This window comes from Podarcis muralis, chromosome 8 (assembly GCF_964188315.1).
Source record: "Podarcis muralis chromosome 8, rPodMur119.hap1.1, whole genome shotgun sequence".
Lineage (NCBI taxonomy): Eukaryota > Metazoa > Chordata > Lepidosauria > Squamata > Lacertidae > Podarcis > Podarcis muralis.
The window spans coordinates 28,414,126-28,486,214 of NC_135662.1; the positions used below are offsets into that span (position 1 = coordinate 28,414,126).

Genomic DNA, 72,089 nt, shown 5'->3' on the forward strand with positions numbered 1-72,089 from the left:
GAAGCGGACACGGAGCAATGGATCCAAACTACAAGAAAGAAGATTCCACCTAAACATTAGGAAGAACTTCCTGACAGTAAGAGCTGTTCGACAGTGGAATTTGCTGCCAAGGAGTGTGGTGGAGTCTCCGTCTTTGGAGGTCTTTAAGCAGAGGCTTGACAACCATATGTCAGGAGTGCTCTGATGGTGTTTCCTGCTTGGCAGGGGGTTGGACTCGATGGCCCTTGTGGTCTATTCCAACTCTATGATTCTAGGATTCTAGGAGCAGTGTGCAGAAGCTCCCTTGTGATGAAATAGAAAAGTAACAACTATCTTCGAACATATCTATCTCCCACCCCACCCTTCATTTCACTCATCGCGTTTCTATCCTGTCTTTTTTCCAGTGAGCTCAAGGCAGTGTACCAGGTTCTCACCGCAACCCTGTGAGGCAGGTTAGCCTGAGAGAGACTTAATGGTCCAACATCACTGAGTGAAGTTCATGGCTGAGTGGGGAGTTAAATCTGGGTTTCCACGCACCTTAGTCTAAGACTCTGACCCAGGAGTGGAGAACTGGTGGGGGGGTTCGAGTAATCCCAGACAACCAATGGTCAGGGGTTGTGGGAACTACAGTTTAACAACATTGGTTAGCCACCCCAACTCAAACAACTCCTGTCTCTTTAACTTTCCATGCTTTCTGCACCACTTAACAGGAGCTAGATGCTGTGTTATTTTGTTTACTTATATCCCGCTTTTCCTCCTAGCAGCTCCCCCCTCCCTATTTTATCCTCACAACAATCCTGTGAGGTAGGTGTAGCTGACAGCCAGAGGCTGGCCCAACATTGCCCAATGAGTTTCATTGTTTGAACCTTGTCTCCCAGGTCCTGGCCCAACACTCTAACCACTGCACAACATCAAAGGAGTCTGGAATGTGTTTTATTATGTAAGAGCAGGGAATTTATTCCTCTCCATGGTACACTTCAAAGTATTCAAACCATCCAAAAGCTGCCATGCTGTGATGCTTAATGGAACTGCTGTTCCACACTTTGCTATGAAATAAAGAAGCACAATTATGGCCTCTCGGTATAAACAAACAAGGAAGGAGAAAATAGTTCAGGAAGGAGAACCCAGCAGTTCTGAACATGTCTCTTTAGGACAAAACTGGCAGGGAAGAATGACCTGCTAATATGGTGAGAATAATTAGAATTCCGTTTGTTTCCTGATGGCACAGGGTTTGTGTGTTGCCTAATCAAGTTTGTAGGAAGCCACAAACTCCTAAGTATCTTTTAGAAAAATCAGTGACTCAAGGTTGCAGACAAGTAGGACCAGAGGTAATAAGCTCTGGGACAGACCAGATAATTTTCCTGCTAACATTTTCTTGCCCATTATCACAGCCAACCATGCTAATGGAAGGGAAAGGAATAGATGAGTGTCTGTTATGCTGGGTTTGCTGAGCACAACTTCCATTCCCCCTACATACTGGGAATAGCAAGTCAGACGCTAGCAGAGGCCTGTTTTCCAAGGATGCTGATTTGAATTCTATCCAAGGCAATGTAAGAATTGCATGCACTCCAGTAATCCCAATAATTTTTTAATATTCATTCCTAGGCAATGCCTCTGCCTGTAATCCGCTTTTAATAAGCGTGGGCTTTTACAGCAGTAGAAACAAGCTTTGCAACATCCATTGACTGGGTAAGTGTACTGATGCAAATTCAGCCCTGCCTGCTCTGACCTAGTTGTGCATTCCATTCCACATAATCAATGGTTTCCTACTATGGACTAGTCACTTCCCCCATTTTTCATCATAGTGGTTATCCTAGTGCTTAATTACTTACAGCCCATGCGATTATTAAACTTTATTAAAAAGGCAGCATGCTATTTGCATCGCCCAACCTTTCCCACAATAAATTAAGGGTTTTTTTGTCAGCTTGTTCCTACCAAATCTAGATCATTGTGGGGATTATTGATAAATCATTGAACTGCAGCTCCATCAGCCCCAGTCAGCATGAGCAGTGGTCAGGGTTGATGCAGTTCAGAAACATCTGTAGGGCCAATTATCTAGATGCTTAGCTCCTGAAAATATCAACAATTTATCTCTCATTCTGCCAAAATAAACAGAACTGAAGAGTCAACAAGGGCAAGGGTGATCTACATGCAGGAATCACTGATCACCCTTTTGATTGTAGTCCCATATGCATCAAAGGTAGGGGGAGCCTCATGTCCACCTGTGGGTGCATATTTCTGGCCCACCTTGATGTTTGCTGCTCACCAGATTTGAGAGTACCAATCATCTGGGGATGAGGGATGGGGAACTATCTTTAGCTGCTTCCCCTCTCAACAGGATGGATGAAGCTCATAGTGTCAGCCATGTGTTTGGCGGAAGCAGCCAATAATAATAAGGGGCCTAATAGTTTATGCCATCTTTGGACTGGTGGCATAAACTTATTATGCCCAGTATTATTAACTGTTTACAGTGGACCCTCCAGATATTTATTCAATTCATTCTGGGGGGTCCGTCTGCAACCCAAAAAGTCCATAGGCAGAGGTGCCGCTTCTGAGTGCACACACAGTGCAATTGAGCACTTCTGAGCATGCGCACATGGCGAAACCGGAAGTATACACTTCCAAGTTTGCCGCGTTCGTAACCCGAAGAGCAGTACGTAACTAGAGGGTCCACTGTATTTAGGAAAGTAATGCTTTCACATAAATGCAGTGAACTTTGTACTGCATGCCAGCCTTCCCTGGCCTGGTGGTGCCTTCCTGATATTTTGGACTACAACTCTCAGTAGCCTCAGCCACCACAACCAGCAAATGGAGGAAGCCCCTCTCTGAGCTCAGAGATAGTGAACACAGACAAATGGAAACCAGTTGCTTTAGGATTTCAGTTGGCTGTGGCATGATCAAAGGGGAAAGGTGTCAGTTTGTTAAAGGCGGCAAGCGGAATAGAGTGTCTGCACCCAGGTTTGGAACTCCTTGCCCATTAATGTTAAATGAGAACCATCAGTGTTTGTTTCAAAGGCTTGCTGAAGACCTTTCTGTGTACACAGGCCTTTTCTGATGTATAATTCAATCCATCAGTTATTGTGTATCGCTGTCCAGATGTCAACACCTAAATAAGCTCATTTCTTGTGCAGCACATAAGGCTATAAAATTCATAAATAACTAAGCACATAGGAGAAAGTTAGTTGAATCAAAGGCAGCTGGAAGGTCAATAAGGGCAAGGCCTTCAGATTTTGCAGTGAGGAGGCAATCAGTTATTTTTGTGAGGGCAGTTTCACTGGCATGTAAGTGATGCAAAACAGATTGTAGGGTGTTGAAAGTTGGAGGGGGCTTCTGATGGTCTGGAGAGTTGATGGAGTAGGCAGCATGCTTCAGAACTCTGGGGGTCAAGAGAGCTGGGGAGATAGTTGTAAAGGAAGATGGGTCAAGGGATGTGTTTATGAAAAGTGAGAGTGAAATCACTGAATGCGGGGGGAAACCGAGGAGAAAGACCAATTATGTGGCAGAGGAGGAATAATGATGCGGAGATATGGTAACCAGAACTGGAAGGGCATGGGTGCAAGAGGGTACAGGGAAGGATTTGATGAGATGAATGTTACAGGAGGGCAGAGGGAAGTGATTGGTACCAATATCTATTCAGCAGCAGAAATACTTACTGACAGTTTGTTTCTGTGGACAAGGCCCTCTTGACCAAGGCTACTCTCTGCAATTATATGCTATTAAATACTTGTAAATACTACTCATTTTAGTTCAATAGAATGTACCAAAAGTAATAGACATAGACTTTCTGTTGCAACAAAACCAGCAAAGAGTTTTGTAATGCTATCTGAAGCTAACAAATGTATTGCAGATTAAGTTCGATTTAAAGTGCTGCAAGACTCTTGTTGTTTTTCAAAGCCAAAATCTTGTAATTTCTTCCTAGATTGAAATTTCAAGAGTTTTTATGTTGCATCCTCTTTTCTCCCATTGCAATAAATGACTGAGAACAGAAACATAAGTATATATATATATTTCTTTATTTATTAGCGAAGGTATCTAAAATACAATATTAATTTCTTTTTTTAAATTATGACATTATTATTTTTCAGTGGAACAATACTCTGTATTATAGCTATGGTATCAACAATTTTTACACATAATAGTACTTAATTTAGCTCAGTTGACATTTTTGTAATTAAAAAAATAAAATAACACTAACATTAAGACATGATTCAGATTTATGGCTAAAAATGTAAAACAATTAAAATATTTACACTTCAAACTTTTTTAAAAAGCTAAGAACTCAGTCCTAATTTTGCATTACAATGCCTATGTTGCTACAACGTATTCTCCTAAATCAGATGTAAAATGTTCATATTAGATTGCATTCCTGTGCTTCCATGAAAGATTCAAGTTACTGAGTACGTTTAACCTCATATGTTCCATGAGGTTATATATTTTTTAAAATTTAAAAAAATGGCTTATTTTTTTCTGTTGCTTATCATCCTATCCTTTGGCAAGCTGCCAAATGAAGATCTCCTATTACAGCCTCAGCACCAAAAAATAAAAAATCACAGTAATTCTCATCAAGCATCACACCATGATTCCCCATCCCTGCCCTCTTTAGCCTGGCATACACACTGCAAACATGCCGCAAACACAACCACACTTTATGGCCTTCATTATTAGAAACATCAGAAGATGATAGGCAGAAAGCACTGGGGTTTGGGGGAGAAGAGAGATGTTGCCAGTGCATGTATATGGCAGTAGTTTGATTTGTGCTTAGCGGAAAATAACTCAACCCTCAAGGACACAGCAATGTTTAATGGGCACAGCTTATTGGAATGAGGCTCTAACTTCCCTGGTCTTCAAGGGCTGGCAAGGGCGCCAGTTGTCCACCATGGCACAGTGGGACTCGCCCTCGCAACTGAAGCAAAGGCAGCGGAGCTTGTCCATCTGGAGAAGAGAAAAGGAAGAAGCAGGTGTCAGCTTCCAATTAATTTTTATTCATTTATCTGTCACGTTTATATCCCACCTTTTTCTCCAAGGAGCTCAAGGTGGAGTACGTGGTTCTCTCCCTCCATATTTTAATCCCTGTGAGGTAGGTTAAGCTGAGAGGCAGTGACTGACCCAAGGTCACCCAGTGAGCTTCATGGCCAACTGGTCATTCGACTCTGGTCTCCCACATCCAAGTCCACACAGGCTTTCAGGATACCCTATTGAAACTCTCAGGATTTGGGATGATCTTTACACTCTCAGCTTAACCTACTTCACAGGGTTGATGTGATGATTAAATGGAAAAGGAAGAGAAACCATGAGTGCCTTGGAGGAAAGGTAGGCTATAAGTAGAATAAATAGGCAAAACATAGTTCTGCCACAGTAGTTCTGTGTCTTAATCCATGCATTACAATACTTCCGCATACACCCAACTTCACCCAGAAATATGCTTTTCAAAAGAGACCGTCTTTGCTTAACCTCTATGTGTACGGGATGTATTCAGTTGTAACACAGAAATTGGAGAGAGACCTTTCAGATCCCCTATGTGTGATTTATTCACTTCTTCAGATCTAATTCCAAATTCCAGGACAATGAGTGGATTTCATTATGCAGCACTCATCCATATGTGAAGCTCTTTCATGTGTGATGTGGCGAATGTACTTATAAATCAGTGCGAGTTGTGCTGGTTGGAAATATCCCTCATTTCATTTAACTGATTGAGGGTGTTATGTCTATGAACAGACACAAGTGAATGGAAATTGTTTATGCAAATGCGAGAATGGCCATGCCATATGAGAGATTAATATGCTTTTTGCAGCAAAAAAGGGGGGGGCGGGGGAATTTATTCACCTGTTCCTTGCTGACAGTCACGGGCTCCTTCAGAACAATCCAGATGACACATTCAAGCAGAGGAGGAGTGGTCAGTGATCCTGGGTAGGTCCAGAAATCACGGGAGGCAGGAAGCAGACCGGTTGGATCAAAGTTTGTGAAGGCAGCCTGTTTGCCCTAGAACAGATAAAACTCTTTGATAAAGCAGTCCGATGCAGTAGTGAGTAGATGATGTGAAAACACACTTTGCCTGTAATTCCGTAGCATGCCAAGGATAGCTGTGTATTTCTTTCCACAAGTGTATAACTATGATGGAGCTGGAGGGGGGGCTGGAGGGGGGGCGGGGAGGAGATGCAGGGAGGTCTGGCATTGCTTCAAACAAGGTGGTCTTGCATTCAAAAGCTGCACGCTAAAAAGTGGTGCAATCTAAGTGAGGGTAAACCTGCTCTCCTTAGAGCAATCGGTGATAATATGGGACTATGCAAAGCAACTGAGCAAGGGGAGGAGGATGCATTTTCCTTTTCAGCCCCCCGCCCCCCCCCCCCACTGCACCAGATGAGCAGAATCTTTCAAAATGCTGGAGAAACCAAAGTGCATTTGAAAGCAGCATTTTTTTTTTCTGGTCTCTTACTGACAAAAGATTATTGAAGAATAATTGCCCAGGTAGAATAGATGGAATGAGAAGCTAAAAGCAATCCCTTTGGAATTCCCTTGCAATTTTGTTCTTTGAAAGAAGAATGCAGGAAACTGCAGTGCAGTCATTCTTAGCTGCCAGAAAGGCAGAAGCTTTACCTTGTGTTTAATGGTGTCCAGAGCATCAACAACTTTCTGTATTCCAGGACAGGCACTTCCTACCTGTGATATAAAAAGGTGTAAAGAAAAGGTTATGTGCACGAATGCATATGTATTTATATCATTTACACCTCACAGCTCAGCATAAATTTATGTTACTAAGAGAGTAGTAAGAAACAAAAAAGTACATTTTAACAATATTATAAAGGATACCAACTAACATAACAAGTTAAAACATCAACAATTCATCTAAACAGTAAAATCAAATTGCTCTAAATTAAAAATGCTTACATTCCCATTTCTTAAAAGCCTGGGGAAACAGAAATAAATATTTTTGAAGGGAACCTAAAAGATAATAAGGTTGTCTCCCTGGGGAGGGAATTCCAAGAGCGAGGATCTACCACAGAGAAGGCTCTCTTACATTTACTGATTGAATTTTAAACAAACGCAGTGCTCCAAACAAGGTCATCTTGCATTCAAAGGTTACATATTAATGAGAGAGTTAATCCCGATTATCCTGTCATCTTTCACAGTAAAAATTTAACTGTCTTTCACTATCTTCATTTGGTAAGGGAACCAATCAGTTAGCATTGTTTTAAAAGCTGAGTATTTTACAACCTAATGCCTTAAGTATATATCCACATGAAGGAAAATCTAATTTATTTCTCTGGATTTTTGCTCCAAGCCAGAGCGCCTTGGTTCACTGTTTCATATACAGACACCTAATGTGTACACCATAAAGAATGAAAGTACACTGCCACAAGATGTGAAGGCTAAAGCATCATTTGCTGTTTTGCCTTTCAAATAGGTGAAAACTATCCTGGCTATCACTTTAACAATAAATATGATTGATTGATTGATTGATTGATTGATTGATTTTATACCCCACCCATCTGGCTGGGTTTCTCCAGCCACTCTGGGCGGCTCCCAACAGAATACTGAAACAGAATAAAACATCAAACATTAAAAACTTCCCTAAACAGGGCTGCCTTCACATAACTTCAATAAGTCAGATAGTTGTTTATTTCCTTGACATCTGATGGGAGGGCATTCCACAAGGTGGGTGCCACCACCAAGAAGGCCCTCTGTCTGGTTCCTGTAACCTCACTTCTCGCAGTGAGGGAACCACCAGAAGGAAAGAGGAAACACCAAGCACATGTACGCACTATAGAACTGATTCAGTCTGAGTACGTGTGTGCATTTTATAACCAGGTATATGTATAACCTAGCTACAAAATGTGTAAGAACAGAGCCAGGTCAAGACATTTTGTTCCCTGAAGCAAAGGCAAAATAGCACCAAGCATTGGGTCAACTAGAGTGAAAGTTCAACACTCGCATCCTCTGCTACACCAGAGGACAGCAGACTAGCTTAGAGGGTGAGGGATGATTGGCTGTCACAAATAGCTCTGCTTTCCAATACCTGACAGCCACTTGCTCACTGGTCCACTTGGCACCCACCTCCTGCCCACTCAAACACTGCAGTGAAGCGGCTGTGGCTTGTCACATGAGCAGAGCAGTGCACCCCAGCGCTTCACTCTGCCTAATGTTAAAGCTGACCCGGTGTAGGAAACTGCTCTGTATACTTAATATTTGGGCCCCAATCATTTTAGCTTTTTAAGACTTATCAGTACAAACTGAAGCTGCTTGACATTTACGCAGCATGTGGTTTGGCTCACTTGCATGAGTCACCTGGACGTATTTGCTCTGCAAGCAACTTTCTGCACTATAACTTATCTTGGGGCTTTCTATGGGTGGGTTGGGTTGACTGATTTGTAATGTTTGCTAGCAGATAATGGTTCTGTGTTATAGAAGGAGGTTGGTTTTACGTGGCTTTTTGGAGCTTTTTGGACCCTTCTACTTCTAAGATGCTGTGATTTTTATTATTATTATTATTATTATTAAAAAAAACACACTTGATCAGTTCTCACAGGACTAAAATAAAGGGAACACGGTATCACAAAGCCACCTTGAATGCCTGTGAACAGAAAATTCAACTTCTGCTGGAGGCGTAAATCACATTGTACAAAATGTTCTCTTGCAAAGCCAGCAATGATAGCAAAAGAGGACATAATGGTACTAACCTTCAAAAACACGCCCACAACAGCCAGACCATCAGGATGTTTCACAGCTTCACCAGAGCTACCATACTTTGTGTTCCAATGAACCAAATGAAGCTGGAGCCAAAGAAAAATGCAGAAATGAAGTGACCTATCAGAAAGGCCTTCTCTCAAACTGAAGAACCAAGATAATTCCTATACTAAACATTAACACGTCCTTTTATGGTCGAGACAAAAAGCTACTGAAAACTTGTTCAGCCATTGATTTGCGCTTTTCATTCACTGAGAAAGGCAAACATAGATATCAGAGCTGTGCTCTCATGCTGGCATTTTACACCCACTCAAACAATTTCCTAAATGCAAACATTCTGCCATATCCTGAAGCACATATTCTGAAAAATCCCTGTGGCCTTTAGCAGGAGCCCTGCTTGATTGAGATCTATTATATATTTCTTTTAAGTCAGTAGGTAATTCAGTAGCTTGAGTCCAAGCAGTGAGGAAAGGCAAGCAATGGTAAGCTTCTCTGCAGGTGGAGTGCCATAATACCACTACTGACAACCAGTGTGGTGTAGGGTTTAGATTGCTGGAATAAAACCAGGGAGACGTGGATTCAAATTCCCATTTGGCCATGAAGCTCAAAGGAGAGGTCTTGGGCCTGTCACTGTCTGCCTTACCAGGTTTTTGTGAGGATAAAATGGTGGAGTCAGGGAATATGTCTTCTGCCTTTAGCTTCTTGGAGGAAGGCCTGGATTAAAAACATCTCATGAAAGGACTGGAGCCACCATGTGAAAAACTTGCACCTTGCCCCCAGGTGACCTTCATATGCTTCATATCAAAATGGTTGGGAGTTCACATACTCAATAAATTTGATGTTTAAATAATCCCACCTGCCATCAAATTTTAGAAGCTTTTCTTTGATCAGAAGATGCCACTATGTCTATCCTTGAGACCTGCTTTTATCAACAGTTTCAGGATCTTTTCGAATACCTGACATACCCAGAAGGGGGGATCATTCCATATCAAGTGATCCAACTTTTGTACCTCATGTCATCCAATTTTATTAATATTTTGTACACCTGTTGAATGATCGAAACTAAGTGTAAATATAAAATTTCATTTTTTAAAAGAATCTAATCCCGCTTGTGAGTTATGTGGGTTTGAAATTTCACTTGGTATGGAATGACCCAAGGAAGCCCTGAGAAGAGGAAGAACAGGGCCTTACCTCAGCATCATATTTCACCCCATCCACAGTGTGTTCAGAGCCTTGGCCTTCACAGGAACCCCAATGAATGTGGAACTGAAGCAGCTTGTAAGTTCCCTCAACTGGACCACCTTTCAGCACTGCAAGTGAAAAGAAAGAAATAGCTATATTTACAACATTTTATTAATTTATTGACTTAAAATACCTTGCCATTTCAAGGTAGCTTACATAACAGAAATAAAAACTACAACATCATTAAAAAAAATGTATAAAAACATGACTTCTACAGATCACCCCTGAGGTGAATAATAAGGATAAAAAATGCACCCAGCTCATAATATAAAACTTGATTTCCACAATTAAAAAGAAAGCAGTCAAGCCAAGGAAGGTGGAATTCAATATAAAGGGGGGGGGGTTACATGAGAAATATTAAAGGCACAATAACAAAACATTAGACTTGGAAAGGCAAACATGAAGATTGGATAGAAGGCAGATAATGTATGTGTGAATTCACTGAGCTTCCTGCAAGTAGTGCAGTTAAGCCATTATAGACTATGGACTGAGAGATCTCTAGGGTCTCTCCCCTTCCCCATCATTTTAGATCAGCGCTGGGGAAACTTTGGCCATCCCAATGTTATCGGACTCCGATATCCATCAGCCCCAGCCAGCATGGCCAGCAGCTAGGGAATATAGAAACTGGAATCGAACAAGATCTGGAGGATTACAGGTTCCCCACCCCTGCTTTTAGATGGGAAGTCAGTTCTGCTGCTTTTGGGGATGCGTCCTGCTGCTCAGTGATGCTCTGGACCTGCCACTGGTAAGAAGAATCAGTGGAAACAGAAGGCCTCCCTCCCTGCTTGCACTGAGCTCATACAAATTCTGGATAGAGACAGAGAGAGGTGCCTTAAATGTGCTTTTTTCAATAATAAAAAAACGAAGCTTTCCCAGCATGAGCACACATAGTTTTAACTCTGCAGAGGTTATCAGCCATATTTTGCCTTTTTCTGTTTGGTAAAATTAAACTAAGCTAGATGGGTCAATTGTCTGACTTACAGTAAGACACCTTTTTAAGTTCCTATACAGGGCTATAGTATAAAATGCATGCACAGTTCATTATGTATGGGTTGAACCGCCTCCCCCACCAGACAAATAATCCCATGCCTGAATGTACTGTACTACTGCTGACATGAGACAAACTAATAAGGATTTTAAAGGATTAGGCCATGTTGTCCCCGACTAACCCACAAGCCATTATTGACGAGTTCAATTGGGGCAAAGTTCTAATCACTATCTAGCAGCAGAATGCCGTATTTTGGGAGGCTGCATATTTTTAAAACATTATCTCTCATAACCATGCTTTCTATATTTAGATATATTTTTGACTTGGTTCTGTACAAACTGAGTGGCACATTCTGAATGGCTACACAAATGTCCTGGTTCAGAACACATATATAGAACACATTTAGAGAGTCATGAGAGTACCTTCTTTCACCCTAAAAAACTTTTTAGCAGTGTTGATTTTTTTTAAAACCTGATAAATAGCTGTAGGGTGTCCCAGGGTGAAGTCAGCTGGGGTTTTTGATAGCACCAGAAGGTTTAGCAAAAGGAGATAACTTTCAGAAAAGCAGCAGCACACCCAACTTTCTTGAAATGGCCCTTATTTGCACATACTTGGTGTTGATTGTTTGTCAGCGATTAGGACTTGCCCTAAATGAACTTGCCAGGAGAGCTTGAAGCCCTGAAGAAAGTCTACTCCTATTTAAAGACCCATTGCTATTCCTGGGTATCTCAAGTCCTCATATGACACAAGGGACTTAGGGTTACTTCATATGCATTGGTGTTTTGCACTGGTATCACTTCTGGTTAACTTCACACACAAACACACTCACCCCAAACCTGCATGTATGTTGATGAAGCAAAAGGAACCTTTCGTGTTGAATATATAAACAAGTTTATGACTTCCCAACTCTTAAAAAAAAAAGTAGCAAAAATGGTACATTTGCTTCATCAAACACAACAAACCATGGAACTTTGTCAAACTGCACAAACTGTAGTAGTCACAGGACTTGGCAGATGTGTCCCACCTATGACCCACATGTAGTTTGTGACACATAAGTGCTATTTTTGGAGTGTGTGAAATAATCCTATTAAGCTGTTAAGAGTTTACACATATATTATTATTATTTTATTTATTTTATTTAGATAACTCCCTTCATCTGAAGATCTCAGGGTGGTTCACAAAACAATAACCTCCCCTCCCACAAACATATTTGAATGGCTGTGTGATATTAATCAGCCAAAGAGATGGCTGAAGAGGAACATTTTCACCTAGCGCCTATAGATGTATCATGAAGGCACCAGGCAAACCTCCCAGAGAGAGCATTCCACAAATGGGGGGCAGAAAAGGTCTGTTGCCACCATCTGGGCCTCTGGTAGAGGAGGCACACAAGGATGGACCTCATAGTTTAAATGCAGAGTCTGGATTGGTTCATATGGGGAGAGGCAATCTTTGAGTACTATTATTGGGCAAATAGGTACATACATTCACGGACATCTACTTTATTTCTACTTGTATGTGTTGTTCCTAGACATGGTAGGTAAGGGGAAAAGGAAGGAGGACAGAAAGAGGGGGAAAATTAATCTTCTCCTCCAGATTATATTTGTTGTTGTTGTTTAGTCATTTAGTCGTGTCCGACTCTTTGCGACCCCATGGACCAGAGCACACCAGGCACTCCTGTCTTCCACTGCCTCCCGCAGTTTGGTCAACTCTGAAGCAAATCCTATTGATTTGAGTGGGACTTCTTCCAAATAAATATGCCTAGAATTACATTCTGTGTTGGAAATGTTCTATTATTCAATGTTGCCTTAGTATGAAATTTATTTGTATTTAAATGTTTTTCCAGATGGAAAAGCAGAGTATTATCATTATGCTCAAAACAATTAGAAAATTTAAATAATAACAAATAGAAAAGCATGAATTATTATTATTATTTTGCTCAATACCATTAAAAATGAAAACAAATATGCAAAAGCTGTCTATTTATTCTAAGGAATACTGAGACTAAGAAACTGAGGGGAAAAGTCTGGGGGAACTCTTGCTGTTTAAGAGGGCCATTTCTCTTGATGATCCTCGATTCTCAACCACCCATCCCAACCCCAGTGAGGAAGTTGTCTATAATAGAAGCCACTATTTATGGCATGAAGAGACATTTGAAAAACAGGGTGGAAAAGTGTCCTTATAGAAAGGTGGTCTCCCTCTGGTTGTCACCCACAGTCTGTATCAAAAAGTTCAGCCAGGGTGAGGCTCAACTGCTGGCAAATTGTGAATGTGTGCATACATTGGATATTTTGGGAGTTGTTTCATAATTTTTTGAGATATCACTTCAAAACAAAACTTCTGCCATATCAAGGTTTTTCCAGCTGCCTACTTTAGAGCTAGAAGAGGTGTCTTTCAGTGATAGCAGACTTTTTTTTCCTGAATCTTTATATGCTTCGGTTATGAATATTAAGCATAATGATTAAATAATATATACTAAAACTGGACAAATAAAACTGTATCAGAATGAGCAAAAAAACCTTAAAATGTTTTGAAATACAGTATTCATTATACAAGGAGGAATTAACCTGCTTCAATACATACATACATACATACATACATACATACATACATGTTAAATAAATTAATCCATATAAGTATGAGATTAACTGAGCTGTGGGCTAGATAATGATAACCAATCCTGGTTAAGCACAACTGGAACCTCTGGAATCTCACACCGCTCAGAGATTGGGGGTGGCATGTAACATTTTATATTGTGCTAATCCTTTGCTAAACAACAAGCAAGTTTGCCAGTTCACCCATTTGCTCTTAAAATGAATTATGATTCTGTGACCGCAGTACTGCATTACATTATAGACATGTCAATTTCAAAGAGTTTTCAGCTTTTCATGTTTTATTACTCATCCTCCATGAAAGATAATTTATATCTATGAAGCTATGCAATCATAGCTTTCAGTATTTCGCCTGCTTTTAAGAGCACCGACTTTCTACAAAGAACATTCTACAAGAAGGCATGTCAGGAGGGAAAGATTATTTTCTATTTTGTTTATTATTAAAAACCATATATAAGTTCTTTATTAACTGTCATCAACTTTAGCTCGGTTTATGCCACTACATTAAAACAAATTCACTAGCGATGGAATCTTGGTTTCCAGAAGCATGCTCAGTCAGAAATTAATTAATTTACTATGGATTTCACAGCTTATTAATCAAAAGGTTCCAAACTGGTTATAAATGCTCTCTTTACATTATTCCTTTCTAACATCCTCTTCCTTTTCTATAACTGCATTATTCAGGTGTTCATCACACTTGGCTGTGTCTTTGTAATAGTGGTGGTCTGGATATTTTCTCACAACAGGCTTTAAAACTCCCGAAACTTTAAATTGCTGATGAAACGCCTTTATTTCTGAGCATCACCAGTTCAGAGACTGATGCCAACTGCAATGTTCCGGTAAACAATTTTTGGGGTGATCTACTTGTTGGAATGGCTCTGGCATGATCCAACAGATGTACAGGGCAATCCTGTGCGTGTTTACTCAGAATAAGACCCACTTAGATTTACTCCCATGTCAGTGTGCATAAGCCTGTGGTGTAAATGAACATTTTTTTACATGACTGCAGAGGAAGAACGGATTCAGAATTGGATTCAGAGATCTATGAGCAAGCAAGCCACTCATTTCTGCCACTGAACAGATGATCAGCGGGGGGGGGGAGCACTTTCCTGCACTTGAACCCCCCCACAGAGAAGTCAAGACTCTGTGAATTCAGTAGTGGGCAAATAGGCTGCTGTAGCAACCCTCAGGTGCCTCTGAACTGAGAGCAGAACTAAGCAAGCCACCCACACTACTAGCTGTTGTGAACCACTGTGTGATTTTTTTGGATGAAGGACCAAATACAAATTTAAACACAAAAGATGCAGGGTATTTTCCCACCCAGATGTCTCCTGCTTCTGTACACATAGGGGCCTTTTGATAGAACTGTGTGATTAGCTAGTATTTGTTTCAGCAAAATCTACTTCAGTACCAAATGTGCTGAGCCAAGAGGAAAGCTTATTCATTCTAATGTCAAGAGGTTAATTCTGCAAACCTTTTCTGCTGCATGTAGTGGTTACTACTGATGTCCATACAGGGCAGGTCCATAAAACAACAATTAAACAACCCAGTTATGCTAATATGGTCCCAGCATAATTCTAAAATCCCAATACATCATTGCAATCAGGCTGTGATTGGGCTGTAGAGCTCACATTTAGATGTGGATCCTATAGCTGGCCTATAAAAACAGTCTGAAGTCTGAACATTTTGCAAGGGATTGTTTATGCACTTTCGGAGCATTTACTAGTTTGGCAAAGGTGCTGCCACCAGATACAGGCAAACGAACTGCAGCCATGGGAGTGGGGACAGAGAAAACTGACAAAACTGCACAAATGATTGCAAAGGGAGCTTAGGTTTGCAGAAAACATGTTTCACAAAAACAGCATACAAATCAAAATCCCAAATGTAATCCCAAGGGGGAAATTGGACCCTTTTGTCAAAGTCTTTCAACAAATGTATGTGCTGAATTGATTTTCTGCTGTCCGGGGACTTATGACATTTCTGAAGCTGTACTAGTGATCATTAAATGTTATGGGTGTGCTATAAATGGCCAACTGCCAAATCCTGCCCATCAAATGTAACAGAACTGAGCAGATGAGTGTATGCAATAAGAACTGCAGTGATAACTAATTTTCTGGAATTCCCTTATTGCACCAACAGAGAGTCTGGTTCCTAAAGCTGTCCTACACTTCCATTTTCTGTTAGGATCAATAGTGGCTATCATGTACAGAATAGTCGCTTTATGACTGACAGAATTTGGAGGATTCTGTAATAGATAAACATAGAACAGGATGTGCCACCAGAGAACACATTTTATAAAATGTCAAAATATCATATAGTATTAAACAGCCACAGAATTTCCCTTCCACCAAAGAGGTGCAGCACATGAAATGTTTCAATAAGGAAGTGACTGGATTTTTAAACAGCAGATTTTAAGCTTGGTGGCCAAAATAAAAATACAGCAGGCCATTCAATATGCAGGGTGTGTGCACCTTGCAGCAGTAGGGGGAAACCTATGGCCCTCCAGATGTTGATGTACTGCAACTTTCATCTGTCCAAGTCAGCATGGCCAATTGTCAAGGAGGATGTGAGTTGTAATTCAACAGCATGTGTTTTAGCAGTTTGTAAAATGGTGTGTGTGTGTGTGTGTGTGTGTGTGTGTGAACAGGTTAATATGTGTAGTTACAAAATAGCTTATGCCTTAAGACTTCCTCTATACCAGTGCTTCCCAAAATTGGGTCTCCAGCTGTTTTGGAACTACAATCCCCATCATCCCTGAATGCTGGTCCTGCAAGCTACAGATGATGGGAGTTGTAGTCCAAAAACAGCTGGAGACCCAAGTTTGGGAAACACTGCTCTATTCTATAAAAATGTACATGGGCATAACAGAATATCATGCATTGAAAAGAACATGGACATGACTGGACTTCAATTTTACTTTATTTTTTCTACTGAGGGTTATATCAAATGTCAGCGCTACCCAGAGAAGACCCCCTGAAATCAATAGCCATGACTTAGACTGCTTGAAATTAATGGCCCTATTTGGAGTAGGACTTAGTTGGCTACAACTCTAAGCTTTTAATGGGAAGTCAGTGAAATTTGCAGTGCCGGAAATCTGTAAACAGGTCGCTTGGGAAATCCAGTCGGGATGGTTGTATTTTTGTGTGTCACATAAACAGGACGGCTAATTAATTTCACAACAGATTATTAACTTGTTAAACTGCTTTATACTGAGTCAGGTCTTTAACCCAGTTTCGCATTCTCTGACTGGCAGAGGCTCTTGTGAGGTTACAGGCAGAGGTCTTTCCTAGTACTGCTACCTGACTTTGAACTGGATATGGCAGGGATTGGGTTTGAGACCATGCAATACACAAGGATTCCCTTCTGAGCTTTAGACTCAATTTAGATAATCAATACAATTATGTGTGCATGCAGGTTCATTTGGTTATGCATTGTGCCTTTTGAAAACCTGAGGAAAACCTGAGGCACCTGCTGCTAAATCTACATAGCTGTGGCGGCTCCCCCCCCCCACCTGCCACCCGCGTACTTGCAGTCCACAGATGAGCTGCTTTGAGCATTTCAACTCTAGCCCTGTCCTCCTCCCACTTCTCCCTCCCACTCTCTGCAAGCTGTAGCTGCCTGAGACTGGCTTGCTGGCTGCTGCAGAATCAAAATGATCAATGTCTGTGCCGTATTTTCTGGCTAAGCCACTCTTCCAGTGGATCTGAAAACATCCACACATCCCTTCAATTTGCAGCTTCATAGGGACTTTATAAAAACACATGCTACAGAAAAGCCTTTCATCGTGCTAGATGTATGAAGCCTGGAGTTTGGAGGTGTTGTGAGTCCTCACACCCGCCCCCCCCCCCCACTGCCTTGCTCCAGCTTGAAAGGGACTCTAAAACCCAATGAATAATACAAACTCCTAAGCAATGAATAATACAAACTCCTAGCAAAGGATTCTGAAATGTGGAACTACGGGGGGGGGGGAGGTGGGCAGTGGCATCACCACTGTCACAATGAGTTGCCAACTATGCTCACTAGCAAAGAGATCTGGTAAAAATTTTGAAAATCTTAGTATCTCTTTTCTTTAAGGAACAAATTTAATATGCAACCTACTGTTAAGTGGGGAAAAGGTGTCTCTTTCCATTAAACTTTAACAGTTAAAGTTTAGAAACCAATGCCGTTTTGAATATTGCAACTGTATGGAGCACAGATCTCAATTCATTGTCCTCATTATTTGATCACCCAGCCCCATATGCCCATTGTACTCTTTTATTTTTTCTCTCTCTCTCACTGTCCAGAATAATTGAAACCAAAGATGTAACATTCTAGAGAACCCCATATTTTCAACCAGAGCAATATATGGAATTTTCACAATTGCAGAATTTGGCTTATAGGATTTTGGAGAAGACTCCTCTTTCTGTGTGCAAAACTAGTGTGCACAGACAGATAACTGGATGAGTCTAAAAAGATTGAAAGCATGAGCCATGCAAAAATTAAATTCAATACTTAGTAGGTCTCTATTTTTAAATGTTTTTCATTTACTTTTATAGTGGACTTCACTGAGTGTAAGGTGCTGGGTGCCTTTAACTTCTTTTGGCTACAACTGCTGTCTGTTGCGGGAAACTGGATACCAAGGAAGTGGTGTGTGACAGAACTAAAAAACTATTGGAAAGATATTCTGCATTTCGTTTGACATTTACTTCGGCTCTTTCTTCCCCCTCTAGTAAATACTTATAGTAAAATGGGGTATTGCAGATTTAAGTACATGTGCTGGCTCTAGTCCACCAGCCATTTTACCCCCAGAGTTGTCCTATTAAAAATCAAAGGAAGTAGGCCTTGGATTGCAGCCTGTGACATGGTTGCTTGCAATACTGTTTGGAAAGCTCACAAGTCAAAGCTGCTCTGGGCTCTTTGAATTTGTCCCCTCAATGACACTGCCAACGTGGGGGAAAAATAGGACACTTACTTGCTCAAGCAAGTTAAAGGAGCCAGTGCCTAGTGAAACAAGCAGCTTCTGTCTTTACAGCAGTACCATTTCCTACATTTAAAAGCTCATTCACAGTCACTGTAGGCAGGTGAAAATTGCTGCACAGGCAGCTGATGGAGAAATTACTAAAAACCAAGCATGCACACTCTTACTCATAAGCTTGGAACATCAGCATTGTCCATATGATCACGGAATTATCTTTAGAATAGGGACTTACAAAATGAGTTTTTTCTGTGTGTTTTTTAATTTGGCGTGACTCTGCACAGAGGATGGTGCTGAAAAGGATGACTAACTAGCCCCCAGTGAACTGTGTGGGGATGTGGGAAGAATGTACTGCAGCTTCTATTGAAAAAAATGCTAAAATGAGAGGGAAATCCTTTTAGGAGGTAATTCGCAGTCAGCTCCCCTAGGACAGCTCTGGCACCACCCAGCCCTGAATATCAGATACCCCTTGTCTTATAAAACTGCCTGTTATTCCAATTCAAAAGATTTGTACCTAGAAAATATTTTGCACATCAGCACTCCACAGGACGGGTGCTGCTGCATTGCAAAGGTCCTTTATGTATTAATGTTGTTTGAAACAGAGGTGAGCATACACCAATCTAAATTGTTATCAGAACACGCACGCCTGCCCTGAAATTGTGTCTGTCAAATTAACTCCTATTTGCCTTGCAAGGAAGAAAAACGGGACTGATAAAAAGGAAGCAGATGCATGCTAAATACTCCATAGCTGCTAAAAGGGACAAGGGAGAAGAGATATTCCTCTTGTTGAATTATGTCAGGTTTTGTTCTGATGTTTTAGGCTACAATTCCACACAGGCTTACTAGGGAGTAAAGCCTCACTGAACACAGCTACACTTTCTTTTGAGTACACATGTATAGGATTGCACTGTTAAGACTCTTTTGGGAAACTAACTTGCATCACAAAGGTAGCAAAACACCCCCTTATGCAAAGTTAACATCAACTAACTTTGATAACATGAGTCCCTTCCATCCCTTTGCTTTCTTACCTCTTCAGCAAAGCCTCAAGTCTAAAAAGCCCCCAAAAGTGACCAAGTACTAACCGCATTTGTCACCAGAGTCATCAAACTCCACGTTGAAGGAATGCCCATTGTTCACTATGTTTTTGGCTGCAGATGGGTCATAACTGATATTCAGGGACTTCAAGGAAGCATCATACTTGGCAGACTTCGGTTGGATGTTGATTGGGGACTGCCGCTCTCCATTGGCAATGGGGAAGTTCTCATGCCAGTGAGTAGGTCCTAGAAAGAGAGAGAGAGAGGCAAGAAAGCACAAGAGTAAAACACCCGCAGACTACAGAGCCATGGCTGATTTTCATTTTTTTTTTAAAGGAGCAAAACTCAATGGAGGCTTTAATGCCTTAAGTGCAGCTGGGAGGCTTTAACATTTGCCTCATCAATATTGAATGCAGGAATGAAATGATCTCTTGGCCAGCTGGAATTGGAAGCCTTAGCTACCAGGCAGAGACAGATCATGCTGCAGAGCAATTGGTGGGATGAGGGAGGTTTTGTAAGCCTGGATCTAAGCTTGCCTGGATCTAGGAATTGGTGTGTGGGAGGGAGGGAATAACTGGCAGAGAGGGATCTGAAAGGAATGCAGCAACTTTGTATTTCCAGGTTGAAGAAAATGAGTTTGTGGCTATAGCACCTGGCAATCACACTGCTCCGTGGGCATGACAAGCAGCACCTCTGGATGAACTGGACTGGCAAAATCCCCACCATACAGCTGCGGCAGCGTCCCATCTCACACAATCCAATTTCCCAAATGTGGGGAAGAATGGAAGGTGGGGGGTGGGTGACCTATGCCAACCACTCACACTTAAGATGCAGATTACCACCTCTCCTAATTCATGGGGAGCCTAGTTCCTATGTCACACTTGTGAAATTGCCCCCAATAATCAGATGGGGATTGGAAGGATTCCTGTCCCTCTTGCATGTTGCAAAAAGCATTTGTGTGCAGGAAGTTTCAGGCAGGCTCCTTGCGTGGAAGATGGGAGAGTGGACCTTAGGCGCACTACACGGGGCTGACAGTCCTAGGGAGAGCGAGGTGGCCGTGGAAGAGTCTGCCTAGAGCTCCCCATCACTTCCATCTCAAACACCTGTGGTGGGACCCCTAGAGGTCCTCGCCTTCCCCATTTCCTCAGCCAGAGATGTCCTGCTGCTGGCAACTCTGCTCGGACGAGCCGTCCTTTGATGGGATCAAAGATCGCACCTCTAACTGCGGATCCATTAATGGATCGCAGCCGCTGAGTTGCGCCCCTTTCTGAGCCGGACTAAGGAGTCTCTCCGTTTCGCCTGGGAAACCTGAAAAAAACCAAAACACAGGCTCTGTCCTGAAAGCCCCTTCCCGGGCTGGAAGCGCAGCCCCGCAGAGCCGCCTCAGGTAGCGCCGAGCGGCTGCGGAGTGCGCTCCCCTTCGGGATGTCCGTGCACGGCAGCAGCAGGTGCCGCGCCGGACTTGCCACGAATGCCAGGGGAACAAGCAGGAGGAGCAGCAGGAGCAGCCGCGGGCTCGCCGCGTCAGGTGGGCGAAGGCGACCCTCCTTGGTGGCGAGGGACTCACCGTTGTCCTTGCCGTAACCCCAAGACATGGTGATGGTGATGGCTCAGCGGCGCCCGGGTTCCTCCTCCTCGTCGTCGTCTGCTGTGGCTCGTGCTGCTGCTGCTGCCGCTCGCGCGCTGTGTGGCGCCTTGCTCTCGCTTGCCGGTGCTGGCGGTGGCGCTGGGGTTCTTGTCAGGGGCTTTTATAGGCTCCGGCCAACTCCATGCCCCTCGCGGACATCGCTGAGGTGAGCGAGGGAGGAGCACGAGAAGGAGGAGGAGGAGGAGGTTCCCAGCGGAGCGCGCGCTCCGAGAGCCGCCGGGGGGTGGGGAGAGGAGGTGGCCGGCTGCCAGGCAAGCGCCGCGCGCGGTTGCCTCCTCACACGGTCCCGGGAGGAGCCGCCGCCGCCGCCGCCGCCTCTGCCGCTCTGGTCGCCGGGGCTCCTGTTCCGTCACTGTAGCGGCAGGCGCCGCCACCGCGCCGCGTCACACCAAGCCGGAGCCTGGCACAGGCGGGAGCTGCCGGCGCTGCGCAAACGAGGGTCGCCTCAGGCCCGCCGTGGAGGAGCGGGTGGGCGCTCGCGGGGCAAGAGGAAGGCGGTGTGTAGCTTGAGGGTGGCGGGGTGTATGTGTGTGTGTGGCGGAGTCTCGCGCGCGTCCTTCGGACCGCGGCCTTCCTCCTGGCTCTGGGCCGCCGCCGCGGCGACTCCCTGCCACGCAACTCCGCGTCCCACACGCGCTGGAGCTCCATGCTTCGAAGGCGGGAAAGAAGAGCCCTCGCGGGGCTGACCTTGGGACGCGTTCGCGCGCGCGCTGCGGGGAACCAGGCGGACAGGAAAGGAAGGAAAGGGGGCGCGCGGAGGCGGCCTGGTATGTGAGGAGACGCGGCGAGTCCCGAGACGGGGGCGAAGGGGCGTAGGGTCGCCGGGCTGCCCCGGAGGGACCCCGCGGAGAGTCGGCGCCCTGAAGTTGCCTTTGAGGGCGGGGTGAGACAGGGACGTTTCGGGGCATCGCTTCCTTCGCTTGTGCCCTTCAACGACCCTGTTTGTCGGAACTCGCGATCAGGAACCAGTGATTCCGCCCGCCCCCCGATCGCCTTCCGACGGTCTGCTTGCAGATCAGAAGGGGAGGCTGCACGTTTAGAAGTACAGAAGTGGGAGTCGGTGGCTGAAGCCTCTGGCAAGAGGCGGCCCACCTGGTGCGCCGATTTCGCCTCGCGTTCGTTTTTAAAAATCAGGTTTTCAAAAATCCATTGAAAGAGCGAGACTCTTTTTTTTTTTTTAGATTATTAGACTATTTTTTTTAAGAGACTTGTTAGAAGGGTGGAATCGGTGACAGCTTGCCCTCTTCCCGTCCCCCCAAGTGTCATTTCTAGCCCTCCTGAGGATGCCCTACTTACTAGCTGGAGCATGAGAGAGATGCCAACAATACAAAGTAAGAAAGAAACAAAACTTCCAGCCTTGTTCACTGACACCCCCCTGGCGACGGCGGTTTGCCTCCTTGAAAGTGGGTAGAGAGTTTGCCAGTAGAATAAATCTCCAGGAACTTCCACTGCTAGTAGACAAAGTTACTGAATCCTGGCAGGGGTTGATGGGAGCTGTAGTCCAAAACATCTGGAGGTCGGGAAGTTGCAAAAAGCTGCTTCATCCCTTCCCAGCTACATTTTCCATTAGCACAGAAATCTTACTATTTTCATTGTGTGCATTGCTATCTTTTTTACATTTATGTGCAGTTTCGTATGCACATCTCAATTTCTAATGGACTTAAATTAGATTTTATAACCAAAAGGATTAACAAACAAACAAACACATTCCAATTAAATTTGATTGTTAACTTAGGGGGAAACTATATATAGCACTGTGTAAGAAAGCCCTGTTTTTGTTTTGTTTTGTTTAAAAACAGCTTTAGAAGGGCAACTTATGAAATGCAGCAGGATACACACACATTTGTATAAACTACTCCAACTTGCAGAATCTGCTGTTTTCCAGTTAAAGGCTGCTAGGCCTCCTAGTATGGCTTTGCAGGTATCATGTAGTTTGTCCCTTAACAGAGCCACTACCTCATCCCAAATGAATAAACCGTAAAAGGGTTCCAGTGCTGTAAAGTTTAGATGAAAAGATTCAAATAAAACTACGGTAGGACAAAAGAATATGGGTGTATGAGTAGCTCCTTGCCTTTACCTTTGTACCTCATTGCCGCAAATAATAAAGATAAGTGAGTGACAGGCTCTGCAAACTCTTCACAGGAGGAAATTTACTCTGTGAGAGTAGTATAAATTGTCACCAAGTTAGTGACTTCTTCAAGTTAAGTAAGTCATGGGCTTGTGTATTTTCATGACTCAGTTGATATGTCAGCAATTTTAGAATAGTCTTATGGGCTTTGGAAGAATCTAGCAGTATCCTTTTCCATGTAAGTAATGTGGAAAAGGACATGCAGTTAATAGTCCTTGTTGGTAAAGGGCCCGACAGACTTACATAATAAAACCGAACGTTGGCATAACCTCATGGTTTATATCTGCGCTGCAGACTGAAATAAAGGGCCATTAGGCCGTTGTCTCTGGAAAGGAAAGTGTGATTATATAATTTATTTATCCCTCCTAATAGCAAAAAACGAGCCAAGTGAGACTTGCTTGGAAGAAAGAGAGGCACTTCTCAGGGCTCTTTGAGGATTATCAGAAAATGCTTCAAAGATTATTACTAATTAACTAAGTCCTTGCGTTCTCTCACACTTCCATGCTTCCATTCAGAATGCAGCAGCGACCTTAGTGCACAATTGGAAAGCCACAACAAATATGCACACAACAAGTTAACAAAAATTAAATACCCATATGTGAAAATCTTTGGAGACTGCATTCCAGGTTCCGCCATATTTGAGAGATCAAGTAACTCTGCTATACACTGGTAATGATACATGTATGCTACTGCCAGCATTAGAAGCAGCTTGCCTCTGAATTGACAGAGTGTGGTGCTCATGTCTTCTGCTTGAGTTGCCCATAGGCCTCTGGTTGGCCACTGTGGGAAGCAGGATCATAGACTAAGTAGGGCTTTGGTGTGGTTCAGACAGGCTCTTTGCGATTGTGATGTCCTGACTGTGCAATGCCCCCTCCTGAAATATGTTCACCCAGATCCTATAATATCTTTTAAGTGCCAGGCAAAAACTTCTGCTCACTGAAGCCACTGCCATGTTTTAATAATGGATGGTTTTCTGTTGCGATGCTACTGCTTTTCTGAATTGCTTTTGCATTTGTATGTTAAATTTAATAAGTTCATACTCTGGTTTCCCTTCAGATCATATAAATCTATTAAATTTGCATTTTTTGTAATCCACAATAGAGATAGTAGTTGCGATATAACTCTTCCATAAATAAATAAATAAATAAATAAATAAATAAATAAATAAGCAATTGATTATCCATTATTCACTAATTCCCATATGTGATACTTTTGCTAGCAGAAGTAGCTGATAGACTGATCAGCACAAGGTCAATCTCAGTTTCAGCAATTCATTCAGTGGTATTTACCTCCACCAAGGTGTGTTTAGGATTGGATTAGAAGCATGATCTGAACAAGCTATTAATGTTTGTGTCTCGCATGCTGTCTCCTGGATCTAGTATTTCATTTTTCATTTGCCACCTTTATGTTACACGGTTACATATTGTTGTAATAAACAGAATTCACCTTTTTTGTTTTGTTTTGTGCTGTGCTGACTTTTTAATGAAGTATGAATGTAAACTTCGCTGGGTTGAATTACCCATTCATACAGACTCCTTGTTCTTGGCAGGAACTAACTATAATTAACAAACTCTATAATTCACAAATTATAATTCACAAACTCAGAGAGGTAAACCCAAGTCTATGAACCCAAGTCTCAAGGGCAAATCACGTCCAGGCACTGCTTTAGCACAATCTGTTTATTAAAATGCAGTTTGCAGGAATGAATCATAGGAACACAGAGTGCTGTCTTGTACCAAGTCAGTCCTTCTAGTTTACTGACCACCCACTGACTGGCTGTTACTCTCCAGGGTTTCAGAGAGGGGACATTGGAGATGCAGGCGATTGAACCTGAGATGCTTTTGCTCTAACGCTAAACTGTGACCCTTCCCACAAGCAAATTTCGCTTAAATGAATGGAACAGCATTCATTCAGTAGATAAGGTTGGTTGATTTCACCGTGTCCCCACAATGGAGTAGATGAACAACCTGAAGATACATTATATCCTGAATAATATGTGCACAGCCTTCAGAAAATGTACCTGAGGACAGGAAGTAGTTGCCCTGGGGGGGTAATAGTTTTCATTCAAACAAAGCTCTAGGAGTATAAATAGCCACAAGGGTTTACTCTGTGCTTGTCTTTCCTGGTACCTTTGTGCAGATGAGATCTAAGGGCTTTGCCTTTGCCCATGAACATTCTTGGGCTTGATAGCATCTTTGAGTTACCATAGTAAATATTCATGAACACAAATACAGCCAGAGGGTCCATCATGCATTGTGCAGGGGTTGATAAAAGCAAAGTGCTGTGAACTAGACTTTGTTTCAGTTAAAATGGGAATAAATGTATGAGCATTATGGACAGGAGTCTGTTCGTAGTGTATGTACACTGTATACTGCACGTAAAAATGTACAGCTGTCATCGCCCAGCCCCCACTGAAGGATTTGTGGGGGCACATCACAATCCTGGATTTGCACAAAGTCAGGGGAGGGAGCAAAAGAGAAAGCAGGTCACATAATCCCAGTGGTCATAGAATGGGAGTGAGAAGGGAGAGAGACTGAGATGGAGAAAGTGGTGTAAAACAACGCAGGTTGAGGAAGAATTGAGGGAACTGAGAAGAAAGTGGCAGATTTTTTTTTAAAAAAAATGCAAAGGTTTGAATAAAAAATGATATTTGAGGGCTTTTCATCTACGTCTCTCCCACAAGACAGCTAAGGAATGGAAGAGGGGAAAGCGCAGAAGGGAGAGCACTGAAAGGAAGAAAACACATTAAAATAACAGAATTTTTGAGTCTGATCATCTTATAGAAATATCAGCAACAGGGGGCTGCATAACAGGAGAGGTGACAAGGCACAGAAATGGAGGTGATATGTGTGCAAGGGAAAGTTGAGGAAAGGGAGGAGAATGGAGGGGGAAAGGAAGAGAAGGTGACAATGGGGGGGGGAGGTTGCAAAAAGAAGGGAGTAGGAGGCATGGGAATGGAGTTCAATATGAAAGCAGGATTTTGAAAGGGTCCTAGATCATAGAAGTGTAGAGTTGGAAGGGACCCTGAGAATCATCTAATCCAATATGCAGATGTCCCATACAGGATCGAAGCTGCAACCACGGAGCGGCTGGTGGTTTCATAACTGCGCAGAAGGTAAAAAGAGTGCTTAGCAGGTGCAATGTATGGGAGGAGGAGGATGCAGTAAGTTACCATGGGGGTGGCATGTGTGCAGGGGGCTTGCTCCAAAGATGGAGGGGGAGGCGTGAAGATGGGGGTGAAGGTGAAGGATTGTGCAAAGTGGGGGTGCAGAACAGATAAGTGGCTTCCTAAATGGGGTGAGGTGAGAAACAAGGATGAGGTGGGAAGGGAAAGCTTGTGTGGGGGACACGGGATGGCAAGGGTTTGACGAGTGAAGTGAACAGGGGCATAGCCCCTAGTATCCTACATATTACTTGGGTTTCAAGTACATTATATGCTCATTACATTGCTTGGCCACTATACGCTCCTTTCAAGTTACTTCATTCCCTTACAAAGGTCCATTCGCCTTTTTGGAATCCTGACTGAGCTGGCTCTTTATCTCCCTACGCACAGCACAAATATTGGCCATTGTTATTTCCATATTTCCTTTGGCCCCTTTACAGCTTTTTCATATCCAACAAATAATTCAGTAGCTTTGCATCATAGGAATAGCCATATAAACAGAGCCATATAGTGATAAATACTGCCGTGCTTGTTCTCGAGGGACTCATTTATCTTGATCAATCTCTCACCCCATGTAACAGATTTTCTTTCATTCCTTGATAATAAATTACTGCAATTATTCATATGGAGGCAGTATTGCATCGGACGATTCACTGATGTAAGAGTTCTCAAGCCCTAAATGTTCACAAAGCCCACATGCATAACTGCAGCATTTTCAGAGGCCGTATGCTGTGCTGTGCAGTGGTGTTCAGGTTCGAACTGCAGGCTTCCCATGATCATCTGGCTGAGAGAACAGAGTGCTGGGCAACATGATCCCTGGGTCTCCTCATTCAGCAGGACTATGATGTTCTCTACTTTGTCCCTGGAATCTCAGTTCCACTGCTCTTCACAGCTTTAGCTTGTGCATGGTACAATAGGGTAGATCTGGTATGATCTGGTATGATCTCGTGCATTTCTATTCCAATATATTATCACCATGTAGTCATAGTATAAGTTTGCATGAAGAAAGTTCCACATTCAATCCCTGGCATATCCCGATAGCTCTGGGAGAGGCTTCTTGCATGACTTAAGCCTGCAGCCCCAAACACACCTATGAGTAAGGTCTATTGAACATAGTGGGATTTACTTCTAAGTAATGATGCATAGGCTTGCCCCACAAATCTGGCAGCAATGGGCGCTCTCAGTCTAGCAGCACCCCCTACTGTTGCATCGATGCAACATGACACTAGCAAAATGAATCTCATTTTCTCTTTACCATTTCCTAGCACAGCAACTCATAGGATTGGGAGTTGAAAAGGCTACAAGAATGAAAGCGAAAAAGCAAGATGCTGTTGATTCCTGCCACTGTTGTTTCCACTGACTATAAGAAGAGTCCACAGAGATTCGTCTGTGTCTGCTTGGCACGGGCTGAACTTTCTCTTATCGAGGAGATGCTTATGAACACAGCTTCTCAATTGTTCAGAACTCACTGCACAAACCGGGCACCGATGTAGGTGGACAAAAATGTGAGACCTATTCCCCACATTACACTGTTGTCCTGAACATCACCCAAGAAGGACAAGCAGCCGGTAGTTTGATTCTGTATTGACAAAGCACAAACTTACAGTAGCTCTTGAGATGCATTAAGCATGCGCGCGCACATTTCTGGAGGCTAGGTAGCTGATGTCCCTCCCTGGGCTTAAGCTCTGAGCTGGATTGTAGGACCAATGGGTGGCCACGCTTCCACCCCAAACTTAAATACTGTTGCACACCACCCCAATCTCCGAGCGGTGTGAAATTCCAAGGCTTCCAGGCCCTTCCCCAGTGTTCGTGTTTCCTTTGGGAATGAGGCACAGTGGAGACTTGCTTCTGGCCCTGATGTGGTAGCCCCCATGACCTGTTAAAAAGGAAAAGTGAAGAACAGGAGCATGCTGAGAGAAATAGCAGCTTCTGTGTGATGCTACTCGGGTGCTCATCTTTCCTGACTACTTGTGCCCCTTGGACCACAGTGAGCTCTTGCAGAAACATCTCTGTCTGGTGCTACTGCCCTCTACAAATCATACTCGGCGGGAGAGCATCAGCACCTGCTTTCAATAGCAATAATGCCACGAGTGGCGTGGTTAGCTGCTCAGATGGCTGGTGTGGCGCATGTGTCCTGCAGTCGGGAGTGGGGAAAGCCACCCATGGGGACGGGACATGAGCTGCGTGGAGCCTTTCTGCCACCTCCCCCTCAGCTGTAGGGTGGCTGAGGGAGAGGCAGTGGGCAGACACAAGCCCCACACTGCCGTTTCAGGCAGCACGGAACTTGCAGGCGCGCAAGCCCAGGAGAGACGTGTGGCTCAGGGACACTGCAGGCCCCATGGTAAGTGCCGGTCCCCGCGGTGTGGCGCCCAGTGCTAGCCACATTTTGTTACATTTCTTGACTGAACTAAAAAGTTTCGTGAACCCTTTAAAAAAACCAAAAACTCATATTTTTGTTACCCCCCCTCAGTGATGACACTTGGGGTGGTTTGCACCCCCCGCACCCCCCTTCCTCCTCCACTGAATGCCACCACAATATTACAATTGTTGGGTCTGAAAGAGGGCATTTGGAGGAAATGTTCTATTTATTCTATCAGTTCTTCCTGCTGCACTTTGCTGTCCTCATCAGAGCCACACAAGTACAGTTAACCATTACGCAGATAAAGGTCAACCGCTAAAGAGTCTTATGTACCTTAAAGACAAAGGGATTGATTGTGGTGTAAGCTTTTGCGAACTTGAGCCCAGTTCATCAGAAGTATGAAGTGTCAATCCTCAGCTAGCAGGTATATGTTTACCCATGAAACTGTAGAGAGGGAAGAAATAGGGACAAAAGGCAATGGTATGCAAAAAGCAGAATCTGTGACAATTCCATGTAAAGCTTATCACTTTTCATAGGATTGTGACAGACTTTACTTTCAGCATTTCATTGCCATTTTGGTCCCGTTTTTTTGTCTGTCTCTGCTCATGTAACTGCCAAGAGAGGAGATCACAATGAAGTGGGCTCCAGTCCACAAGAGCAGCCGCCACAATAAATCTGTTAGTCTTTAAAGTGCCACCATGCTTTTTGTTGTTGCCTTCGCTTTGGCAGACTATTACGACTACGCTGCTGGCAAGAAATGACACTATTTACTTTTTTCAGGCAACCTCCGATTTCCATATTCCAATTAACATGGATAAGTAGCAGCAAATCCGGAGACAAATACCGGAAGGCAAATGACCATTCATTCTTAATCCTTCCATAAATAAAGCGTAAGAAGGATTAAGCTCAAAAACAAACAAAACATTTTGTTTGATCATCCTGAGAATGCGATTTGATATTGTATGATGGATCACTGTCAACATTTCACCACATGCATGCAATAAGATGTTTGTGATGTTCTGGTCCCAGATGGATCCATTGCAGTTATTTTACAGAAGGAATGTTAGTGCAACTGATATTTTATCTTGCACTCTTCTTCCTTCCTTCCTTCCTTCCTTCCTTCCATCGCTCTAGCTAACTCCACCCAGTTCGTTTAACAGCTTTGCAGTAATTCACTTTTCCAAAAGTAAGAGCTGTGTGCTCTTCAGAATTTACAGTTTCATGCCCTGCATTTTTCAAAGTAGAAGGCAAGGAAATTGTTTTGCCCCCTTCAGATGTAGAGTGCCTTCTAGTTACCTCACACCTGGAGCCTGGAGATGAACAATAGGCAGCTGGAATGTATCCCATTTAGGAGACTGAAGTTAAAGAATGTTTGCAGCTGGGTAAAAGGCCCCAAGGGAACTCCATTTGCATCTAGAGAAACAACTTCTTCTTCTTCTTCTTCTTCTTCTTCTTCTTCTTCTTCTTCTTCTTCGGCGATTACTCGTAGCCGAGTAAGATTGTATTCCATAAACATGGTTTAATAGTGGGTCCATAGGTGACTGTGGAGGCCAGTTGTGGATTCACACATTCTTCCACAGTGGGGACATAGGAGTTGATCACAGTGAGGGTTTGCAAAGTGTGCCTTCATCTTAGTGCGTCCTTTCTTCCTGAGTTCGAGTGTCTCCAAAGCCCATGACACCTTTGGTAAAGGTTGTTCTCCAATTGGAGCGCTCTCAGGCCAGTGTTTCCCAGTTGTCGGTGTTTATACTCCTTTTTTTTTTTAGATTAGTGCTATTTTCAAGACTAGCACTTTCTGCTTGTGCATCTACCTACTCTTCCCTGCTTGGTTGTAGCTCAGCAGCGGAGAATCTGCCTTGAAGGTCCCAAGTTGAATTCCTGGCATCTCCAGGTGTATTAGATGGACCCAAGAGGTCTGATTTGGTTCAAGGCAGTTTCCTACCATCCTGTGCTCATGGAACTTTACCAATGCCTCTTTCATCTCATAGCAGGGAATTAAAGTGATGCTCCTTCCTTTTGTTGATTGCCCCAATACTGGTGCTCCAAGGTCTGTTGCTTTTGTTCTGAATCAAATATTCTGGTTTCGCCACTACTGATAGATAGACCTGTCCTCTATGAATTTGTCTAAGCCTATCTTTCAAGTCTCACAGAGCTAATTCCAGAAGGGGCAACCAGAACTATATATAGAATTCCAATTTCAGTACAAAATTCTATCATGCCACCTTTTCCTCACCTTTCTTCTAAACTAAAAAGTCCCGAATTCTGCAACCTTTCCTAACAGGAGAATCACTCAATTCTCCTGATCATTTTGGTTGCCCTTTTGTAAAACTTGCCCAACTCTACCATATCCTTTTTGAGGTGAGGCAACCAGAACTATACACAGGATTCTAAACTCTGCTGCACCATAGATTTGTATAGCTGCATTATGATACTGGCAGTTTTATTTTTGGTTCCTTTCCTAATGATCCCTAGCATGGAATTTGCCTTTTTTCTTTTTCTTTTTACAGCTGCAACACACTGCCTGCCTTACTTATAACCACTCCAGGGGGTGGAACTGCTTGTCAGCTCCCTTTTCCTTCATCTGTGTTGCCCTTGTAGAGATCAACAGGAAGGAAGAAATGGACAAAGCTAGAATTATTAGCCCCACCTGCCTTGGGGTTCTGGCTCCATCTACTGATGGTTTTCCTGCATTCTGCCCTAGAAGTCCCAATGGACACCAGCCATCATTTCTCAACTATGGAAACAGATGAACCGCTTTTTCATAAAATAAATAGCTTTCTTTAGCAGCACTCCCAAGTTACAGCTTTTGAAATCAGTGTTGGGCTAGTGCATGGGTAGGCAAACTAAGGCCCGGGGGCCGGATTCAGCCCAATCGCCTTCTAAATCCAGCCCGTGGATGGTCCGGGAATCAGCGTGTTTTTACATGAGTAGAATGTGTGCTTTTATTTAAAATGCATCTCTTGGTTATTTGTGGGGCATAGGAATTCGTTCATTATCTTCCCCCCAAAATATAGTCTGGCCCCCCACAAGGTCTGAGGGACTGTGGACCGGCCCCCTGCTGAAGAAGTTTGCTGACCCCTGGGCTAGTGTAAAACATGTTGGTATATGACATCTTCCTGGTCTTCTGTCCTTTCCTCTAACCATCCCAGAGCTATTCATATAAACTTCCGTCTCTAGAAAGGACCATGCCAAGATCTTCCACTCCCTGTCCTCTCAATACATTACCTCTCTTTGGCAACGTTTCCAAGTCGGGACTCTTTGCACTACCCTTTGCCCTTGTCCCTTCTGCTGCTGTTCCCTGCTGCAAAATTCTTTCCCCAGCCATCCATCAACTAATTTCCTCCTAGGAGTGCCTCCTGCTCATCTTGCCTATGGGAAAATCCCACATATCCTTAGTAATGAAATGTCATTTGTTTATTTTGTGAAGATAAATACAATGGGAGTTCTGCATAAATCACTATGGCAGCAAAAAGCATGCATAATTCAGAGCTTGTACAGTGCCGGACTTTATCTCGTATGCAGAGTGTTGCAATAATTGTCTTATCACTGACGTCAGAGGGAGCCTTTGCTTTTAAGTTAAACTGGTGGTTAGAGTTCAGGTACCTGTCATGTTGCTGCCATCTACAGGCCATGGAATGAAACACACAGGAGCCATCTAATGCACATTTTGCCAGTTTCTCTGCTGGACGATGTCTGTAGACCAGCTCCAGTTCTTAACACCATCCTGAAATGCTAAAGGACTCACCAGCAACTACCACTTCCTTTTCAGAAGTCTAGGAAAGAGGACACTCTGCAAATTGGCCAAGAAACTGTTTTATGTCAATGGGAAGGAAAACAAGTACCAGCATTCCCAGACTTGCTTTTTCCTGAAGCAAAACATGTCAAGGGAATGAGAGGGCTTTGGTTCTGCTGTGTTATTTCTGAGTAATAAGAAAATGCAATCACCCTAGAATAGAAACCCAATATTCCTGCTTAGCCTCCTGTCCCGCCTTTCTAAAAAGAAATATTACTCAAGGCACCAAACAAAAATACAGTTCCTAAGTCATAATTAAGACCATGAAGGAAAATATCTAAATACCCTAAATTCAGAACCAGCTCTACCATTAGGCAGAGCGAAGCAGATGCCTCAGACCACTGATGCTTGGAGGTGGAGAGTGGCAGCAAGGAGATGCTTCCCCTAAGCTGCAGTAGAGGGCGCTGTCCTGGCACCAGTGCTAATGTACAACACAACTGCCAGCCTAGTTGGCTTCTGTATGTGAAACACAGAGTGGGCTGGGGAAGAACAGCCTTGTCTTTCATGTCAAACAGCGAAGTATCTGAAGGCAGCCCTGCCTTAAATTAAATATTAGCAACTATGTAATGTATTCATGGAGCTATTTTTTATCGTGGCTGCAGTCTCCAAAGCTGTACCAACCCGAACTAGGAGTAACACAGCTGGGGAGAATGTGCAGGTAAAGGAATTAGCATTCCCTGGTGCCATGACATTTAACTTGTTTCAGTGCAAAAAGAGATCTTACACAAGTAACCACTCACTGATAGAATGCTATCTTTTTTTAGTCATGTTTATTGACCAGGGAATGGCTGCCGAATGCTTGAAGCAGGGTTTTGAGCTCTAAGGCAAGTTTCTGCTCTTTAACCAACCCTTAGCATTTGTTTTTTTCCTCTCTTCCATTTTATTTCTTAACTCCTTTTAGTGCTTCATTTTGTTATTTTAATTTATTATTTTATCTCATTGTTTTATTGTTCTAACTCCCCTAAACTGTGAGACTTCATGAAGCTGGGCTGGGCTGAGCACTTTGCTGTTGTTGTTTAGTCGTTTAGTCGTGTCCGACTCTTCGTGACTCCAAGGACCAGAGCACACCAGGCACTCCTGTCTTCCACAGCCTCCTGCAGTTTGGTCTCCCGCAGTTTGCTAGGCAGTGCCAAATGCAAGGTTGAGCCAAAGTTTACAAGATACTAGTTATAAATTAAGGAAGAGAAACATGTTGATTATCAGAACTGTTGATGCGTGGGCCCATGATGAATAAGAAATGATCATCTGGAAAGCTGTCCCCGGTTTCTGGTGTTCCATTCAGGTCAGCACATTCAGGAGAAACAGAACTGTCAGAGACAGGAAGGCCATACATTCAGAGGCCCACTAGGGAGATTGGCACACATCATAAGAAGGGCGGAAATTCTGGGGGCAGAAAACTTTTCCTTTACTCCTAAGCAGAGTAGCCTTTGCAAACAATCACACAAACAATTAATGTACTGTATGCTTCTTTGAGTGTGTGTGTGTGTGTGTGTGTGTGTGTGTGTGTGTGTGTGTGTTGTGAAGCAGCCTCTACCTGCAACCTGCCTTTCATCATGTAAAACTATCGTCCATACATGTGTAGGATTATTTCACACAGGGAAACAAATGTGCCCAAGTCAGGACTGGAACCTGACACCGCTCTCATAACCTGTGTTCGTGTTTTACAACTGGACTGCCATCTGTAAAGTGCTTAATGTGCCCCTACAAAGAATCACAGAACTGTCAAGTTGGAAGGGGCAACAAGGGTCATCTAGTCCAACCTCCTGCAATGCAGGAATCCTTCACCCAATGTGTGGCTCAAACCCACAACCCTGAGATCAAGAGTCTCATGGCTCTACCAACTCAGCTATCCATATCTGTGTTTAGGGCAGGGATGAGGAACCTATCGCCTGCTACATGTGACCGAATTACAGCTCCCATCACCCCTGACTGTTGCACATGCTGGCTGGGTGGGGTGGAAGTTGGAGTACAGCAGCAAGAAGAGGGCACTTCTTGAGAAACTGATTTCATTCCAAAAATAAAAGCTCACCGCGAATGGATTTTGTATTGCCCCACAATGTGTCCCTTTGAAAACTGATGTGGGCCATCCCAGTAATGAGGAGTGGTTTATCCAATGACAATTGTGGCTTGGGGTCTACCAAGATCACAATAGCCACTTCCTTTATTTCCCTGGGACGGGGGTGTGCGGAGAGAAAAAGGTATGACTATCCTAATCAAGGGGAGGGTTTTTGAACATGTATATGGAACCAAAGCCATCTTTGCAGACAGCAGGATCTAGAATCAATCTAGATTGAAAGCAGCATGTTGAGGATGAGCATGAACGATTCCAGATTGAGAAAAAACTACATCTGTGGTATAAATGGTTTAGTGCAGGGGTCAATAAACACATGAGATGCAACAGTAACCAGCTGTGTTCTTAGATAAATAAGGTATACTATTCATGTATCAAATCATAAACTTCAACGGAAGTAACTCATAAAGTTCAACAAACGAACAAAGCAGAAGACCCAGTGTATCAGATCATTCTCTAATCACTTCATGCATAAGGTCCATCCATGTAATAGTGTCTGTTCCACCTGTCTGTTCATAAGGTACAAACAATCCACATGAAAGGTTGTTACAGTTCCACAGAATCCTTTCACAGAGTCTAAGACAAGGATTTCTGGAATATTGGCCTTGTTTCGCCGTCCTGGGCTTCATCAGTAGCTAAAGCTCTAAGTAATACAAATAAATACAATATCGTGATCTCACACATTTTACAGTGCAGGGGTCGGCAAGGCTTACTGGGCATGGGCCGGATCACTCCCACAGAGATCCTTTGTGGGCTGGGCCAGCGTAGCGCAACACCGGAAATTGCATCTGCGCATGTCTGCGGCACCAGAAATTGCTTCTGCACATGCCCAGATGCCGAAAATCACACCTGCGCAGAAATGATTTTCGGCATCTGGGCATGCCCAGAAGTGATTTCCAGAGCCACAGAAGAGAGTCCCAGCGCCGTGGTGTGCTGGTTTAGCACAGCACATGGGGACTCGCCAAGCGGGTGGCTTGGTTCGGGGGCGGCTTGGGGGCTGTTTAAATGGCCTCCATCGGCCACCTCTGGCCCATGGGCCGCAGATTGGGAACCCCTGGTTTAGTGTGTATGCATTCTTAGAATTTAGCTAGCTCCTGAGTAGATCACTGCAAGGCATCCCCATGCCCTAGGTGACATGTAGCTGGCAAGGAGAGAGAGAGAGAAGTCACTCATTGGCTGTGAGCCTAGCCTACTGGGTTGGTGCTGAGGTAGCGTGTCACTGACCACCACAGATACCACACTTCATTTGCTTCTTTTTGGAAAGAACCACCCAGCCCACCAGATAAGCAACATGGCCGAACAAAACTCTTTCCTCCCTAATCCGAGGTGGATGAAAATTGACAGGGCATTCCAGTATATTCTCAGATATCTGCTATTTTAGTGTGTTGAAGACTTGAATATACACATGGATTCCCCTGAATTTACACACACACTCCCCCTTTACCTAGCTGTACAAATTTAAAATCCTTTGTATATAATGGATTGCAGCAGCTGGGAAAATGTTTGCTCATTCTGAGAAAAATTTTTAACCCCAGTGCAAGCATGTTTACTCAGAAGTAGATTCCACTATATTAAAAGAACTTACAACCAGGTAAGCATGCCTAGAATTGCACTCTCAAATCCTTAGCATGCTTGCAGGAGAGAAAGTTCCTGTGCATACTAGAATAAGCCAAGTACACAGATGTCACACCCCAAAATGATTCTTTTAAAGATCAATTTCTAAAAGCAATTTGGATTAAGAGAGGATACAGCTAAGCATTTTGTAATCTCATCTTGAAGGAGCCGCCTGTAATATCTGAGAATGAGATCTCTCACTTTCTTTTCGTTCTGAGACAGCATGAAATAGCATGTGATAGTCGAAAGCCCTGTTATCTGAACTCCGTGACCTGAATTCTGGATGTGAACTCACTGTACATCTCTCATCTTGCTTCATCTTGGATGTTTTTATAAAAAGCACACTTGTTTCTACCAGACACGATTATCCCAGCATTTCAGTTGTCCTTTAGGGCATTCAACAAATGCAGTTGTGCTTTGCACTGTTCAGTCAGATGTACTGATATCATCTGCCAAATCCAAAAGGCATTCTGTTGTTGCAGATGGACTAATCTCAAAGAATTATAATATGGAAAGGTCACAGTGAATGTGCTGTGCTATTCTCTTTGCAGGACAGTACTGTAATAATATTGACATTTGTGTAATTAATGTTGTACGCTGGGGACTTATGACTCAGTCTAAGATGATCAGAGGCCAACAAGATGACAGATTTGCATTACTACATAAATACTAAAGCATTGTAAACATATGCATGTTGGCTTGCTCCCAAACATTAATGAAAGCTTGTGCTTGGCATGCAATGCACTCAAGAATTGTTTACAGACCAACAGCACAAAAATGCAACATTCTGAGCTAATCAATTATTTCTCCCTTCTCGGAGTGTCAAGATTATGCATTAATGGCACTAAGCCCTCCAGGGTAATGGGTGCAATTCTAACCATAATTACTTGAATGTAAGTCCAAATAAAAACAGTATGACTATGAAGTAAAAAAGGGTGAGAATCAGCATTTTTGTGCGTTATTCTTCCCCCCGAATTGCAACCAGTGGATTGCATAATGGATTACATAATTAGTATTGATGAAGCTGATTTTGCTTCAGATAAACAGGAATCTCTGTAACCTGGTTTATGACGACATCTTTAATGTAAAAAAAGAAAAAATCACAGCCGACAAGAGGAAATGTAAGAATGGGCCCAAATTTGCAAGTTGAATTCTATAATGATTTAGAAATGAGTCAGGGAAGTCAAATTACTAAAGGTTATATAGGCAAAGAATTTTATTTATTGGCATATTCTCAGTGCTTAATTTCCAAAGAAAAATGCGTTGGGTGTTTGTAGTAAAACATATGTTCAATTGTCTATTTGAATGAGATAGAAATGTGGAAGCAAAGACATCTGCCTCCTAGTGGTTTTCAGAGAACCAATCCGTTGGCATTTTGTCAAGAATATGCTTGTGTTTGTTAATCATCTTATTCCCAGCCAAGGAACAATTGAAAAGAAATAAATGCTTTCGTCATTAGGCATTGTTCAGTTTTCTAGCTGGAAGGAAGTTTCTGACGTGTCTCATAATTTTTTACCTTGCAGGCAAACCACAAACAGTGGTGGTTATTTAAAATTGCTACTAGTAACGGTGGCTATGGAACTGGAGGTGGGGAAAAGACTGTTGAGATCACGGTTCTGCTTGCAGACTCCCATCATGAGAACAGCATGCTGGGCCTTCGGTCTGAACCAGTAAGGTCTTCCCTTATATTTATGTAAGGTAAAGGTAAAGGACCCCTGACAGTTAAGTCCAGTCGTGAACGACTCTGGGGTTACGGCACTCATCTCGCTTTACTGGCCGAGGGAGCCGGCGTTTGTCCGCAGACAGTTTTTCCGGGTCATGTGGCCAGCATGACTAAGCTGCTTCTGGAGAAACCAGAGCAGCGCACGGAAACGCCGTTTACCTTCCCACTGCAGCAGTACCTATTTATCTACTTGCACTTTGAGGTGCTTTCAAACTGCTAGGTTGGCAGGAGCTGGGACCGAGCAACGGGAGCTCACCCCTTCGTGCGGATTCGAACCGCCGACCTTCTGATCGGCAAGCCCTAGGCTCAGTGGTTTAGACCAGAGCACCATATGTAAAGACCAACAAATACACTGCTATCTCTTGGCTTTCCTTAGTAATCACCGTCCACCTCTCAACATGTGCACCCATTTGCTTACCTATTTGGGATGCCACACATCTGACAAATTTTGCTCTGTACCACAAAGGCTTGCATGCTAATATATCTGCAAGTATATAATCCTAACCTGCCCAATATCTTGATGGCTGAGGATAGAGGTTAGGAGGATCAAGCACAGATTTCTTGCCCATCACCGAGTAGTACGGCTGACTTGGGGGGGTTGGGGGGGTGATGATGATGATTGATTGATTGATTGATTGAATTTGTATACCGCCCTATACCCAGGGGTCTCAGGGTGGTTCACAGAATAAAATCAAGATATAAAACCACAAAATACCTTATAAAAATAAAAACAGCAACCCAATAGCCCCCCCCCCCCCAAAAAAAACATTTTAAAAGGGCATAGGATGTAAATCAAATCAACCAAAGGCCTGGTTAAAAAGGAATGTTTTTGCCTGACTCCTAAAGCTGTATAATGAAGGTGCCAGGCGAGCTTCCCTGGGGAGAGCATTCCACAGATGGGGAGCCACTGCAGAGAAGGCCTGTTCTCATGTTGCCACCCTCCTGACCTCTCGAGGAGGAGGAACATGAAGGAGGTTCCTCAGAAGATGATCTCAGGGTCCAGGTAGGTTCATATGGGAAGAGGCGGTCCTTGAGGTGAGGTATTGCGGTCCTGCAGCAGAAGCCCACCTTCTGCCTGAGAGGGCAGCAGGCTGTAGTGAACAGCGCTCCTTCCACTAGTGGTACCCTATGTAGGGCTGCAGAATAGGGTGTTCCCCGGACAATGCTGGGCCAACGATGGAACCACTGGATCTAAATCCAGCATGTTTCAAAGAGAGGAAGCCAGTTCAGCAGCTCCAGATGTGTTGTTGGCTCCAGCCCTCCAATATTTCTTAGGTTGGGTTAAGACTGCTCTGCCAGTTTTGGCTTCTTATACAGTTGAGTAACATGAATATCCCTCAGGAATTAAAAAAACAACAACAATCCCTATCAAAACGATTCAAGTGCACAAAGCCCTCTCATGGGACCATATTACAATCACCTAAGAAGTTCTGAAAACTTTGCTTCTGAGATAAACAGATTTATTGTTGTTGTTTTATATACAAAAGCACCTATGTTGCCATCATGCAATACTATCTGAATTGCTTTTTCTAGAAAGCACCAGCTCAAAGCAATAAGAAAAACAACCCCCCCCCCCCCAGAAAATACCTTCTTAACAACTTGAAGAGGTTAAAAAACAACACCACCCTGGCTGTTATTTTCATTATTTTTCTTGAAAATGTTTTTCAGATTTGAAGCAATAAATTATGGGTGACACCCAAATGAGTCATTCTCTGTTGATTTCAATAGTCTGCTCTGAGAATGATTTAGCTAGGTACCCCCCCTATGTTTACAAACGTAAGTGCTACAACTTAAACACTAAATATATTCAAGTTCTTATATTTTTATTGTTTTGGAGATTTGAGGAGAAAAAAGCAGCCCTTTCCTTAACAGGATAGGAGCCGACTAGTCATACACAGAGTATTTCCACTGGAATCAATGTATGCAAGTTAATGACAAATAAGTCCATTTATTTCAGTAGGTCAGATTCAAAGTTAGTATTCTGACATCTGTAAACTACTGACTGCAATGTATTGAAACAGGACATACAAATTTCTTTAGTAGTTTGAAACTTTGAGATATTTCCCATTGCAAAAGTCATCTGAGCATTTCACAAGTGAAATGGGTTTTCGACCAATATTTCATTACGCTAACTTCAATGGCATAAAAATTAACTGCAAAATAATAAAATCAGAAGTTCAGAAAGTGACCTTTTTGACACATCAGAGAAATGATACAAGAAACCCTAAAAATTAAATAACTCATAATGTTTTCTGGAAACCACCCCCCAAAAAACCCCACCCTATTTTAGAGTCACCAAGATTACCTTTATATTAAACAAAATCCTGGCTGTTCAAAAGATTATCATTTCAAACAAATCAACAGGAAATGAAGTTGTGCAATTAAATAAGAATGCTTCATCCCATACTATATCCTGTTTGAATGAATGTCTTTAATTTCACCGTCAACAATGAGAAGGATGCAGGGTTAGACTTGCAGGCTGATTTTCTTCACAATTTGGATTTTTAATGACACTTTATACATAGATATGATACAGAAATGCATTCAACTCCTGCTGTGCTCCTCTAGCATTCTTCATTTACAGGTGTGTGTGTGTGTGTGTGTGTGTGAGAGAGAGAGAGAGAGAGAGAGAGAGAGAGAGAGAGAGAGAAAGAAAGAAAGAAAGAAAGAAAGAAAGAAAGAAAGAAAGAAATCCTTGAAGACCTTCCCACCCACCCAGAGAATTTTCCATAAAAATGGTAGTGTTCACAAAGATTATTGAGAGAGATTCCCCATTCTAATATAGTTAACATTTTCCCAGTGATTTCCCCCCTCTAGAATGTTGAGTAATTTTATCTAAATTGTCCTGTTTCACCGCTCAGAATTTCTAGCTCAACAGTACAGATCTCGAGGGAGAACAGCAGGTCGAACACAACGTGAGTGTGGAATCCTGGGTCTTCACAACCGAAGATCATGGGCTTCAGCAAAGATTCTATTGGCATGGAGATCTTACCATCCTGTTATTCAGAGGCTGAAGAGGCCGCCAGTTGTCCACCAAAGCACAATAGGGGTCACCTGCAGCGTTGCTAGATAGGCTACGAAGCTTTTCCATCTACAGAGAAGTAAAGAGATGTGAGGACCAACCTGGAGCCTGGCTAAAAATGAGATGTGTTAAGCAGACACAATTTCTTCAGAAAACTACCAGAGACCGTTTGGGATGTACTTGCAACCAAACATGAAAGGATAAAGCCAGCAGAACCTGCTTCCATGTAAATGACATAATTAAGGCTGAGGGAGGGGCTTCAAGTATGATTTACGTTGTCAAACCCAGCAAACCCGCCAAAGTTCATTTGTGTTTTGTGCACCAATGCAATATTTAACCAAGAGCAGGGGTGGATTTTGGTAATCTTTGGCAATATGGCGCCCTGAGTGAGCCCAAAATTTGGCACACCCAAATGGATCTTCTCAATTATGGATCGTCTTGATTTTGTGCCCTCTTGGCTTGGAGCCCTGTGTAGGGTGCTGCCGAGAGGAAGCCAGGAAAAATGGGGATGGAAATATGAATCAGATGCTCTTTGGTGAGTCTCTCCCCTCCCTGAATGTTTTCTTTTGTCAATAAAATTGAGATAGACAGGTTTGTTCATGGCTACAACAGATAGTGAGAAGAGAGCCTAACCACAAGCCAAACCTTGGCTTAGCTCTGCATGGTACAGGAATATAAAGGACTGGAGAGGACCAAAATGGTTGCAAGCACCTCTTTAGGAGTCAGCACATTCACAATGTCCCAGTAAGCTATAGTTTGGCTTATTGTGTTGTGTATACCAGGTCTTAGTTTGGGGTTAATCCCCCTGTTACATTGTCAGAAGTTTTTTGAGGTGCATTATAAAGAATATTGGCTTGTTTGATTCTGTGGTTGGGTGAACAAATGCAAAAACTGAACTGAAACCCAAGATGATTTTTAGCCTTTACTCATAGTTCTGATTCCTCAGCTTTAGAAATGTCCCAGCATTTTCTCATGGCTGTTGTCAGCACTGAATTCGGGCATGTTGTTTCTGATTAACAGAGCAAGGCTTTCAGCAAACTGTATGTGGATGTAGTTCACATGAAATACTTGCATAAGAAAAGCTTACCTGGTCCACACTGACAGTGATCGGCTCTTTCAGAATAATCCAGGTAACGCACTCGTCACAAGGAGGTGTAGTGAAGGAGCCTTGGTAGGTGAAGTAGCTCCGATTTTGAGGGAAAAGGATGGACGGATCAAAGTTTTGAAAAGGAACCTCTTTCCCCTTAAATAAATAAAAAGAGAAGCAATATTATTAAATCCAGTTGAAGATCTAGTTGAGGTCAGGGATAAGCATAACTAACACACACACAAGGGCAAGAGATTTTGGATATAATATACAGTTGGCAACATGGGGGAAATTATGGAAAGTTGACTTAAAATTTACAGCATGTTATACGCTGAAGGAAAATTATATGAAGATGATGTACCGTTGGTACTTAACACCCAGTAAGTTAGCAAAAATGTATAGGACTAACATACATATATATATATATATATATATATATATATATATATATATATATATCTCCCATAAAGGGGAGTAGGGAAGTCCTAAAATTCGGAAGATTGATTTTGAAATTTATTTTGTAAAACCAATAAAAATTATTTCAAAAATACAACAACTAACACACACGCTTTTTGTGACCATTTCCCCCCCACAAAAAAATGGGGTGGGAAAGATAAAAAAAGGATACTCCACTCCAGTTTCTAAATGTAGGAGGAATGCACCCATTCCTTTAACTGTGTGTACACTCATCTGATAGTGGCTGAACCCAGTTCTTGGAAAAGCCACCCTGCTTCTAATCTTCAAGAGCCAAAAGATTTATCTTGCTTCCCTTATGCCCCTTCTACACATCCACTTCTTCAGTAAACCCTTCTCTTATTTCTGTTTTAACTTCCACCTGCCTCTCCTGTGCGTGGTCCCTGTGACTGGTTTGACAGGCTCCCTCCTTGTTTCCTTGGCAGATTATAGATGGTTGCTGTTTTGCAAGTGTGATTCAGTTGTACCCTCAAATTACCTTGGTCTTAATGGCTTCCATTTCTTCAAGAATTCTCTTCATCTCTGGTTTAGGATCTTTCCCTACCTGTGACAGAGAAAGTACAAGATGGAAGCTTATAAGCATGGAAGCTTATAAATCACAAATGCAGAATTGATCTTTAACCACCCCATCTGTCTGTTTAATTCTGAGAACATCTTGCACAGAAAAACAGCAAAAACCATGCCTGTTGGGTTTAAAAACAACAGAGAACAACATTTGGAACAATGTGTTTGCTTGACTGTTCATTTTACTTGGTTTGTTGTCACTGAATTATGGTAACATGAATGCAGCAATCTCTCGCTCATCCAACTTTCTACCCTCTGAGGCAAGTCAAGGATTATCTGTACAGATTTTCTTTGGGAATTCGAAGGAAGGGTATAGTACCCTTTCTGTTGTTAAGCCACTTATAAATCAGCTGTTATTTACATAACTATTTCCACTCTTGTTTCTTGCTGTCCAAAGTGATATCAAAATGCAAAAATAGTAGGTTCGTCTCTAGTAAGAATACTAAAATGGCACCTGCCACTCATGGTTTTTGCAAGTTCCTGCATTGAAAATAATCCGTTTGGGGTCGCTGTTGGGTTTTTGTTTGTTTCGAAAATATGTAGCCTGGTTATTTAGAGCACTTCTAGTCCTTCAAAAGAGTTTTCATCAGTTGATCAACTCAGTCATCTAGGACTGCAACCCTAAACTCATTTCCTAAAAGGTCTTGTTGAATTCAGGTGAATTTACTTCCAAGTAAGCATGCACAGAGGTTACTTCATAACAGAAAAAAGCTGTGGGTTTCTAATTCTTATGCGATAAAAAGCACAGTGGGGATGATTTAAATGAACTGCTTGACAGATTGTCCGTCTGATATGTGTGTTAATTGTATTCTGTTGATATAATAAACTGTGGTGTGGTGGAAGAAGTGCTCAGGCGAAGACAGCTCCAGCACTTTTTTTCAGAGCAGGATCGTCAGTGTCATCTGCCACAGTGCCAGGGTAATTAAACAGATTCTCAGGCAAACAAATGTAGTGATAATGGGGCTTTCAAGTATATTTGTGACTGAGTCACATGGTGGCAGTCAGAGAATGAGAAAAATAATTTTCTTCTCTTCTCTGTTATGGAGCAGACAGTTTCAACGGCAACAGTTATTTGCAAAATCTTTGCATTTCAACTGGCTGAAGCTCAATGTGTATTACAAGCAGAACCTATACTGCCAGGAAATGGTACATAAGATTCTAATTATGCTATGGACTGCTGTTCCCTTGTGCAAACACACACACAAAGGATCAGTTTAGCTGTCTGAATTTTTGGACTCTCCTTAAGGGTGTGGCTGGGGGTGCTGTCATGATGAGCTCCTGCACTTCTTTGCTGAGACCCCACTGGTAACAAGGCAGTCCAGACATAGCAGAATCACACTTGCACATTCATGCAATACTGGGGTAGTGTGAGTGATATAAAAGGACATTGTTTCAGATAGACATAGAATTGTAGAGGTGGAAGGGACCACCAGGATCACCTAGTCCAACCCCCTGCAATGCAGGAATCTTTTGCCCAATGTGGCACTCAAACCCATGACCCTGAAATTAAGAGTCTCACACTCTACCGACTGAGCTACCTAGACAGCAAGATTTCCAGGTATAATATGTGTAAGAAAAGATAGAGCTTACTTTCAGAAGAATAGCCATGATAGCCACACCATCAGTTTTTCTCAGAGAATCTGCATAATTGCTATACTTAGGATACCAGTGCACCAAATGAATCTGGAAACAAGGAAAATCTATTATACTAGGGACTCTGCCCATGCTTGCTCACACCCCACATTAACCCCCTAGAGCCTCCCATTCCCACCCCCATGAAACTACTAAACTTTCACCTTCCGAACCCCATTACTGAATAATAAAAATAAAAATAAAAATACCTTTATCGTCATTGTACAACCTGTGTACAATGAAATTAAACGAGCCTCCCTTCCCCTCATCCAAACACTCAATCTCTTATCAAACAACACACCTCCTCGCAAGTCAATTTCACTATGTTATTTTCTATTCAACAGCCTAACAGCCCACGGATAGAAGCTGTTTTTTAGCCTGTTGGTACGGCTGATTATACTTCTATATCTCCTGCCCAAGAGTAGAAGATTAAAGAGGTGATGGCTGGGGTGTGAGTCATCCTGAAGCCACTTCTCTCTTCTATTCTGCAATCCTGCACTGAACCTGGCTGCACTTTCACCCTCCATCTTTGGAATAATAATAATAATAATAATAATAATAATAATAATAATAATAATTTTATTATTTATACCTCACCCATCTGGCTGAGTTTCCCCAGCCACTCTGGGTATCTTACAGCACATAAAAATATTGTAAAACATTAGACATTTCCTGATACAGGGTTGCTTTCAGATGTCTTCTAAAATATGATTACCAGATTTTTTTTCAATGAATCCAGGGACACTTTTATTTTTATTTTTTTGAAGCTGAGTAGCTACAGGGAGTCAGCAGTGGGGATGGTGAGGCAAAAGACCCTGGGCCCAAGCACACATGCATATTGTATAAAGGTGCAAAGCCCTTCTTTTGCACCCAGTGAAATATAAATGCACAAAGTTTTTTAAAAACTGGGCAACGGCCGCCCACCCGCAACTCCCGAGCCTCCCCCGAGCAGTCAAAACAAAGGGGGAAGGGGGCAGGAGATCTGTACTGCCGGACGACCCCAGTTCCCCTTTGGCAGTGGCGTCAGCAGCGGCAGTCATATGCGCACATCATATGGGGACTTCCGGCAAGGAATAATGGCGGGCGCCACAGCAGAGAGCAGCGAGCAGCTCCTGAAGCCAGCCAGAGCCAACTGCGCTACCAGGCTGGCTCCAGGCTGCTGAGGCTGCCGCTGCCACATTTCCCAGGGACAGATTTGCATATCTGGGGACATTCCAGGGACGGAATTTGTCCAGGGACAGATTTGCAAATCCGGGGACTGTCCTTGGGAACTGGGGACATCTGGTAACCCTATTCTAAAAGTCAGATAGTTGTTTATGGGAGGGCGTTCTACAGGGCGGGTACCACTACCAAGAAGGCCCTCTGCCTGCTTCCCTGTAACTTCACTTCACGCAGTGAGAGAATCGCCAGAAGGCCCTTGGAGTTGGACCTCAGTGTCTGGGCTGAATGATGGGGGTGCAGCCACCACATTGCACACAGAACACCCCAATTGTAAGTTCCTGCATCTTCCTGCTACCACACATTGCAACTCCTAAGCACCCTTTCCACCTTCTTCCCAGCTATGAAGTCGCTATCCCCTCCTGTTCTTCAGATACTTTCACACCCCTCCTTTTTATCTTCTCAACCCCATAAGCGTGCCTCCTATTCTCTTCCTTTTTTGCACACCCACTTTTCACAGCATCCTGTTCTCATGGGGGGCCAACCAGGTGGCTGTGAGAGACCTACGAGCTGGATCTGATCACAAGAGCCCTCTCCCCATCTGTGGTTTCCAGAAACTGGCATTCAGAAGAATAAGGACCATGGAGGCAGAGTATAGCTGTCATGGTTAGCAGCCATTGCTAACTTTATCCTCCATGATGCATTCTCTAGCGCACAAAGACTCACCTCTCCTGCATGCCTTGTTGCATCAATCACATGCTCTGAGCCTTTGTCATCTGTTGAACCCCAGTGGATGAGAAGCTGACGCAGCCGGTAAGTACCCTGGAGTGGCCCTCCCCTGAGCACTGCAACAAATAGGTCTCGATTAAAAGAAGGCTTTTCTGGGCTGTAACAAAAATGGACAACCATGTACTGCATAGGCCTTTTATTTTAGGGTTGATGAGCACCTCTTGCAAATATGGCTGAAGTCAGAGAGGGCATCTCATCTTCTATCACCTGGCACCCTGGGGCAGCTGCCACGGCCCCAGCCACGCTGGCATGGCCTATCGCTGACACTTCAATCAGCACTGGATGACAGGGGATCGACCAGCGGCTAGCCACCATTTAAATTTCCTGCAAAGCCCTGAAGCAATGCTACATTGTGGGCATGGTGACGACAAAATAAAATGGCAGCTAAACCCAGCTTCCTGGAGCACTGCTGTTGCATTTGCCAATTAAGCCCAACAAGATCCACTGATGGTCAAGTGGTCCCCTCAGACCTGGAGCCATACCTGGTGCCTGCAGCACTGTTATTACTACTCTGCCATCACTATAGTGTTCGTAGAAATTAATGTTACTTGAATAAATGGTTGACCTTACAGAGAGGCTGTATGTACTTTTGTTGCCCAGGAAAATCTTTTAATAAAAACAATTAATGATAATGGTTGGCCTTCTCGTAGCTTGGGAGTTGTCCAAAATTACACATAAACAAGGTTCAGATTTATCATCATCATATTGTTGTTGTTGTTGTTTATATGCTGCCCATCTGACTGGGTTGCCCCAGTCACTCTGGGTAGCCCCCAACAAAATATTAAAAACACAATAAACATAAAGCATTAAAAACTTCCCTATACATTAATAGCAACCTTCTTTGGTGGGTTTCTTTCCCAAACACTAATATAAATATTCAAAGCAGCCCCAAGACATCAAACATCTGACCAGGAGCTACCAATAGCAAAACTCCATAAAGCCTCAGGGAAGACTGGAAGGTTATACATGCAAAGGGACACACATTTATTCCCCTTTTCTTGAGTTCAACGCCAATCTAAAGGTTTAGAGCCGGGGAGTGGTATAACTTTCTAGGACTATATCACTTTAAAATGAGTCAGGAATGCCTCTCCCTGCTGCTGTTTTAAAATCCCTACAAATGAAAAGCTAGCATGTCAGGAAGATTGCCAGATTAAACTGGCACCCTTCTCCCAGGCATCCTAACTCTACAGTTTGCTGTTGAAGGACAATAATTTGATCTCCATATGCATTCTAAAGTGGTACAGTCCCAAGAGGACACATGTCTGTTTGTTTAGTGGTCTTCGGATTTGATTTTAAAAAAACCTCTTGGTCATGATATTTTGCCAATTGTAAGAACTCAAGTGCGCATCTAGTGATTATTTATTTGTGGGTTTTTAAGCTGCCTTGCAGGACACACTGTGCACATGATTTATGAAAGACTACATAGTGAACTACAAAGCAGAAACAATAAAAACACAGCAGTTAATTAAAGTGGGTCAAAATTAAAAAATCTTAAGAGTTCTCTTCAGTGTCAGTCATGATAGAGCACTGCTGTACATATTTCCTTGAGGAGGGAATTCCACAAACACAGTGTCACCGTGAAGCATGAGGTTTACCAGCAGCACTGCTGGTGGCAATTAAGAACAGGAATTCTTGGTTGAGAACAACAATAGCTCACACTTGTCACTTATGAGTTAATTACATGTCACTCTGTGGGCATCAAGTGAAGCTGAGCCTTTGCCCAAAATTCACACCCCTCACCCATCTATAAATAGCCCCTGACTTCTATCTCAATGAAGAACCAGTTATAATGGCAAGGAAGCTACATTTCATACCACAGGAAATACTTCTGAAGCTCCTTCAAATAACCAATGTAATTATTGATTAAAATTCCTTTCTCTTATCACACCCAAGTGTGTAATTTAATATTGCAGTGCTCTCCCCTTAAAATAAACAAAAACAAATGGGGGGGTGGCAAGTGTCCGTATTTATTTCCTTCCAGACATGCCAATGGACCCCAAACTGCTGTGAAATATCTTGAGCTCCCAAGTGCTGACTGTGTGCTTCATACCATAAGAGAAGATGCTTGTGTGAGGGATGCTCTATGTAGTTCAAACAACTACAGCCAACCTGAAAAAGGGGAGGTCGAAATTAGAGCTGTTCTGAAATGGCACCTGAAAATTAACCACCCTGTTTTTATTGGTGCAGAAATGGTGGGAGGTGCCTAGTTTCTCCAGCGGGAGGAGAATTTGCCAACACTTTTTCAGGGAGCTTACCGTTAGCAGTGGCAGCAACACAGCTAATTTCATTTCCCCACAAGGTTTTGTTTGGTTTGTTTTGTTTTTGCAACTGTTTTGTCAGCCTGGCCACAATCTTATTGACTCCACAATGCCGCAGACCCAATGTCATCCCAGCAGCCATGCCCACACCTTTTGTGCATTGGGTTGGCATGTGAAGGAACTCACGTTCACAGTATCCTTTGCATACTAGCTGCGTGCTGCTGCCCATGGCAGAAGTGGGGCTAGCTTACATAACGTAAGTGTTGTGGTCTCCCTCATACATCCTCTCAATGCATGGGTTGTCTGAACCTCCCTAGAAGGCCATCACTCATAGATAAAGGTGTAGTCTATGTCACTTTTAGTTCTGTGCACGCAATATTTTTAAAGCACATTTGGAACACACACCCCTCGAAGAATTCTAAGTAGTTTGTTAAGGGTTGCCAGAAATTGTAATTCTGTGAGGGCTAAACTACTGTGCCCAGAATTCTTTAAGAGAAAGAAGGCGCTTCATATGTGCTTTGGATGTATAGTGTGTACAGCCTCTGCCTTTGCTCAAAAGTGGGACTGCTGGCTCTTAAAGCACCATAGCAACTTGCAAAGCTCTTTGACCAGAGATCATAGCTAAACCAGAGTAACTAGCATGAGCAACATTGCCTCTATCACACCTCCACCAGCTCTCTGAAGAAGTTACCACCTGTTTCCAGTTACATTCCACCCAGTATGAAACCCCATCTCCAACTCTGACCATCTTGCTTTTGCTTAAGAATAAAGGAGTTGCAACAGGTTTCCTACTATGAAAATGTCAAATGCCCACCTGCCAACTATTCTACAGTGGGAAATTCATATACGTTTTCCTTACGGCATTGTCTCACTGAAGAAGAACCACCTAAAGTTCACTACCACAAGATTTAGGAATAACCACTAACTTGGTCAGCTTAAAATTGAGGTAGGACAAATTCAAGGACTAGGAGCCATGATGACTCTGAAAACCAGCTGCTGTGGGGCATATGTCCTAGTTGTGAGCCCCCAATAGGTAGTCTGCTGTTGGGGCAGAATGCTGGACAAGACAGACATCTGGTGAGATGCAGCAAGATTCTTCTTCTGGTAATAAGCAATCTTTCTCCATTATGGGGTTTTTGTTTTCACCATACGAAACAGATTTGTGTGCATGGAAGGATCTGTTGATTATACCCTTCTGGTGTGAATGCAAGTGTGTGACGGCATAGTCACATCAGCAAAAAACAAAAAAACCCTGTAGCTGGCAGCTTATAATCTACTGTAAAATCAATGGAAGAAAATGTCTATTCTACCCAGTAGGTTGCAAGTAGGAGGGAAATTGATTCCTTTTTTTCATAAGGCAGATGCCACTGGGAGCCAGGTAAAAACAAAATCTATCAGGCAAGGAATGTTAGCCCTGTTTATATATAGTTATGGGGGAGAGGAGGTCTTATTGACGCAAAGCCTCACCTGTTGCCAGATTTATAGTGACAGGTGATAATCCACAAGTGAAAACAATGAGGCCAAGTTTTCCCCAAGATACAAAATGATGGCTTTGCCATGCTGTTTTAGGATAAAAACAAAGTAACAGTATAGCACAGTTGGCTATGTCAGTAACGATGCATTAACAGGTCCATAAATAAATAAACATTTGGTCGGCAGACTGTTTTGGCATATTCTTTGTCATTATTGTTAATAAAGTCAGCTATGTGTGTTTGACAATGTGCAATTATATGGCTTGCATTTCCAAGAAGGGATTTTTTCACCTAAAGCAAAACAACTGTCAACAGCAATGAGGCTTTTATTCTATGAAAGTTTGGAAGGGAGACCTCACAGTCTCTACAAAGAGTGTGGAAGTTCTGGAAAACAGGGTGTTCTGCAAGAGAACCTCCTTCCTGACCTGCAATGCCCCTGTCCCACTGTTGTAACCCTGGGTCCCCTGAGATACTAAACTTGTCTTTATTTGCAACCTAAAAAGGGAAAGGAACCCAAGTTTCCAGAGCCAGAAAGCTGATAACCCAATGTACTGTAGCAATCCCAGAAGGCCTTTGTTTGAACAACGTTCAAGTTCTTTGACCTCCAGCAATAGCATGGAATTTCAAAGTTAATGCTAACACAGATCTTAAATCCTTTTGTGCTGGAGCACTGCTGGTCTCATGTCAGTGATTGATATCCTATGTGCTGGAATACCCAAGGATAAAGGCTGTGTTAAGCACAGGGCAAAAGGCTTAACGTTGACTTTTCTTTCTTTAGTTGGTATGGGGATGCCTGCACAAAGCAGCGCCCCCACGCCTCAGCTGTGTCAATTCTTCTCATTCTGACTTGTATCCAGACGTACCCACACAGAAATAAATCACCAGCAACAAAAAGCAGTTATGTAAAGATCTCAAAGGCCCATATAAAGTGCGGGTGGCCTGGCTGTCATGGCTTCATGACAAATGAGGACACTCAGACACTGAAATTGATAGCGAAATTCCCACTAGGGTGATTGTGGTGTCCCCAAAGCCAGGACCTGGAACTCGATGCTCTGGTACACATGCCAAAGTTAGGGTTTCACAACTACTATAGTAGGACAACATCACAAAAGATGAACATTACATCAGCGCGGCAGTAACATCAGGAAAAAAACCCACTGCAAGCAGATATAATGTCACCAATGTTTAGGATCAGCATCCTTAAGGTCCTAATTCTTAAATATCCAAAGCAGTTTCATCAAGTCCCATGGAGAGCAATTATCCAAAGCATCCCTTGAGGATTACAGCTTAACAGTACGATTAAAACAAACAAACATAAAAAAATTACTTAGCCTAGAGTAAGTTATGGCTCTACAAACCAAAGCCAGACATGTGTCAGTCTTCTGACATTTTTTAGGTTGAATGGACTCAGAGCTTCCATCAGGAGTAAAGGAAACTTTCATGGTTTCATTTGACTTCACCCCTCCAGTGATGTACTGAGGAAGCCCTCCAGATTTTGCTGAACAACTCCCTCCAGTCCCAGCTGGCATTACCAATGGCCAGTGATGAAGAGAATTGTGGTCCAGCAACATTTTGAGGGCCGTAAGTGAGCTATTGCTGGCAATGACTAAGGGAGGGGCATCACCTGAAGTGGTTTGTGAATGGCAGACATACAGCTGAAAGCATGATGATGAGCAATGCATAGCCTCCATCACAATACAGTGAATGAATGGTGCTGAATCTACAACCCTACTGAAATTATCATATTTGGAACAGGACCTCGTGGACTATCTATTCTATGGTTTGTACTATGTTCTCAGTCTGAACTGTGGAGTTCCTCTGATGAGACCAATGAGCTCTTACACCACTATTTTAGAGACAGGGAATTAGACGCACGGATGATACATGTACAAAAGTCTCAACCTCTTCTGAATATTCAAACTGGCCTTCAGAAGTAGGTTTAAGCTTGGTAAAACCAGATTCCCACAGCAAATATGTCCACAGCAAATATCTGTGTCCTTGTGATATTATTGTTCAGGCCAAAGGCTCTGTTCTCTGCATTTTAATGCAGGTCACTCATATTTTGTGCATAATGTATAGGACGGAGGGGGGGCATTCATTTAAGTAATTAAGTAATACACATTGCCATCTAAATATTTTTAAACCCTTCAGGTCCAGAGTCTAAAATTGCCTAACTGGACCATCAGAAGGCGGAAGAGCTATCACACAAGCGTATCACAAAAGTACTTCACCATCTTCCCTGGCTTGTAATCTATTTCTAGGTCCAATTCAAGGTGTTGGTTTTGAGTGTTAAGGCTCTTTATAACGTGCAACCAGGGTACTGAAAAAATGGCCTCTCCCCACCTGAACTTAGCCAAGGGTAGTCTTATGGTGCCCTCCAGGGCTGGCTCACCCATGAATTGGGGTGATGCAGCTGCTTTAGGTGGCAGAAGCCTCTGCTGGCACCCCATTCATGCCACTGCCTCCACCACTGGTGAAGAAGTGGTACCAGCAGGAGTGTCGATTTCCAGCAAGATCTCACCAAAATCTCATGCAGCACGAGAGAGCTCACAAAATTTCAGTGAGATTTTGCCATAAATAGCTGCCAATTCCAGCACCACTTTTCTGCTACCACCAGTGGAGGCGGGCATCGCAGAGGCAGTGCCAGCGGAGGCAGAGCAGAGTGGGACGTCATTCCCCTCCCCCTGCCCATTGACTATTCTGGCTGGGCCTGATGGGAACCGGAGTTCAAAAACATCCAGCGCGCACCATGTTGGCTACCCTTGAACTCACCAGACTTTCGAGTTACTCTTTGGAGTCCTTTCTCTGATTGCCACCCACCCAGAGTGTGCTGTGGTGGGGGATAGGGACTTTTCCATGGTGGCACCCCAACTGTGGAGTGTCCTCCTCACAGAACTTCCCTTAGCACTATCTTGATGTCATTTTCATGCCTAGCAAAGACCCCTTCATTGTTCTGTGCTTCTAGTCTATCTTAGCTTCAGGCTGTTCTTATAAAACTGCCCTGCCACTGTAAATCAATAAAGCAAATAAATATATACATTGCTTAAGACCCCTGCATGCAAAAAGTATGAAGTAGCAGAGGGTCTCTGCCACCTCCCCCCAGAAAGATATTAGTAGTTTGAACGATCCCTTCCTGACTTCATTTTGCAGGGGTGCATACTGGTTAACTAAAAGTATTTGTAAGAGATAAAACTCAAAGTTACCTGAGCGATCGAAAGTGTCATCAAATGTAACACGGCAAGTTTTCCCAGTGTTCATTATGGTCTTAGCTGCACCTGGATCGTAGCCAGTAAACCAAGGCAATAGAGCAGGGTCTTTGTAGACATCCTTGGTCAGGATTGCAACAGGTGACTGATTATTCCCTTTAGCCATTGGGTATGTTTCATGCCAGCGATCTGGCCCTAAGGGGGAAAGACAATAAGAGAGCGTCATGTTCTGAATATAAGCTATAAGTCCTGCAAACACTGCGTGGTACCCACTTTCACATTTGCTTAGTATTTGGCAGTCAGGAAGTGCAAACTTTAGTATCTTGCTCAGCTATACAGGACCATGGTAAATTAGTAAGAAAGAATGGGCAGATTAACTTAAATTTAAAGGTTGACAGCTGCAGTCATATATACCCTTAGCTGGTGAACTTAGTGGCACTTACTTTTGAGTATATGTGCAGAACTGTGCTGGAAGAAACACAGCACATTCCCCTCCCCCTCCCCCTTGCCAACATGGATTTTGATGATGATTATGATGGTAAGATTTCTTATCCATCCTTCACAACAAGATCCCAGGGCAGTTCACCACGTGTTAAAAATACAGTAGTTAAAATAGTTAAAACATACTACAATCAAGAGAATAGGGTGGGTCCTAGTGCATATATCTCAGGTGTCAGACGCTAGGATAGAGAGTTATTTATTATTTTATTGCATTGCATTGATATCTCACCTTTTTAATCCATAGATTAATCCCCACAACAACCTTGTGAGGTAGGTTAGACTGGGAGGATCTGTAGGGAAGGAGGTTGTTTTTGAGATATTTAGGGTGTAAGTTGTTTAAGGCTTCAAACACTAATGTGAGTAGCTTGATCCGGACCCAGAAACAAACTGGCATCCAGTGCAGCTGTTTTAAAACAGGAGTTATAGGAGTTCTAAATACTGGCTGGGGCTTCAATCTGACTGCTGCATTTTGGACCAGTTGAAGTTTCCAAGGAGTGCCCCATATGGAATGCATTCCACTCACCCAGTCTAGAAGTTACCAGCACATGGAGTGCAGTGACCAAGTCTTCTTTGTGCAAAAGACACCATAGATGGCCAACCAGACTTAGCTGGAAAGAGGCATTCCTGGTCACCGAAGACATCTGAGTCCCAAGTGACAAAGTTGGATCCAGGAGTACCTCTAAGCTATGAACCTGCTTCTTCCAGGGGAGTATAACCTCATCCAGAACAGGCAGCCTCCCACCTCCCAGATTTGAGAACTCAGAACCCGTAACACTTTTGCCTTTTCAGGATTCAGCTTCAGTTTATTTGCCAACCTCCAACTCCTATCTCCAAGCTCCTGTCTAGCACTTCTGCTGCCTCTCCCGATTCAGATAGAACAGAGAGCTAGAGTTGGGTATCATTTGCAAATTAGCAGCACCTCACTAGGAGTCTCCTGAAGACAGATCCCAGTGGTTCAGATATATCTTAAATAGCTTGAGGGACAAGACAGAAGCCTGCAGGATGGCATAGGGCAACTCCCATGTCACTGAACGGTTGCCCCACATAATTGCTTTCTGGAAACAGCCCTGCAGGCAGGAGCAGAACCACTGAACTGCAACTTCCAAAGTTTCCTAAGTTATCCTCACAACTTCCCCACAATTTAAGTTAGGCTGCAAAGAGCAAGAACAAAATGACTCCTCTTCTAAATGACTCCTCTTCTAAAGCAGGCTGCTGAAGTGAAGAAAGCTTGGAGTAACCGGGAATGAATTTCTGTGTGGAAAGACTGTGAGCTCCCATTCGGTTCTGGTACTCAGAACCCTGGGTTTCCAGTAACAACAACAAACAGTCTGTAGTCTAGCTATCCCTGCTCTATGTACAACACCTTGAGTACAGTGTTAGAAACTGAAATATGAAAGCTAGGAGCTAAACGGCACCTTAAACCTAGGTTATGGGCGCAATAACAGGATGTCTAGACACACTTTTTATAACAGGAATACAAAGCTGAAAATGAATGAACTGCAGCTAAAATCTTATGTTCATTTTTCACATGGTCTGGTTATCATCTGAAGACTTCAAAAAAGCAAAGCCATGCTTCCCCTGCTGGCCCCATGAATATTCTTAAGAGGGTCCCTTCTCCAGTCTTCAGAGAGCAACTGGAAGTGGGGAGGCAGGAGAAGGTCCTCCTTTCCTTCCACTCTGCAGACAAGCCCTGAATTCTCCCTACACCCCCTTTCCTTCATATAAATATATCTTTTTGGCACCACAATTAACATGTAAAGGCCTGTACAACTGGTGACACCCACTTCACAAACCTAGACTTAAGGGTCCTCCAATGACCCCACTCCAAAATTTGTTTTGATTTTAAGCATCACTGTGAGAGTCTGAGGTAGATAGCACTTTAATATACACTACTTAAACCATCATAACTAACTGGCTAGTATATTTCAAATTAAAAGCACATCTTACATTAAAAGTACATTAAACAAGACAACTAAAACCTAAACAAAACATGTTGGGTTTCAAAAGGAAAGGAAAGAAAGTTCTCAGGTCCCCAATCCATACACGTTTTGCTTGGGAGGAAGCCCCATTGAACTTGGTTGGAATTTACTTCTGAGTAACAGTGGCAATTTTAATCTGAAATCTTAGGCGCAGTACTACGCCCAGAGCTCAGAAACTGCTCAAGTTTATGAAATTCCCTGTCGCAAAACGCGCCTAGAACAATGGGAGTTTTGAACGCTGCTTGAGTACTGGTAGAAGAAAGGTGGGGTGTAAAATTAAATATATGGGATGAGAGAGAGAATTTTACTTAGCTATTTCTACAAAATTTAGCCTGAAAGCATAAATGAAAGCACAGAAAGGCTAGCTTTGATAAGTGCCACGTTGCTTTGTTACAGAGTGCATTCTTGTATGCAGGATATCCCAGCTTCAATCCTTCGAAGCTTCAGCCTCCGGTTAAAAGTAAGACTCGGGAAGCAGGTGATGGGAACCCTGGAGAATCACTGCCCGTCAGGGCAGACAAGAATAGAGGGACAAATATTCCGACCCATCATAAGTCAGCTTCCTGCATACCTGTAAAAATATGTCAGATCAGTCCCCGAATTTTGCTTATTTGTTGGTTGCATTGAACTGGGTACCAGCCAGTTCTGCGTAGCAGAATGAAAGTGAATTCGGTGTTGGTTTTCTAATGGTCTTTAGTGGTGAGTAGTGCCAGGAAAATGCACCAGAAAGCATGCAAACAATTGCTTCGTGCAACATACAACCTCCCTGCAAACTTTGTGTTTCCAAATCAGGATGAATAGAAGCTACCTCCATCTTCTTTGAGGGAGAAACAGGGGGACCTGTTGGCCCTCCAGATGTCTTTGGTCTCTAAATCCCACCAGCCCCAGCCAACATGGTCAGGGGTGATGAAAGCTGCATGCAGTCTGGGATAGCTCAGTTGGTGGAACAGGAGTCGCTTAATCTCAGGGTTGTGAGTTCCCGTCCCACATTGGGCAAAAAGATTCCTGCATTTGGACTAGGTGATCTTTGTGGTTCCATCAAACTCTACAATTCTGTGAAAGCAGGAAAGCCACATCCCCGCCCCCACTTTCAGGCGGCAAGGACATCTGTGCCAGCTGAAAGAGCTCAATAGCTGCCCGAAAAGCTGGTGCCCAATTTTGCTAACCAGCGGGGGAAAGGCCATCAACAGAACATACCAAGACTGACCCCAAAGCCCTGGGAATCCAATATAGAAAGAGATACTATTCACGGGGAGCTCCATCGAAAATAAATACCGGGCACCGGTGGGCAAGGAGCAGCTTCTGCAGCCGGTGAGAGATGCTCGTTCCCGTTAGCGAAACTGCGCTGCATCTCCTACCCGCTCCCCTCTTACGCGGGGAGGAGGGCGCCGCCGTGGGAAGCCGCAAACTCCGGCTCCCCACGAGAGACCCGCGCCCCACTCACCATTGTCCTTTAAATAGCCCCACGGCTGCAAGCTCATGATCTCCGACGGGACGGTTCGCGCTGCGGCTCCTCCGGCTGCGGTGGCCGCGACCGTCCCCTGCCAGGGCCATTTATAGGGCTCGGCCGAGTCCAGCCCTTAGACAGCAGAGGAGCGATGCTCGCCGGGGGGCTGTGGGCGGAGAGGGAGGAGGAGCCCCCGGGCGGGCAGGAGCCCTCGAGGGTGCGGGGAAATGGGACAGGGCGAGGCCGGCAGTGCAGTCCAAGCGACAGGGATCTTCTCTCTCCCCTCCCCCCTTTATTCGCCTCTATTCAGAAATAGTTGTGGGGTCTTGGACATTGGAAGGGGATTGAATGGCTGTCGCTGAATTCAAATTATTTCTCAAGCGAGGCATTGTAGTGCCTTTTAATCTTCTATCTAGACAATCTCCCCTTTTATTGGATATAAGGCGGGAAGCATCCTTTCGATTCAAAGGAGCTTTTATAAATGGGAGACGTCAGGTGAAGATAGGAAAATTGAGAGCTGACGTTTATGCTGCATTTGACGTCTATGCTATAATTTGAACTGGGCAGTTTCCCTGCTTTGCCCAAAACTTATTATGTGAAGTTATTTCCACGCTGAGAGTTTTTAGCAGCACTGTGTACTCATGGTTCACCCTAGCTACATAACTTTAACATTTCAGCAGGTATTCCCCACCCCCATCATCCCTCATGTTACCAGTGCGGGATTTATGTATAAGTTAAACAAGCTATAGCTTAGGGCCCCACTCTCTTGGGGCCCCCCAAAACATTTAAAGGAAAAAAACCCCTGGATGTACATTTCCAAAATATAAGATAAAAAACAAATAAAATAAAACCTACATACAGCAACAGTGTTTTGTGTTGTGTAGGCTCCTATGATGTAAGTAATGGTTACTTACCTGCTAGCCTCTCCCTAAAATGTTCAGCACAAAAAACAGTGACAATTTGTTGTTGACAAAGGACAGCTGGACATATAAAGGGTCCCATTACCTTCAGTAGCTTAGGGCCTCATCAAACCTAAATCCGGCCCTGCATGTTACCCACAGTTTTCCACATTAAGGGCCTCAGGACATCATTTTTATTGCACATTTGAGATCCTGCTGTCCATACTTGCCTGTGTCTGCAAAAGTTCTACTGCTTCATTTCCAGTCAGTGCACCTCCTCTAACTTCTTGCTGAAATCTCCTAATGTTTCATACTACAAATCCTCTGAATTTTATTTGCACACACACACACACACACACACCCCACACTTTAGTTGCACTGTAGCCCCTCCAGACAGCATTGTGGAAGCATCGCAGAGCAACTAATAAAGCAAAGTAAATTCACTGCTAGCTGTACTATCAATGTGTCAAGAACATGTTGCAGGATACTCTTGCAATGAAATAATACTTTGAATTGGGCCCCCAATATGAAAGTAGCCACAGCAAGTATTTACTCTGTAGATTCCCACTGAGCTATAAAATGTGAACACAACAAATATTGCAATGTTTGCATCCATCTGTCTCAGGAGACAATGGAAGTGTGTGCCTTCAGAGGTAAAGTGAACCCATTGGAGAGTTACAGTGCCTGCTGTGGCTGTGGAGACTGATACAGGAGAGACATGTTTTGTTGCAACTGGGGCAGATGAAGGCATCCGGTTTTGCTGCTACAGGTGCACCATTTTAATGGTACATTGTATTACATCAACTGTCACTATTGCAGAGATCACTATGAAGCAAACTGGCATAATGCATTAACTCAGCAAGTTAAAGGAAATCAACCAAGGACCATCAGCCCCACTGCCTGGCTGGCCCTGCTACCTTCTCTCCCCCATCCACCTCCCCCCCCCCCAATCCACCCACCTCCTCTTCCTCTGCTCTCTTGGGGAGACAGGTTTGTTGTATGAGAGCTCCAAATCAGCTTTAACTGCACAGCTTGAATTTGCTGGTATGTGAGTTAATCCCACCTGGAAAATAGCAGCAGTCTGGAATCATCTAACAACAACAAAAAGTTGGCTGAGGAGGAGGAGCCACTGTCACCATGTAGAGTCAGGAGGGTTGACAGAGGCAGGGGGACAGCAAGGCAATGAAGGGGGATGCACCTGCCTTCAGTCATTTGTATCCAGAGAAATGCCTGAGCTGGTCTATAGAGGATTGTCTTCACTGCTTGTTGGGACTCAGGGTTCAGAGCACCCAGCAAAACTGTAGATGTGAAAAGAGGAGCCTGATTTCTTTCTTTTTTAAAAATATATCTTTTATTAAAGATTTCTTAGTTTACAAAAATAGTGCATTGTCTCTTTTTTTCAAGTTGTGTTTTCTACAGATGAGTTTCATTTGTTGTGAGACATTAGTGTTGCATGCGGTGTTAGGGTGGGAAGAAAAGAGGGGGGGGTGAGTGGGATGGGGTCGGGTGGCAATGCTTCTGTTTTTCTACTTAGTGTATGTGTGGGGTTTTGTGTGGGTTCTTTTGTTGTGTTTTCCTGGTGGTGAGAGGGGTTGGGGTGGCCTAGGGTGTGGTTGGTTGTCTTTGGTTGGCTGTAGTGAGATTTGTTTTTGTGGGGTGGGTGTGTTTTTGGATCAGGATAGCCATATTGATTCGTACACTGTTGGCAGATTCTTGTCTTGTTGGGCTGTGTATGTGAAAAAGGGGAACCATACTGGGGTGAAGGAGTCTTCTTCTATTTCTCCCCTTATCAGTTTCAGTTTATTGGTTTGTTTTCTGACAAGGCTGTTTCCCATACTATTTGATACCATTGGTCAGGAGCCTGATTTCTTTGGAGAGTACAGTGGTACCTCGGGTTACATACGCTTCAGGTTACAGACGCTTCAGGTTACAGACTTCACTAACCCAGAAATAGTGCTTCAGGTTAAGAACTTTGCTTCAGGATGAGAACAGAAATCATGCAGTGGCAGCACAGCAGCAGTGGGAGGCCCCATTAGCTAAAGTGGTGCTTCAGGTTAAGAACAGTTTCAGGTTAAGAACGGACCTCCAGAACAAATTAAGTTCTTAACCCGAGGTACCACTGTATTTCCTTGAAGGAAGAAGTCAAGAAATGGTCTTGTGCACAAAAGAACTTCCTAAAGAACAGAAAGGCAGCACTAGAGTGTACTTAGGTGAGGTGAACACGAAAGCAAATCCCCACCCCCCTGAGCACCCTAAAGGGCAAGCCTACTGAACCCAATGAGACTTAATTTCTGAGTAAGCATATATAAGATCGCACTTCATTTTCTCTCATTAGGATCAATGCAATAGGCAGTGCCATTCTAAATATGTTTACTCAGAAGTCGGCCCTACTGAGTTCAGCAGGATTTAGTCCCAAGTACTAGTAAAGCCTTCTTAGGATTATAGCCTTAAATGTTATTAACTTTGGCTGGACTGTGCCCATAGTGATTTGCCCAAGGCCACCAAAGTTGAGCAGAGCTTTTAACCTGGGATTCCCACAGCTAAACTCAACATAGTAGTCACTTGACACCACACTGTCTGTCTCCACTGAAGTTCCGCGGTTACTCAGAATAAACTTCTGTGCTCATTGTGTTCTTTGCAATATATCTGCAGATGCTGCCATACCTGTAACTCCAGACAAAACAAACTTATAGCCGAAGCCTACGCAGGTTTACTCAGAAGTAAGTCTCATCATATGGGACGTGGGTGGTGCTGTGGGTTAAATCACAGAGCCTAGGGCTTGCCGATCAGAAGGTCGGCGGTTTGAATCCCCGTGACAGGGTGAGCTCCCATTGCTTGGTCCCAGCTCCTGCCAACCTAGCAGTTCAAAAGCACGAAGTGCAAGTAGATAAATAGGTACCGCTCTGGTGGTAAGGTAAATGGCGTTTCCGCCCACTGCTCTGGTTCGCCAGAAGCGGCTTAGTCATGCTGGCCACATGACCTGGAAGCTGTACGCTGGCTCCCTCGGCCAATAAAGCGAGATGAGCGCCGCAACCCCAGAGTCGGTCACGACTGGACCTGATGGTCAGGGGTCCCTTTACCTTTACCTAAGTCTCATCATATTCAGTGCTGTATATTTTTTGGTGTGCAAAGGGTTGTGTTCACACTCTATAAATCAAGCAATTGGTCGTGAGATCCCATAAAATGACCATTTGTGGGCCTTTTATGCTGGCAAGAATTAATTGTCTTACTGAAGAATAAAACATCTCAACCTTTCTTTAACAGGTGAAGTACAATTTTCACCTGGTTAGACATTTTATTATTATCAGTGTACCTTTGAGTTGGGGCCAGTTTTCATGTTGTAAATTATTATTTTAGTTCCAGTGTGATTCAAAAGGAAATTGGGATAATAAATTGAGAGGTGTAGCTTTTAGTCACAATCCTAAACACACATTTGATCAAGTCCCATTGAAATCCAGTTGTCTTAGTTCCAAGGAAATGTGTTTAGGACTTCTGTAAATGTTTGTTCAGCTTACGCTTCCGTTTATATCTTGAAAATTATATCAAGAATTTGGTAATATGAAAATATATTTTGATTTGAGTGCTTGATTTGATTGAATAATTTGTCGAATTGAAAATAGTTCAAACAGCCGATAGGCCTGTTATTTACAGAGCATTAATTAACCATATAGCAATTTTGCACTAGTGACATTGAGCTCTTTTGAGGCTGTGGCCAACTATGGGAGAGAGGGCCTTTTCAGTTGTGGCATCCTGACTAGAATGCTCTTTCCAGAGAGACTTGCTTCCCACCTATATTGGTATTTCAGCACCAGGCAAAGAGCTTTTAATTTTCCCATGCCTTTTTGCCTGTTTTTATGCTACATTATACTTCTGCCATTGGGTTGTACAGTGGTACCTCGGGTTAAGTACTTAATTCATTCCGGAGGTCCGTTCTTAACCTGAAACTGTTCTTAACCTGAAGCACCACTTTAGCTAATGGGGCCTCCTGTTGCCACCACGCAGCCGGAGCATGATTTCTGTTCTCATCCTGAAGCAAAGTTCTTAACCCGAGGTACTATTTCTGGGTTACAGAGTCTGTAACCTGAAGCGTATGTAACCCTAGGTACCACTGTAGTCAACTAACTCAGAAAACACCCACTGAAATGAATAGACCTACGTTAACTACAATACTTAATTACAGTGGAACCTTGGGTTGCGAACGTGATCCATGCGGGAGGCACGTTCGCAACCTGCAGTGTTTGCAACCCACAGCGCCGCGTCTGCGCACACACTGATCGTGATTTGGCACTCCTGCACAGTGCACAACCCGAAATCACGTAACCTGAATAGTCTGTAACCCAAGATACCATTGTACAGTGAGTCTGCCAAGCATAACAGTTAGAATTTTAAAAAAACAACAGGGCATAATCAACTAAGTTGAATTTTAAATTACTTGATTCTTGTGAGTCACAAGAAATAAAATCATTTAAAATTCAACTTTGCTGTAGGGTAACCTGTAAATATTGTATGTAACCAAGTGAGCTTCCTTTTTTAAAAAAAAAATCCAGATCATGGTCTGTTTGTACCTACAAAACACCTGAGGCAGAATATTTAGATTGAGAGAAGCTTTCTAGTCCTCTTGTTGTGTGCAGATCGGTTTGGAAAATATGACTTTCTAGCTGGTTGGCTAGAACGTGTGAAACTGTGTCAGGCAGAACTAAACTTGGGACTTGTAGTGATTTGTGGGTGGGGGGCACGATTGGCTGCCCACTTTCTTGACCCTACATGGTTAAGAAATTCAGCCAGGGTGGGGAAAACACCCTTCTCAGAATTCCTGAATTTTTTAAAAGCAGAGGCATTTAATAGGCAAGTGATATGCAAGTCTTTTTTAAAATGAAAGCTTTTTTTTTTTTAATTGGAGTTTCAGAGGATGACCTGATCGTATCCACCCTCGAATCAAAGCAGTGGCGTCTGTATTAGCAGTGCCATTCCCTCAGCGACATCTGATGCCGTAGCTGCAAAGTGGCAAGTGTCCTTTGATCAGGCTGCAAAGTGACGTGGGCGAACATCAATATATCACATGAAGAGGCACTGACACATCCCGCCCTCTGCCCTCTCCTGACTCCTCCACTTCCCGCAAAGTAGCAGCTGCTTGTTAACAACTTCACTTGTCTCTCTCATAAAGAAGGGTGCCGCTCCTGGTATTGTCCCACACTTGACGACAGCTGTCGCTTCCATTTGTCTTGTGGTTGCAAGAGACAGATGGAGGCAGACAATGTGGAGGTAGCGTGAAACATGGCACCACCAGTCATCCGAAATACCTTCATGCTAATGCAAGGAGTATGGGAGGGCAAGCACGCTGAGCTCAGCTATATGCAGAGAAACGGGATCAACAGCTCAGCCCTGCATATATTTGTTTCGCTTGCTTCACATTACATTCATGAATCGCTTCCCGTGAAATATCCCCAATTTTCGCAGGAAAACATCAACAAATAAAAACAATTGCATATGTAAAATGACATTTATATAAAAAAACCAGAAGCCTTTTTGTTAGGGATTGTGGGACAAGGCCTGCCACAGAAAATAAAGAACTTATTTATGTATGCTACAACAGCGGCAAGAGTTTTGATAGCACAAGGATGGAAGAATGAAGAAATCCCGAAAAAAGAACAGTGGCAAGAGAAATTGATGAACTATACAGAACTGGATAAATTGACATACAAATTGCGAGACAAGGACAATTTTGACTTCAAGGAAGAATGGGAGCTTTTTACAAATTGCTTAAAAAGACAACAAAAAGAGTTGGACTCTTTGGCAGGTTTTGAATAAACATTCACAAATTTATTAATTGAATATATGATAGATAAAACAATGATATGTACAATTTTATAATATGCAGAGAATAACATGTGTTGAGAAATCAGAGAAAGTAGCTGAGGGAAGTCTTTGGGGGGAGGGTGGGTTGAGGAGAAAGGGGGAAAACCAATGTATGTATTAATATGATTGATAATTGATTGTGTTGAAATTGCTTAATTTTTTTTATTAAAAAATCAATTGCATATGTACAAACAATATAAAACAACTCCACACACACACACACACACACACACACACACACACACACACACACACAACTTCCTCTGCTTATGTATTTACTTACTCTTTAAAAGCTAATAGAAACTGTTTTAAAGAACCAAATTTTAATACAACATGGGATGAAGACTTTTTCAAGACTTGTTGAGAAAGCAAGGTTTTCAAAAAGGCAGTAGAGATTATGCCTGTCTGGTATAAAATGGGAGGAAGTTCCAAGAGGCAGGTGCCATCACACTAAAGACCCTGTCCCCATATCATTTGGAATGGACTTCTTGATCAAAGGTATCTCTCCTGTAGAGGCCTTCTCCTGAAGAGCACTGTGATCAGTTACTGTATTTATTTACTGCCTTCCACACACATGTCTCAGGACGACTGGGCATATAAGGTGCATTGAGAAAATCTTTTGTGTATTGTGGTCCCAAGAGTTACAGGGCTTTGTAACCAGAGTAGCTAATTGGCAGCTAGTGCAATTCTTTCAATGGTGACGATAGTCAGCTCCAGTGATCAGTTAAGCCACTGCATTTTGCATCAGCAGCAGCTTCCAGGCCAACCTCAAGGGCAGCCCCTCATAGAGTGCATTGCACTCTACGTGGGGCTGCCCTTGAGACTGACCCAGAAACTCCAGTGGGTGCAGAATACCGCAATGAGACTCCTTATGTGGTTCTCGCTGCGGGATCACATTCACCCAGTGCTATAAGAGCTGCACTGGCTGTACAGGATCAAGTTTAAGGTGCTGGTTTTAACCTTTAAAGCCTATATAGCCTAGGACCCGCATACCTACAGGACTGCTTCTCCTGGTATGTCCCACGGAGGACCTTATGGTCTTCAAATAAAAACATCTTGGATATCCCGGGCCACAGGGAGGTTAGGCTGGCCTCGACCAGAGCCAGGGCTTTTTTGGCCATGGTCCCGATCTGATGGAACGCTCTGTCACAAGAGACTAGGGCCCTGAGGGACTTGACATCTTTCCACAGGTCCTGCAAGATGGAACTGTTCCACCAGGCCTTTGGCCAAGGCACCCCTCTCTCCTTCTGTAATCCTCATAGAACTCTAGCCCAATGGTTGCCATTAATTCGATTCTGAATTGATTTTAGAAGGTATTTCAATTAATTTACTGTGTGATTTTATGTACACTGTGCTTTTTTACTTGGTGTTAGCCGCTCTGAGCCTGGCTTTGGCAGGGGAGGGCAGGATATAAATAAAAGATTATTATTATTATCATCATCATCTAGGAAAGGAGAAACAATTCAGCTCCACATGATCTGCCTCGAGGACCAAATTTGAGAGGTAATCAAGTTTCCCCCCACCTTTAAGATCAGAGTGAGAATGAAGACTTTAAAAGTGGGAGGAGACATGAAAAAGCCCTTCCTTCCCTTTTAAGATTAAATTTGGCTGCCCAGGCTCTGCAATCCTGTTCCCTGTGGAGAACAAGGCAACACAGCCAATGTTGGATTAAGCCAGTGATGTCAGCTGATGGGAGGGCAGGAGAGTGAGATCTGAAGGAAATGGCCTGGCAGGTTGAAGGAGCCCCTGGGTCTGAGGTTCCGTAACCCCACAGTATCCCATTCTGGAGATTTCCAGCACAACAGTGGACAACAGTGGTCAAGCTATCCTGGTCCAGAAACGGCAATAGCTGTCTTACCAGCCAAAGTTGGTAAAAGGCACTCTCAGCCACTGAGGCCAACACAGGATTGCCGTCAAGTATGCGCTCAGGAGACAACTCGAGCCAATCTCAACTCCCAAGCAGGCATATCTGACAGATATACAGTGGTACCTCGGGTTAAGTACTTAATTTGTTCCAGAGGTCCGTACTTAACCTGAAACTGTTCTTAACCTGAGGCACCACTTTAGCTAATGGGGCCTGCTGCTGCTGCCGTGCCGCCGGAGCACGATTTCTGTTCTCATTCTGAAGCAAAGATCTTAACCTGAAGCACTATTTCTGGGTTAGCGGAGTCTGTAACCCAGAAGTGTATGTAATCTGAAGCGTATGTAACCCAAGGTACCACTGTATGTGTTTGCAGACACTTGTTTGTCACTTTCGTTCTTTTCATTTTTACCGAAACAGGAAGTGTGCACCTAAGGACATTAGAAGAGCCTTCTGGATCAGGCCAATGGTCCATCTCGTCCAGCATCCTCTTCTCACACTGGCCAATCAGGTGCCTGTGGGAAGCCTGCAAGTAGGACCCAAGCACAAGAGCATCCTTCCCTCCCGCGTTTTCCAGCAACTGGTATTCAGAAACATGCCACATCTGACCATGGAATTAGAGCAAAGCCATCATCACTAATAGCCATGGATAGCTCTCTCCTCCATGCATTTGTCTAATTCTCTTTTAAAGCCACCCAATCCATAATTTAATTATGGTCTGTATGTAAAAGTACTTTCCTTTTGTCCAACATTCAGCTTCATCTCCATGAGATCTAGTATTATGACAGAGGGAGAAAATTTCCTATCCATTTTCTCCATGCCATGCATAATTTTAGCAGTTTCTATAATATCACTGATTACTCTGCAAATGCTGCAACCTTTCTTCATAGAGGAGTCGTTCTGCCCAAGGCTCAATCATCAAGATGAATGTTTTTAATTCATGGTGCGTCTTAGTATTAGTGAACACAAAATGCACTTCAAAACATTGCATCATCCTTTAGAATTTGGTGAAATCAATGCACCTGCTCCATGATTTTTTCACCCGTTGCATTTTTGCAGTGCATGGCATGCACAGATAAGCCTAAATCCCGTTTCAGGAATTAAACCCTGAGCTGGACAATCTGCTTTTATAAACTCTGGCACAGTCTGGCTCAGAAAAATCCAGGAATGAAAATCTGACCTTAGCTGCTTGCTTTTAGAAACTCAAGGCATGTCTCCTCTGAAATGCCAGAAGACTGGCAAATCACTGCTGCCATCATAAAACCTTCTGTCATCACTGACCTTGAACTGTATTAACTTAAGGTGAATTATCAGAGACTAGAGACTACCTGAGGCCACAGGAGACATTAATGGTTTGTGGAACAGCACTGCTTTGTAGAGAGTAGCAAATTTGCTGCAGAGGTAGATTGTGTGTTGCTTAACTGTAGTAACTCATGGAACTTTGAAGTGTCAGGCATAGCCCTATTGGCTTTAGCCCAAACGTAGCAGAGTTTTCCTGCACAGCGAAGAAGCTAGTTGCGGCAGTAATGACTAGTCAGCTAGACTCAGAATAACTATTTACAGGATTTATTAAAAAGGAAAAAATAAAACCAGCAGAGTTTCTGCATACAAATCAAAGCAAAATAAACCCTCTCTTTCTCTCTCTCAAAACCATACACAGCACTTCTACTCCTAACAACACCTCACATCAAACTGAGCTAGCAATCCCTTGATAACAGAGTTGAGTGCTGGTCGTTAACCAATCAGAGTAAGTAGTTTCTAGGTCAAGCAGACCTGGGCTTTCTGCCAAGAGTAAATTGACACCAGCCTGAGTTAATTGTGCGAAGCTAGAATCTGCAAGTTTCCCACGAGAACCAATTAACAGAAACTGAACAGTAACACATGAAGAAACGTTCAATGTGATAGGCTGGCAGAAAATGTGTAAGACATCCCGGCAGCAGTTGGCCATTCTACAACTCTTCGCCATTTACTCTGCAAAAGAACCTTTCCGTGGTACTCCTCTGCTGAAACAGGAGAATCGAGGGATTTCTTTTTTAAAAGGTGTGGCAATGGGACCAGTTCCCAGCTCTGGAGTACATAGACAATAGGGAACCATTTGCACTCGTTCTGAAAGCTTTCAGTGCAAACCTGTATAATGCTTCCTCTGTCCCTTAGGCTTTGACCTGACATTTTACTAAAATGCAAATTAGGATTTTACTAAAATATTTGCTCAGCACTTGCTTTCTCTTAGAATGGCAATGATGCCCATCTAACAGGTGCTGGAACTGAGTTCTGGCTGGAAAAAATGCCCTATATTTACTAATACTAAAAGGCATTTAAGTCTTGAAGATTTGGGCCCTGATTTAGCTCCACACTCATCTTGTTTCATGCAACTAATGGTCTTGGATGCTGAGGACCAACCACGTCAATAGCTGCATCCACCAAGCTCAGCATGGCTCAGATGTGCATTAACCAACTGTATTTTTGGATCTCCTTTGCTGGGAGAGCAGGGCATTCATGTAAATTCATGTTTCAGTTCAAATGAGGTCATTAATGTTATTGGTATTTTTATGATTTAAGTGCTGACTTGAGTTGAGGACCCAGTTCTGTGTTAGAACATCCGGTTCCTTTGAAATGCTGTGGACATGTTTTAAATGGGGAAATGGTTTTTATGTTTAAAATATGAATAAATGAAATCTGGAGTAGTCTCACAGACTTCTGGGAAGTAGAAATAGTTAAAGAATTGCAACTAATAATAAACACTTTAGGTGTATAGTATGGTTCACGGTGATACTGACTTCCAGTGTGCAGTTTATTTTCCCATTCCTATCACACTGACCAAACCAGTTATATGATATAATTATCAAATACATGTCATTCATGTCTTCGTTTTGATTACAATTACCAAACCATAAATTACCAAACCAGAATCCCTGGTGCTCAAAAGGCAAGAGGACTGCATGAAGAAGCTCACATCACCTTTGCACAAATTTCTGTTTATGAACAATGGCAACAGAAGAAGAGGAGAGGAGAATGTTGTTGGCAAGGAGATCAAAGCTGGGATCCTGCATTGTCTCTGCCCACACATATAATGGACACAGTGCCTATAGCCAAGCACTGTAATTAGAGATCTGCTTCTCACGTTACTAATGATCGTTTCAAAAAGAGTTGTGTGCTCAGCAAAGAAATGGCTAGAAAGGTAATCTAAGGTTGGTCAGTTAGAATAAGAAGGTTTATTGAAATCTAGAAGTCTAATGATAATGCTAATTAAAAATTAGAAAACCAGCAGCGCTTAACAGACACCAAACTTCAATACAATCATCCCTTCCTAACCTCCTTGCTCAAATTCCAGCTCTCCACAGACCTCAAAAATCAGTGCAAGGGCTCCTAGGATTGCACTTGCAAAGGCTTGTGGAATTGCTAAGCACTATTTTTGCACCTTTTTACCCTTTCTGGGCTCTTTCAGGGCTGTTTTTGCCATTTTTAAAGTCACGTCTGGGTTCTGCATGATGCACACAGTCGCATGTCAGTCAGTCGCATGTAAATTGGGAGTTGCCTGTACTAATTTTGTCATTAACTCAAAGGGGTATTATTATATGGTGCTGTCATTCATTTACCCATTCCAATAATTGATAGACAAAGCCAATTTTTCTATAAATGTGTCTTGCTGACAACTGTTTGTTGGGATTGTTTGGTAAGCCAATATAGTCAATAAAACAATTTCCCAGGTCTTTCATGGCCACTCCCTTGATGTGGGAGTGTCTTTTTTTCTTTCCATAATTGTGGAACACAAAGTTTGACTACAGCTGATAACTTGATAATGAGTTGCCCATCTGTTTCTTGAACTTTCGATTTTAAAAAGCACAGGAGTGCCGTTTGGGGATTTATTGTGTCCTAGATGTGTCTTAAATAAGCTATTGTAGTTGTGTCTGCTGAGGAACAACCTATGTCCCATAGATGTGTACAACAGGAATAACCAATATGGTGCCCTCCAGATGCTGCTGCACTCCTTGACCATTGACCATGTTGCTGGGACTGATGGGAGTCTGCATGTTCCAGGCTGCCCAATGACCAGACCAATTATCTGAGTGAACAAGTGCATTCTAAAGCACAAACAAGCTCCCATTCCCAGCGCTGCTTTGCACTGAAGGTGTTAAAGTTGTTTTTCAGGGAAACCTCCCCACTCTCATTGATCACCTCTTTGAAGAACTGCAAACAAGCTTGCAAGAAACCCCAGATATCCCTGGAACGACATAGTTTGAGAACCCCAGAATTACAAAACTGCTGTACAACATCTAAATGCAGCTTCCGCTGCCCATCCAAAAAGGGATTTTGCACAGCTGTCACTTCAATGAAAGATGCAAGCAGAAGAGCCAGCTCTAATTATCGCTGCATAGATGTAAAATGCTTTCTGGTGGGTCTTCAATCCAGATGGGAGGCTCCCTTGGATGAATTCAAGCAAGGAAAGAGAGAAAACAGGGCCATTCTTTAACCTCACCCAACTTTGCAGCTTATGGGGCTTTTCAAGGCACAGCAAAAATTCTACATCACAAACGGTCCTCTCTCTTTGTCCCTCCCAATCAAGAAATGGTAATGTACTGGGCCAGTCCTCCAGGGCAAATTAGAGAGGCACGTATTAATCCAGGAGGAAATAAACACCCATTTTAATGTGTGCCAGACAGATAATATAGCAGCTATGTGTCACCAGGACAAAATTCATTGCACTGCTGGAAACAAAGTGAGGCTGGATCAGTTCTCCACCATGCAGAGCCCATCTAGAAGGAAAACTCTGATCATAAACCTCCTCTGCCTTGTGAGATATATTCAGGAGAAGGAAAGGCTAAGGAGTAAACCCTACACAAATCTGGAGTGGAGTCCCTAAGACGGTTGCTTTTTGCCTTGCATGCCTCCTCCCAGCAACTCCTGCAGCCAAGCTGGTGCCAAACATACTGCTCTGCTTTCCTTTGGACCACATCAGTGAGGCCGAGAGGTGAGTTTTGTCATCTGGGCAGCCCAAGGCCTCGAGGATGTGACTGCACAGGCCACACTGCAGATTTTTCTCAAGAGCAGAAAATAATTAGCGGTTTTACAAAAGAGCAACTATTTCCTGATGCTGAAAAATGAAATGGTGGTCTGTAACAGCAATACAAAAGAACGGGAGGTTTTCACCATCCTGCAAGATGTGAAATCCTTAGCAGCAGGAGGTGGTTCTGCAAAATTTGATGGGGAGTCCAACATCTGGTGGCATTTGACATGTAACATGCCTCTCGGTACATTTGAAGGCATGTCACACTGTGTTTTGATTGAGTGGTGCCAAGGTCTTGGGGGTATGTTGCAGCCAAAGCAGCCAGACTGTCATATGCCTTTCACTTTGCTCCGATACGTGCCACGATGTGGAAAGCATGATAGGTACGGATGGAAACCCTCCCCAGAGCCAGAGCTGTGTTGGAAGAGCTGCCAAAGCGAAAATAGCAAAATGTGGAGGCAAATATTGTGATCCTTTCAACAAACAGATTTGACTGCTTCCCTGCCATTTTCTTGTTTTAAATTTAGCACAACAGACACCTTTTTGCAAAGTTGCTACAACTGAGCAAACACAAAGTACAGCAACTGGATACTGGTGCAGAACATGACAGCTTACTGGTAAAGTCCCTTCTTAGTTATGATGTACAATCACATTCCTTTAGCCATGTATTTGACTGTACAACTGGATATACTATTCGGAATATTTGAATGAAAACATACATGTATCGTGCACAGAACCTTAGAGAAGCGAAGCAAAGGCATTTTCTGCATTGATAACCTTGCAGAAGAGACCATTTAAAAAAAGAGAGTATCGATCTGTGGTCATGTACTTAAGCAATCAGTTAATCCATGTAGGGTTTATACAACACAAATCTTTCATCTATTTAAGGCAC

General features: G+C 43.2%; 2 protein-coding genes across 2 annotated transcripts; both read right to left on the minus strand.

Moving 5' to 3' along the window:
- Positions 1–3,974: 3,974 nt before the first annotated feature.
- On the minus strand, positions 3,975–21,219 carry CA2 (carbonic anhydrase 2). Its single transcript, XM_028736590.2, has 7 exons — positions 21,056–21,219; positions 19,537–19,734; positions 9,853–9,971; positions 8,655–8,747; positions 6,574–6,636; positions 5,803–5,958; positions 3,975–4,911 (listed from the first exon to the last, which is right to left on the minus strand). The coding sequence occupies exons 1-7, from the start codon at positions 21,081–21,083 to the stop codon at positions 4,792–4,794; spliced, it is 777 nt and encodes a 258-aa protein (XP_028592423.2). The 5' UTR covers positions 21,084–21,219; the 3' UTR covers positions 3,975–4,791.
- Positions 21,220–39,789: 18,570 nt separating this feature from the next.
- Positions 39,790–57,691, minus strand: LOC114600459 (carbonic anhydrase 3-like). Its single transcript, XM_028736591.2, has 7 exons — positions 57,574–57,691; positions 53,647–53,844; positions 46,651–46,769; positions 44,725–44,817; positions 43,049–43,114; positions 42,097–42,252; positions 39,790–41,078 (listed from the first exon to the last, which is right to left on the minus strand). Exons 1-7 carry the CDS (start codon positions 57,608–57,610, stop codon positions 40,959–40,961), a joined length of 789 nt encoding a protein of 262 aa, XP_028592424.1. The 5' UTR covers positions 57,611–57,691; the 3' UTR covers positions 39,790–40,958.
- Between the last annotated feature and the right edge of the window lie 14,398 nt (positions 57,692–72,089).

Excerpts from the sequence above, each read along its gene's own strand:
- CA2 (XM_028736590.2), bottom strand. The coding sequence starts at position 21,083 with ATGTCTTGGGGTTACGGCAAGGACAACG. Across the intron at positions 6,637-8,654 it reads TTGTGGGCGTGTTTTTGAAG|GTAGGAAGTGCCTGTCCTGG; the intron begins GTTAGTACCATT and ends TTTATATCACAG. Across the intron at positions 5,959-6,573 it reads TGGACACCATTAAACACAAG|GGCAAACAGGCTGCCTTCAC; the intron begins GTAAAGCTTCTG and ends TATCTGTTCTAG.
- LOC114600459 (XM_028736591.2), bottom strand. The coding sequence starts at position 57,610 with ATGAGCTTGCAGCCGTGGGGCTATTTAAAGGACAATG. Across the intron at positions 44,818-46,650 it reads CAACAAGGCATGCAGGAGAG|ATTCATTTGGTGCACTGGTA; the intron begins GTGAGTCTTTGT and ends CCTTGTTTCCAG. Across the intron at positions 43,115-44,724 it reads TCATGGCTATTCTTCTGAAA|GTAGGGAAAGATCCTAAACC; the intron begins GTAAGCTCTATC and ends TCTCTGTCACAG.